The sequence below is a fragment of the Pezoporus wallicus genome, unplaced genomic scaffold (assembly GCF_028554395.1).
Source record: "Pezoporus wallicus isolate ANWC-B61680 ecotype Strahan unplaced genomic scaffold, APGP_CSIRO_Pwel_v1 contig_3858, whole genome shotgun sequence".
In the NCBI taxonomy this organism is placed as follows: Eukaryota; Metazoa; Chordata; class Aves; order Psittaciformes; family Psittacidae; genus Pezoporus; species Pezoporus wallicus.
The window spans coordinates 860,228-932,316 of record NW_026638754.1 but is presented as its reverse complement, the minus strand read 5'-3'; the positions used below and the strand labels follow the sequence as shown (position 1 = coordinate 932,316).

The following is a 72,089-nucleotide window of genomic DNA, read 5'->3' as shown; positions in this document are numbered from 1 at the left end:
ACTACATGATATTACTTCTGCCTGTTTGCAGTTACATTGCTTTCAGTTGCATATATTAAACAGTTCCCCAGATGCTCTTTAGGAAATACTAAATTGGTTAACTTTAAGAGCAACCACACATGGTTAAGATAATTCAAGAGATACAACTGAATAATGTAATTCATCGTTCTTTTTTACAAATCTTTATATTAAGCTAAAAATAGACCTCTACTGTGTTTATTACAGTAAATATTCTTACTGAAATCAATAGCATATAAGCTATTCTCAGCAGGTGCTGTATAGCCATTATCAAAATATCTTACTGCGATTACTTTTCAGCACTATCTTCCCACTGTTATTCTATGCATTACAATATATTGGACAAAAAATAAGGTTTTGGTATCTCTCAGTATAGCTTCTATTGGATTATGAATTAAGATAGGTATACATTGGATTATAAATTAAGAAACATGAAAGTCAAGGCACCTATTGGATATAGAAAACTCTCTTCCCCACCAGCATCAGGGCTGACACTTGAGACACTTCAGAGTAACACTCTCATTCGCCACACCAGCAGAAATAAGAAATTCCCTGGCTTCAAGAAGAAGACTAGAGAAATTTATTCTTCTCTTTACTGGCAATTGCTATGTAGGACATTATATGGATTCCCGGATAGCATTAATGGTTCTGTTTTCTGCATGCCTCGGGCCACAGGGCTGTGATTACTTTTAATCAGTTTCAAGACTCCCCACCCTTAGCTGTGCTTTGGTTATCTTCAGACTGGATCAGTACATTGTAGCCTCCCTACCGTAACACTTGCAAGTTTCCCCAAGGCTTTCAGGCTATGCAGAATGCAGCCAAAATGAAAGTTTAGGTCTCTTTCCTCTCCTTCCTCTCCTTACAGGAACTTTGCTGACTCTTCCCCATTTCCCATCAGTAGCCCCAAGTATAACACAGCAACCAGAAATTCTGCCCTTTCTTTTGCAAGGCAATATCATAAAACAAAAATAAAGGAAAATTAAAATAAAATAATAAAATAAAATAAAATAAAATAAAATAAAATAAAATAAAATAAAATAAAATAAAATAAAATAAATAATAACAAAATAAAATATTTCCTTGGAAGCTTGCACTGTTGTTTCTTATTTATATAATTCATAAATTCCTTCTGAATACTCATGGAAATACATGTAAATTCATTTTACTCATGTTCCTGATAAAGAACAAGTCTCAAAATCATCAGACTGTGTGATCAGAAATAAACTTTATCAGTCTTCAATCCCCAAAAGTCAGTTTAACAGGTTCAATGAGGAGACAATCCTTGGTATTTGCCCATAAAAACAGTGAAACAGATTCTGCCACTCACGCTTGTTCCTCAGTTTTTAGTTTTCTTCATTTCAGCAAAGCTGAAAAAAAAAGTTTAATTCACCTCTGTCAATATAACAAGCACACATTCATTTTCAAAAGATCTATAAATCCTTGCACAGAGATGCTGAAACTTAACACAAGTCCTTAAAGAGAGTGTACATTGTTGACGACAGTAAAATAATTTTCACTGTTGTATGCTAACTATCAGCAGTGTAACAAACACCAAATTTTCTATCATTGCGGTAAAATCCTGTCAGTGGAGGGGCTAGGGAGCTACTGGGAAGATGTAGTGACAGTACCCTATACAATTATTATTCTTCAGAAAAAAAAAGAGAAAGAGGAAATGTATTTATAAAAATCCCTGGTGAATAATATATTAATTATCAGAAAGGGCTCAGCCAAACACTCAGGCAATTTATAAGCACATCAGACAAAATATGCCAGCTATTAAAAAAAAAACGAGGCAGATGAGATTAGGCTTGTGCAGGTTGTCTCACTGACATGCAGCATTCTAGACAACCAAGTGAACATGCTACTAGACAAGCAAGTGAACATATTACACAAGGAACTACGCAAACTACAAAACTATCAAAGACTGCCTCAGTATCATAATATAAACTTGTAATGGGAAGGTGGACAGGATGATAAAAAGCAGCAGATCTCTTTGAAATGTGAGTCAAGAGAAAAAAAAAAGTGAAAAGATCATAACATTTTCAGATGAGATTTTAAGATTATGGCACCTTCCGCAAGAACAACATAGGAAGTGAAACCAAAACATGCAGCTGTTAATACAACAAGATTAGCATAATTTTTACAAGCTATAACTCCACTATTAGAGAACTCAGGTAATGCAAGAAGGGAAGATATCCAAGGACAGATGGATGGAAGAGCTAGTTAAATGAAGAGCAATGCTGCTAAATAAAGTCGAGTGGCTTTCTACCTTCAGTAAAGAAACTGTAGTCTCCTATAAAAGAACAGGACTGTTCTCCTCTGATTCCCATCAGCATTCCAAAACAAGAAGCTGTAAAAGCTATTTCTCTTTCAGTAGTTTTGTGATGAGCAGCCGTAAACTCAGGTTTAACTGAGAGTTTTGCAATTGAAGTACCACTAGCTATCTAAAAGCTGCCCCTTGCAGCATGGGCTCTGGAAACCCTAATGCAAGATTAAGACTCCAGCTGCAGGAAACCATGTGTTTTTATTTAATGCTGACTACGAAGCTTCTCTTTACTCATTGTTGAAATGCAGGCTGCAGGAAGAACAGGGTCATAAAGGGGATTGAGAAATAAATACATAAAGACAAATTAGAGAAAGAGACATAGCCACGTTACATTGGAAAAAGCAAATCCAAAATCACTGTTAAACCATCTGTGGGAAAGGTACTTTTCATGTGCTGTGAAAAGATGAATGTGGCTGCCTCACACATGTTGTACTTTCTCTGGTTTCAAAATAGTACAAATATTCCTGTTAAAGTCACCTGTAAAATCGAATGGATTCTTATTTTGGCTACCTCTTAGAGTACTTTTGTAATTTAAATCTCTATCTTGAGATACAAAAAAACCCAGATAGCAGGTTAAGATTTCATCTCTTCCATCAGCTGATTTGGTCTTACCAAGTTAACGCAGTTTAATATATAAATACAACATTATGGAATCATAGAATCACAGAATAGTTAGGGTTGGAAAGGACCTTAAGATCATCTAGCAAAACGAAGTTGCAGGTTCAGTATTAGGTCGTACTAATTTTGTGGAAAGAAACAAATGTTTGGTATTAAACAGAAAACAAAGTGAATTCTCCTTTTATGATCAAGCTTATGGAGACAGACCTGCAGACAGATATAAGCAGGAATATAAGCTGCTTCTTGTGTCTGCAAGCACAGTTCAAATACTTGAAGAGGCACATTGGTTACTTTTCAAGATGAAATGTTACCTCTTTTATAATCTCTTTGAATATCTCTTTCTTGCCTTGCAAGTGAACACTGGCTCAAGCCCAAAGCAGCCACAACAAGAAATCAAAGCAATGTATAAAGTAAATATTTAGAAGCACAGGTACCAAGGAAACCAAAGGGGGAGAAGAAGGATAAGAAAAAATAGGTTTTCTCTGGGTACCAGCTGGTAGGATGCATACTGTAAGGCCCATGAGGAGACAGATCACCTGGCTCACAGAAGCTTCAGCATCCACGACTGTGATTGGAGGCAGAAAGCAAAACTTCAAAAAACTTTGAACAAAAGGATCAAATTCATCAATTCAATTGGATGTTTATTCAAAACTAAGATATATTTTTTCCTAGGGAGAACTGCAATTTACTTCTGCTGTGCATTTGCTTTGTATGAAAGATAGTGATTTGCTGGTGTGTGCAGGGAGGGTAAGGAAAGAAAAGGTGTTCAAGTTTTAAAATACACAGTTGTCAACAAATGCTTGGCTTTGGTTCAATAGTCCTTTTGTTTACACACCGTGACCTTAATAAACTCCTAAGTAAAGCAGTTCCTGCAGAAGAATGTTGCATTTATGATGGGTAAAACTTCTGTATTCATGTGTTGGCTTGGCAGGTCAAGGTGGAAGGCTTTTTTGGAGGCTTGGTGGGGTCTTCATTTTTCCTCATTTTGAGCTTTAAAAGGACAAATGTTCATAATCCTTCATTTCTGTGGAATCCTTAGAAATGTTTTTCTGCACTTTAGCTACTATTGTGAATGATTCCCTTGCATAGCTCCACAAGCTACTCTTATACAAGGAACAGAAGGACAAGTTAAGAAAATGGTAAGAGAAGTGACTAAGGAAGAGAGTACTGCACTGTACATTAGAGATCAGACGGAAAAAAATCTCGGTTCACAACATGCATCACAGTGCAGAAATTCCCAGAAAACTCAAATACCATCATTGGGAATTTTGAAATCAAGAAAGCTGGGGAAAAAATATTGCAGAAGGGACCTGATAAAAGTAAAATCTAACGAGTCACTTCAACAGAAAGATTTTATTGAGACATTTGACCTTAAACAATGGATACATTAGATTTTTAAGTCCAGAAAAAAGACTATCAGTCCTTGAATACAAACCACCTCCATATCTTGTGAAGAAAGCTACTAAAACTTGCATATTTTTATTTCCTACTGTGAAAGGAATTCACTGAAACAACCAACCAAACAAAAAAAACTTTCAGCCTAAGAAAAAAAAAAACAGAAATTGCTTTAGAAAGAGTTTAGAGCAGCATATTTATCCAGAAATATTTACTGTGATGAACTGTAAGCATTTGGTGAGAGAATGTGTCCAAAACACTGCTGTGTTAAGGAAACAACCCTTGAGTTTGTACATTTGTACACAACCATATAAATCCCTCAATTTCATTTGTTGTCGCCTCTTGTTACAGAAGTGATAGAACATGTTTCATTGGTATGTTTACCAGGTGTTAGAGAACACCAAGAATAGAAACCAAGTGGCTGTTTTTTTTAGAAATAGAAATGAAATTGAGAAAAATGCTTTTAATAACTAACCGGAAGAAAATGTAGAACAAGTAAGGAATCTACCTGGCAACAGACAAATCAGAAATCATCAGGATCATTTAGTGGACTAAATGACTAGGGAGACCATTCAGAAAAGCTGAAACGCAATTTGTGCTGAACCTGATCACTTTCTATATAAGTTACTGATCAATAAACTGAGATCCAGTACATGGAGGCTTTTTAAAATTATTTTAGTAATGGAACACATCTGAGAAACATGCTGCAAGTTGGTGCAAAATTTGCTAATCAGCAAAACAAGGAGAAGGAGGAGGCCTCAGCTAGGGCAAGTATTGCAAATGAAAAAATGGCATATCATTGTAAGCTGCACAGTACCTTGTATTGTCTTTTAAATGTCAGACATTGGAACGGTTCGTATGAGAATCTTTGTTTTTTGACTTTTTCTTTTAAGTTGTTTTTTTGCTACTGCTTTTTAAGGAAGCAGCCTCTGTGATTCTGAAGCATGAGAATAAAAGCTGTGTTTTCAGGTATCCAGCTACTGGTTTGTCATCCAAACTCTACATAGTTATAGATCATAAAATAATAAATCAGTGATCTCTGTGATTCAAGATATTCTAATATATGACAGTTCATTAACATTAGTACTTATAGATTTGTATTTCTGTATATAAAAATTCTAGACTACTCTTATTTGTGATATTCTGATATTTTGTTTATTTGAAGAAGAAAACCCCAAACCAAATGTGAATTACAGTATGTCTAAGTTGGGAATTACAAAGTCTACAGAACGGGTGATGAAGTCTATGTCTTTCATTTAGGAAGCACAAATTAAAATAAATTTTGCTCTTTCCTGGATGGTTAGAGTTGCAATGTTACTATGATCCAGAGATGTCCAACATCTCCATGCTTACATGTGATATTCCCCTGATGCAGTCTCTTCCATTAATCTTCTAAATGTTGTGTGTGATTCTTTCTGTGTGTAAAAGCTACAGGGCAAACTGCAATCAATGTGCAATTTGACTTGATGCCCTTTGAGTTTCCCAGTACTCTGAAACAGGCAAAACCACTTAGAGTATCTGACTCAATTTGTCAGGCAGCACTGTGTGTATCGGCCCTAATTCAGCTCTAGCAGAATAGTGCGCCTTGTCAGTCTGTCAGCACATTGGGTTATTCACGCAAGCAGGACAGTGTAGAACATGAACCATAAGCACTCCAAGCAAGAATATTTAGTTAGAGAGGAAGGCATATGCATGTATAAATATTAACATTTACAGACACATAGCAATACATTTTGTGGAGATAAATTTAGTGATTGTAGATATTGAAAGTTCACAGGACAGGTGCTCTTCCATGTACCTCACTGAAGGAACAAAAAAAATTCTCCCTGGGGCTGTTTTTGAATATGGTTTCCAGTTTTCTAGGCTACCATCTCTCAGGAGGCTTCGAGGGTTCTCTTTTGGTTTTGGTTTCTGTTTTGCGTTAGTTGGGTTGGGTTTCTTTTGTTTGGTTGGTTTGGTTCAATTTGTGTTTTTTTCCTCTTCAACTGCCTGACACCATCTCTCCCAGCACTCAGAGGCATATTTCTGAGCTGGGAAAGGAAGAGGGAGTTTCAGATTCCTCCTGCTATAGGAGGGGAAAAAAAAAAAAACACTTAATAAAAAAAAAGCCCTTAGTGATTTCAGCGCTGAAGTTCTTTATACAAATCAGCAAAGGCAGAAGTTCCCATGCCATAGCAGACTGCTACTCTACTGTCAGACCTTTATATTCAGTGTCTGAAACATGCTTAGCAATAGAAAATTATAATGGAACAAACAATGCATGTCTGTTAACATATTAATGTCAGGAAGTAGCCATTCACGCTAATTGTATCTACATGTGAGCAATCAGTTCCATTGTTCATGGTTTAAAAATCCACTACAGAAGACTATGTAATGATAGGACCTCCTTAATTCCAGGATTTACCTGAAGGCTATGGTAATATTCATACAGGCAGGCAGACAGTGGGCCTATGCTAATGCAGGTGCACATTTGTAATTCCATTTCATAAATAATAGTTTTATAAAATATACAAATTAGGTGTTTGAATTGTAACCCAGGATCATATCTTCTGCTTGAAATATGCTGGAACACCTTTGCCCTTTATTGAAAATACAAAAACATCTAACCTGAGAAAAAAGTGAGATATCCTACATTTATTTAAACCACATACAACACTGAAGAATCTTTTACCAAAGATGCAGGAGTACTTACCTTTCCTGCTACACTATTTCTTGAAATGTCAGGATCCTAGAGAATTTCCGTTAAGCCTCCAGACAGCATGTGCTTTCTCTGATTTTCTCCTCTATTGTTTATCTGAGCTCAGACTTGGGCCCAAATAATTCAGACTCAAGGCTTCAACAAGCACATTAACCCAAGCAATGCCACATACAGTGCTTCATACATCATTAGCAAAACATCAAGCATCAGACATACAGTCAGAACAGACACTGAAAACATATTGTGCCCTTCCCATTTTAACTTTAACAAAAGGCTTCAAAAAGTCTTTACACTTCTGTGCAAATTGCCCTTTGTGCGCCAGCATCCTCACTGGGGTGCTACTCAGGGCACCTACAGTCAACAGGATCTGCTTTTCACTACCCTGATTAAGTAAGTAATGTTCACTTTCCAAGAATCCCCCATGGAGCAGCAGCATTCCTATGTGCCCAGCTGCAAAACCAGTAATGACTGGATTTTGAGAGGATTTGAAAACTTTCATCAAACACTTATTTCTGTTTTTCAACCTCTATTCAAAGAGATACTTTGGCATTGTTATGTGATTTCTGATGGGGACACAGTAAATTCATCATGTTAAACTGAAATATTTCTGTTAGATGTCTACTCTGCAACAATCAAGCTACGTGCACAGTAAAATGTGACAACCACAGTACTACTACTACTTGTAAAAATTACACATACAATATTTATTAATGCTAACTGGGAGCATAATTATGCAGTATATCTTTTTCTTTTCTTTTTAGAGATTTTTTTATTGCAAGAAGTTGTTTCAGTATATTATATGGAATTAAAACTTTAAAAATTTAGTCTTGAGTCAAAAATTGTTATTTTTAAAAAGAAAATAAACAAATGCATTCATTAATGAAAACAGGCTTTCTTTCTCAACCCCTCAAACTTTTTTCTTAGCCAATATCAAATTATTTTTTTCAGTCATTTTTAGTTTTCTTCCTGAAGGCTACTCTGGAACAATGGATTTAGAAAACTATTTGGTGGGGAAAACCCATAATCATTAAAAGGGAATACCATCACTTTTTCAAAAGTCACGTTAGAAGCAAACGTTAGAAAACAGGAGACAAAGAATCAGCAATTATTTTGAAAGCAATTTAGTCTATTCCTATTTACAGAAGTCAAGCTTGTATCTATCACATAAACCAAGTTGTTTCATGAGCAGAGTTAATTTTTATTTGCATGATTTCAGTCTCTCAGCTTGGTTCCCTTGCATTTAATAAAATGGGAACTTCAGCTACAGGTTTTTCCACAATTAAACATTTTCAGTAAGTCTCCCTTCTGTGGATTCTCTGACAGCTTATAAAACCTGAGAAAATTCTGCAAGTGCCCCCTCAGTGAGGTAAGAATAGCCTCATTCTCCTTTGTTAAGTTTTTCTTTTTTAAAATTGTTCTCATTTTTCTTATGGCATAAATGGGCACAACAGGTCTAAAAGTTATTAACAGGGAATAAGAGAATGGATAAGCACACATGCAAGTATATACATCACAGTGGATTATTAAGCCCTTTTCTCTCTGGAAAAGTCTAAGAAGGGGAAAATTCATTTCTGTCATTGGAGAAACCCACATATGTCTCACGATACAGTCTAACAAACTACTTACGATTTCCACAGGGGTCACTTTTCATTTTATCATTTGACTCCCTCAAGTACACCACAGAAGCACATGAGGGTGTAGCCTGAGGGAAACAAACAAACAAACAGGAAAACAACCCAAATGGTATAGTTTGTGAGTTAAATTTCTCCTGGAGTAGGGGAATGCAAAACTATTCCTGAATCTATGTAACACAGCATTGCATTAGCCTCTAACTAAGGAGTGGGGAAGAGAAATATGCAGTAAAGGCTCTACACACGCCTGACCTTTCTACCTGCTCTATAATTTCCTGCATTGCAGCATGGGAAAGGATAGCATATAAAAAAAGTCAGTATCCACTTCTTTCCCCCAGCCCAGAGGAACTGGACCTTATAGCTCTATGTTTTTGCTCTTTTAATATTTCAGAGTAGATCTGTAATGGTTATGATGAGCCTACTGACAGCTCACAATACACAAGCCCCAGTGGTCCTTTGTTTAATATACTGGAATGCATTTTGTCTTGTAAATTTTCCATAAACTTTTATATCATAGATGAACTTTCCTGCTTTATTTCAGTGTGAGTGGACTATTTATCATAACACTACTGCTCATCTCCTTTCACAGCCTGTTTTATTAACTTTTTTATGCTAAGTAAATTCACTTTTTATTTATGATGTTTGTTTTACAGGTAATTCATCTAATTTAAAGTATTTCTTAAGAACCTCAATTTAGCTTTGCCCTTGAAATTAACATTTCATGTTTTTTACATTTTTACAACAGAAATTAATCTTTATTTGAATTATTAGTCCAGAACTATAACCTACATTCACCACATCTGAATGTTGGTAAGGGAAACATCCATGACTGTCACATTAACCCAGGGAACTACCATGACAGAGGACATATACCTTTGTGTTGCAGAGAACCTGCACTAGCAAAGAAAAAGCACCATTTCAGTCAAGTCTGACATGGTCTAGGGTGAGGTGTCCCTGCCCATGGCAGGGGAGTTAGAATTAGATGATCTTCTAACCCCTAACTATTCTATGATTCTAAGTCTGTTTCAACGGAATAGACACATATACTAATACTTCCCATGCTCCCACCAGTAAGGGGAAGGAAAGAAAAAAAAAAAAAAAAACCACAAAAAAAACCACCCCAACCCACAGAGATGTTGTAGAATCTGTTAGAGGAGCAATTCGCCTTGTAGGCTCATGAGACCTGTCCCTGCATTATCTGACGCATGTATCCTACTTGCAGAGCACAGATCAGAAAACGTCACTTCCTCATTAGATAATCTCTCTAAACACAGGTGATAAAAATAGCACAGAATACTGTTACTTTTCTTATATACCTAGAGTATATAGAGATACTCTGCCAATGAAATTTTTATGGAAAAACATTTTCTTCTATTTTTTTTTATGTTTGACAGAAATAAGAATTTTACAAACCTCACTCAAATAATTAAATTGTTCATTACTGCTGTCAGACAATAAACCCACGAGGTATTACTTCACCATCTCATCTAATCTCACTAATATGAAAGAAAATAAAATTCCATCCAGTTCAATGCTTATTGATTATATATTTTCTATATTTTTTATATATTTATATTTAATTTTTCCTATACATGCTATATATATGTATGTATGCATACAGCCACAGCCTTTGAAAGGTAAGCAGAAAAGCATTCAGTTGTGAGCTAAGACTATCAGGAGGTCAGTAATCAAAGGCTGGGTTTGGTACTTTGCCCTTCTCATCCTCACACTTACATTTGGGTAAGAAACTAGACATGAATTTTTGTTTAGCCTTAGTTTTTAGCTCCTTCTGCACCTGTGTGGTGCTTCAGAACACTGTAATTTGTGCCTGTGAAATTACTGGTACAGTGTGATGAAGTCACAACTCAAGTCTTCTGCTGGATATACTTCAGCAGAATAAGCTCTGCAATTCTCACTGTTAAAAACAATTTTATGTCTCTAAGTAACTTCTCTGCCTCTGTTTTGGACTATTTCTGGCTTTCAGAACAAGAAATTCTGAAAGCAGACTTCTGAAACTGGTTTCCTATGTACACTCTCCCCTCCTTCCACTCACTGCATATCTATTTAAAAATCAGAATGTCACCATGAAAGGCCACAGCATTTCTGCTGAAAACTACTGTTCAGTACATTCTTCATCATAATTCTCAAGTCTTTTCAAAGTCTTTAAAATTAATCCTTTTTCTATGAAGTAAACTCTAAGTATTTCCTTTCCATTTCATAGCATGGAAAAATATTTCCTTAGAAGAGGTGCATCCTACAAGATCCAGATTGCTCTAAATTAGCTCCTATTAACAAGGGACATATTTCATTTATTGTTCCATCAGCTACTGAGTCATCTAAAAATTCTTCCAGAAATACTTCTAGATTGAAGGGCAATAGGGTAGCATCAACCTTTGGAAATACAGTTAAAATCTCTTCTTGCCCAAGGTCTTAAAACCATTTTATAAGGCTACCACAAATTTCAGGGAAGTTCAATAAGCAAAATGCCCCACTGTTGTGCAGGGCCTTGGGTTTTAGGGTTTTTTTGTTGTTGGTTGGTTGGTTGGTTGTGGTGTTTTGGGGGGATTTTTTCACCAGAGAGAAAAACATATTTATTAATATACATTTATCAACACAGGCATCAAAGAAGCAATAAGAAACAATATAACTGGACAGGAAGTTTCAGTGAAAACACGGAGGACACTGGATTAGTAAACAGTTCTGAACAAAAGTGGCAGGAAGCCAAAAGCTGAGACAGAGTAAAAATACAGAAGTAACGAGTGAAGATAAGTGTTAATGACATGATAGATTTATTTTGCCTCTTTGTTTGTTAAGACAACGCTTGTGGTTCTCCACCCTGGAAATTTTAAAAAGTGTTGTACAAATCCCATTAAACTCTTTCAAGTGCTTATGTAGGAGATCATAATGTTGATTCTTTGGACTGTTTCCTTTACAGAAGTCCAACACCTACCCTTCTCATTAGTGGAGAAAGTTGCTTCACAAGATATTTCCTCAGTCTTAGAATCATAGAATACTTAGGGTTGGAAAGGACCTTAAGATCATCTAGTTCCAACCCCCCTGCCATGGGCAGGGACACCTCACACTAAAGCATGCCACCCAGTCTTGTGATACTTTAAAATGAGAAGCATAGCTCACAGAGTCTATAATGGCTGAAATACTGAAGAAGACAGATTGAAGAAACCGAGCTGGATTTCTTTGGACTAAGTAAAACAAAACTAGGTAGGACTACGCAATCTGTATAAAAGGTTATGTTATGAAAAGTCATGACAAGGGTATGGTGACTGTCCTACACATCCACTGGGAATATATCGGTCTTACTTGTGGAAATGAACATAAGATTAAATGGGATGTTAGGAAAAAATCTATCTACCTGTAAGATTACTATAGCACTAGTGCAGACTATCTCTAGATAGGGTCCCAAATCCCCTTCATTATAGGTTTTCAAGAATATGCTTTTAGACACTATTGGAGCTTAGACTGCTGAACTAGAAGTTCTCTAGAAGTTCCTTCCAACAATGTACTTGTGTTACCAGAATATTCGTGTATGCATTTTGGAATTAATATCTTTCAGTATTAGACTTATTTATACAAATGATTCTGCAAAATTATTTCCAGAAAAATTTAGAAGTTAGTATTAATCAGAAACACGGTATGTTTTTGTCCTTTCCAAACAGAACGTGAGATACAAGTTCAGTATAATATAGCCGTTTTTTTCATTTACATGTATAAACTACAAAAATACTACAGTCCTGGTTTCAAATACTATAAAAATACCAGCTTAAAAAGGAATTGAAACGTGAAAATATAATTTTAACACCAAAACATACATTTTCACCACAGGTTTTTGTAACAAGACTTGCATACACAATATATGGAACAATTTAAAAGTCATTTTGATGCATTATGAATCATCTGTAAAAAAATAAATAAGTGAAGACATTCGCAATTTTGGTAAATATTTATAGAGCCAAATATGAAGTATATGTAACAATCAAATTTCTAGTGAAAATGTGTGCAAGTAGGTTTATTTTGAAAGGAAAATTCCTACTCCCAGTGTCATACCCAATTAAATTCTCCAGGTAATGACCCCATTTGCATAGAGAGCTGAACCCACAAGTGGGAATTTTAATGGGCACACCACCTGAGTACATTAATTGAGAGTGACACTACTTGAACTAGTTTTGTGCTTACCCCACTGAAAATTCTACTCATATTATTTTTAATGTCAAGCTACAAGTCAAATTTCAAGATGATGGATTTGTTCTTTTTTAAGCATTGAATTTGAATAAAAGAAAGCTTTAATTCTGTTATGCATTGCATAGCTTTAACTAATCTGTAGTTCTGATTCTCACCATTGCTTCATTTTTTCAGTGATTGGAATTTAATTTTATTCATTAATTTGTGAATAATTAGATAGAAAATAATGCTTTCAGCAGCTAAATTGCTTTTGGATTGCTGTTTAATGTACTTCTACCAGAATACATGTTACAGTTAAACTGGCATAATAGTTTACTAAAATGTAATTGCGTAAATATGTCTAATTATGCTTTCTGAAGAAACAAGACCGAATATAAAATTTCGGTCATGGATACCTTAATTTTCTTAAACTTAACCCCAAGAAAGCTTGGTAGCTGCAAAGCAGATTACTGATGCAGAGACAGCAGTTGTCAACAGTAACGGAATACTCGCACCGTATTTCCCTTTATCCTTCACACGCTACTTGTAATGACCTTGAAGTTATTGTGGATTCTGAACCACTGCTGTTAGTCTACATTAAATATGTAATCAAGGTGTCTCCTCCTCACATGAGGAAACAGACAAATGGAGTTGTGTTTCCTAGGGAGGAAAGCAAATTCATGTTGTGTAATACATTTCTTTTTCCCAGCTTGTTTTTATCAGTAGCAGACAATGTAGAACTAGCAATATATATGCCACTGTAAAACGTGTTAAACTAATGTACCAGTCTTATTCTTGTGAGTAGAACTATTTTGAAGATTGCCAGTTTCCAAGACTCTGCAGAGTCCATCTCAGCAGAAATTCTGAGGTTTTTATTTGAATGAGCAAGACAGAATTAATGTATTTTGAACTGCATATATTCAAATATAAACCACTGTTGAGCTACAGTTACTTAGATATATTCTAAAGTTCCAAAGGCATCACTTTCACAAGCCTGTTTGACCTAGGAATCGCATATAGCAGTGAACACAGAAAAGATGGAGAAATAACTTGCAGTGTAACATACATCTTTGTATTGTGCTAGATGTCCATAATGAAAGCCCTTTGAACACCAAAGATTTAAAAAAAAACAAACAACTAAACAAACAAACCAACCACCTTGTGATAAAGCTTAAGAAACAAAGGTAGGCATTGTGGAAAAATACTATAATGTGAAACACTTTTGAGTTTGTGTTCCACTTGAAACCCAAGTTGGAGTGCAGCACATTCACAGTGTGGTCACTTCGTGCAACTTGGAGATGAGACAAATTGCAGAAGCCTACACCACTGATTGAAGAGGAATTGTATAGTGCTTGGGCACCAATTACATAGCCTACTGAGATGATATAAAGAGCCTCAATTACCTCAATTATAGTAGAGTATTTTGTCAGTTAAAATAGCATATGCATATCAGAATAAAAATTAGCAAGATACTATTACAGGTATAAAAGATATACATTTTTTTCATCTAACATCCCATTTTTATGAGTATCGAATAGTAATATACTAACAACTGCTATAATATACATACATAAAGGAGACAAACAGAACTGTATGCAGTGTTTTATTAAATTTTTAAGTGAGGTGAACTGATATACTAAAACCATAAAGATATTAAGAACACGTAATCAAACTCAACATCCGCCTGTTTTGCAGAATGGTAATTCAGAAAAAGTTCTCTCTTTCCAACTATCATAGAAATAGCCCATCATATCAAAGACTTGTAAAGAAGAGAAAGGCCATCCTTTTATGTCACTAGCACCAAATCACTGGTAAATAGCATAAGCAAGTGCTTATGAGGAGGCTGAATTTTGTACAATCAATCAACTTCACATTCGAGTGTACTGAGCACAGTGAGTAAGTGCACCATGGAAGCGGGTGCAGGGTATTATTTTGATTGAACTTCTTTCAATATACTGATGCTAAAATTGAGTTAAGTTCCCCCTGCCCTCTTTGGAAGTGATAAGAACTGGCAGAAGGGTTATGAGATAGGAAATAAAGATTAATGTCAGCAGGGCTGTAGAGTTACTATTGTCAACATTTTCACTACCTTAAGTCTTTCAACACAAGGTGTATACACTCATGTATAGACAAAGAGAAGGACATACAGAAGATACCAGGGAGATATTTCTGTAAGTTTGGGACCAAGAGTAAGACTTCAGATATATGATTCATTCTATGATACATGCACTGCCTTTCAGAAAGTTACAAGTCTGGTAACAAAAGGAAGTTTACTGTAGAAAAACATCAATTCAGTTGGCATTGCATTCACAGAACATGCATCAACTATTACAATCACTAAGACAATTTAAAAAAAAAAGTGTGAAAAAGTTCAGAAAAGATTCAGAAAAGATTAGAAAAGCAGTGATTCACCAAATTCAACAAACAGTTCTTAACACGAGTAGTATGGCTGAAATAGAGTCATTATTTATTCCAAAAGCTCCCAAATGTTCCTGATCCTTCTTCACAGATGCCATTTTTTCTAGAAATATTATGTATTATTGATACTGGCTCAAATGGTGCTATTTGCCTATGCATTTGTTAGTTCTCTTACACAATAATTTCGGTGCACAATCTCAATGGCAAGACTTCATGGTATGCACTCAAGCAAAAGTTCTGTCAGTTTTAATATCTTACCTCTGTAATGCCCAGAGGGGACATATCAAAATGTTTTTAGACCCCACAAGCACTCATGTATATGCAGTCATGGTAGAACAGTCAATAACTTTTTTAAAAAATAGTGCAAAATTAGTGCAAAAGACTGTAGATGTGCAGTTTCTGCAGCTTTAAAGTAGCATAAGAATATTCACACATGGCCTAAACCAACATGGAAGAAGAAAAACCCCAAACCAGCTTTTTGCTTAAATCACAGTTGAAACAGTTTACTCAGTGTTTAAACTATTCGATTTTAAAAACAAACCTTACTTTAAAATAGTGGTACTGTGTGTAAGTCTTCATTTCATAGGCCACATAGGCAATTAGACCTTAATAGGTCTACTGCAATACTGACTACAATGTTGTTTAGCTTGTTTTTAGTAAACTGAATACTGTTGCTACAGATGTATTAAAATAATATTAATTTTGATAAAATACAATCATTGCTGTAATTTCACCTCACTAACGCAACTTCACTAAGGAATGACTCTGCCCTTTTACTGACAAAGTATTTTACTATTGGAGATTCATGCTAGCACAGCTTCTAGTGCCTGAGATGGCTCCACCTGTAAGACAACTCACGTACACTGGCGCATCCTCTGTGCAAACAACTCAAAGGCCAAAGCCACCAGGAAATGTAACAGGAAAAAAAAAAATCAAAAATAAGACATGAAATTATAATTCAGATGAGTAACAGGGCAAGACTAGAAGATCTCTCAAAGTTTCAAAATAAAGATCTTTATTTCAAAATAGTGTTTGAGAATAGCACATCCAGTTGATATAAAATACAAATAGCAAGTTACCATTTTTTCAAATGGGCCAGTTTGCAGAACTATTTACTGAAACACTGTACAAGTTCACAAGAACTATTATAAAACAGACAGTTAAGTTCTGATGTTTTAATTTTATTTAAACTGTATTTTCACATTTGACTCCTTCTAATTCTGCTTGATTTAATTACACAAGGTGCTTACAAGATTGCCTATAGAGTGAAAATCACAAAACAGCATTTAAGAATATAAACATAGAAAGGAATTACTTAAACTACATACTAATATTCTCTGCTACAGATACATTTTACAAAAGTGCTAATATCTCTATGACAAACAGTAGCAGACTATATTTAAATGTCAAAGAAATCACATATTTTTAAATTTTTTTTCAATTGTCTGTAACACTTTGATACTTCTACTCACTATGAGGGTTAAACAACACTATTTTCACTTCCTAGTATTTCACAAACGAAGTGGGAAAAGAAGTAATATATTTGCATACATGTGTGTGCATGTGAGAGAGAGGCTGTACACATACACATAAAGGCATCAATAAAGTTCCTGTAATTATTATTTGTATTTTAACAGTACTGGAAGTAAATGCTTAATAGCAAAGACATTTCCAAGGTTTTCATAATTTCAACAGATCAAAAAACCCTCTCAATTCCTGTAAGTAGAAACAAGGGTTTGTGCTGGGCAAATTGTATAGATAAACTTTTACACAGATTGGCATTTTCATTTTTTCTTAACTATATCTTTCTGCGGTAAAAATATTTTTTATTAGGATCTGGTATTCATTAAAAGCTTAATACAACTGTGCAGTTTTCCAAGCACAAAAATGAAACTGCTCTGGCAGGTCACAGACATTGGGTCAGGACAGGACACTGGAAACCTTCTTCCCCATTCTCAAAAGCACAGTTGGACAGCCATAATTCATCTCTCCATGACCAGAAGGACATGAGGAAGGACAGTTTATGCTGCTGCCTAGCACCAGAGAGTACATCCCCATGACCACGGTGTCAACCACAGAACTACATTGGGTGAAGCAGTCTCTACACTTTTTCCAAGGTGCATCAAGTCCCAGTGCTCACTGTGATGCCCCCAATTTCCCCAGAGGCATTATACCTTACAAAGGCAAAATGCCTCCAGGCACTGCCACTCAACCAAGGCACCTCTTCCCCCCTTCCCAGAGTGGTTCAGACTTTTAGGAGTCATAATTGAGCCCTGTGGGCCTGATTCTGAGCTCAGGGAATTTATCAATTTAACTATATGATTCCTTATTAGCCTGCCTATTACCATAATATCTTTGTGCTCTCTAGCTGGAGCTAAACCAATGGAAAATTCTGACATTAATGAAAATGCACCTAGTTTATGCAACACCGATCTGAATCTGGCCCAATATATGATAAACAAACCAAACAAACAAACTGAACCAAAACACCATGGTACGGATCAATTCTTGTAGTAACTATGAAAAAACAGGTAAGAAACCCTCAAGGTAAGTCTGCACTGTATGAGAATACACCACAATATCGCAGATGATAAGGCAAAACGTAACACCTCCCAGCTCCCTAGCACAGTTGAGGATTCGGCTATGTTACCTTCAGTGATAACTTGCAGTAGTAGGCACTACTAGTCAGTGTTCACAGGGAGAGAAGCTTTGGTTCCTACCAGACCATTTGTTGACTTAGCTTCACACGCCTGTGATCTTTAGCTTGTCACATTTGCATAAACTGAATTCACTACAGCGGAAAGAGACATTTATGGTCAATTCACTCTACAGAAATATGCTATTGGCTCTCGATGACTCTTGTAACAAAGCCTAAATTTATGAGATCCAACAACCTACAAATGGGACATCTGGAGTGTAGACAGGAAAGTTTATGTGATCAAGATGTGTAGGTGGTTTACACTGAAAAGTTGATGAGCTACAGACATGGATGTAAGAAACTAACAAGTGGTAAAGAAAATGGTACCATTATTCCCGAAATCTGGGAATGACATAAACCTCTTTCTGTGTTGGACCAAGTCCTTTTGACAATTACAATGACAAGCAGAGATTTTTTCACAGAAAACCTTAATCATATACAGGGAAAAAGTTGCCATCAGATCCTAACTGTATTTTTCAAATATTTTAAATCCCAATCCTTTTATTTTTAAAGGACTTTATACATTTTTTAGATTTCATTCTTTTTTTCACAGTTATTTTAAAATAACACTTAAAACATATCTGAGAATAAACATTTTTGCATTTGCATTTTATGTTCAATGACAGAATTTCTTGATCAAGTCAGTTTTAATTTTGTCTTTATAACCCATTTAAATTCTGCCATCCTCTGCAGATCTTTCTCAAGCAGTGAAGAAATAAATACTACATTATGTGACTGGCTCTAATACCCCAAGCACTGACAGGGCCACTTATCGTCAGGCTTAGATTCTTGAGTTAAATTCTGATAATCACAGAATCATAGAATAGTTAAGGGTTGGAAAGAACCTTATATAATTTCCTTTTAATAGCCAAAACTTGAAATTTGTTAGTCTATTAGTTAGTCTGTTAGCCTAAGGATATATTTCATGTCTATACAGATTTACGAAGTCTCTTTCTAAAAAGAAGCATTTCAAGTAATATTAGTAGTGAAGAAAAATATAAGTTCTCTGTTCTGTCTTGATTTATAACAATGAAATCTTGTTACTCTAGCCCATGGCAAAACTTACATTGATTTTAGTTTGCCATATCTTCCCATAGTATCAATACTGAGATATTCAAAACAAAAGAAATATTGCCAACGTGACTACTGTAGCAAAACCAACAGTAGATTTCTGTTGCTAACTTCTCGATTAAGTTTAAAACAAGAGAGCAAAGTTGATTTCAACCCAAACAGATTGAAATAAAGTTATTTTGCTTTTCAGAATGCCCGTAAAGGCATGTTATGCATGGAGGCATTTAAGCGTTTAAACATTAAACTAGGTAAAGGCAAATACTTAAGTCTTTGCCCTGTAATCTCTTCTCTGACAAAAATCTGTCATTTTATTCAAATGGCAATTTTGCCCTCATGCAGCCTGTGGCATCAGGCCTATAATTTGGTTTCAATAAAGTCTTCCATTTGCAAAGCCAAAAGGAAGCTGGAATGTAGCTTGAGTTTCACATATAAAGCTATACGATTTGTGTTAGAATACAGATTTGAGGACTGGTTTAAAAAAAAAAAAAAATTATATAAAGAGAATTAACAGTGCAATACCAGTTGGTTGTGTGAATATCTTACCTTGTATTTCTTCAAATGTATTTAAAGAAAAGCTCTCCAGTTTTATAGAGAATAAAATAAAAAGGGATAAATATTTCATGACGGGAAGCAGATCCCACAGCATTCCATGCAGATCTCTAAGCAATCTGAAGATTCACAACATGCGTCCATTATGCCACAGTCCATATCACATGGGCAGTTACAGTCATCTCCCATCTCGTCCCCACAGCAGCAGCAGCAGGCCTCCGATGTGCAGATGCCACAGGATGCTTGTCCGAGAACAATGTTACAGAGGGTGAGAAATTCACAGAACAAGCAAGCCAGTATACAGTGAACACAGCAATCTTCATAGGTACCAGTTCAGTATCATGTCATGTACAAACAAAAAAAACCAAACAAACAGAATGAAGAAAACAAAACAAAAAAAAGGGGAAAAAAAAAAAGAAATCATTAACATGTTATTCTAAATCCAGTTATAGCACAATATAAAAAATAAGTAGCTGAAAGACAATGATTCAGAATAGCCATAATCTAGCACCACAAAGAAGATGTTTCCTAACTTCAAGGTCACTTTTGAGGCCTAACTCATCTCCTAGTTCAGTTTTGGTGCAAGTTTCCTTTTGCCACTTCACTTCATGCAAATCTCCAGTACTAAGCATCAGCTTAGATCCATTTTTCCAGTCATTTATTATGTAAAATACCCATATCTATTATCTTCAGTTGTAACTTCTGCAGGCCCACAAAGTGATTAAAAAAAAAAAATCAGCTTATGAAGGAATCTATCTAAAATTATTTCCAGCCTCTCCAAGTACATCTTGCCTTTCTGAATCTCTTTTGCTACTTATGAAGAAAATAAGGGAGTTGCCACATTTTTTGCACAACTTAAACCAGCATAACAACATGCTATATGTATTTCTGTACTTTCAACAATATGTAAAACATTCAACCAAAACAGATTTTTCTATTGCTTTTCGACATAAATCTCTTAGCAAACCTCTTAATGTACTAGAATCTTCAATAACCACACTTGAACATCAACATCCATCTGTCATAAGTACTATTAAATTACATGGGATAATTGAGGTGACCCACAAACTGTCTGCACCCAAAGAGTAAATATATAAAATAACTTCAAATAATTAATACATTCACAAGACAAGAAAACAGAAAGAGTGCAACTAAACATACGCCACTGAAAAGGAAACTGCAGGAGCAAGGGATATGCTCAGTTATTTTCACTCTCCTTCACTAGTAAGCACATAATATGTATAAATTTGTATGTATAAACATATTTAATCTGTAAGAGGCAGTGAAGAGTCCTCCAGAAAGAAAACAAAAACTTAAAAATTCAAGAAATATTCAGGATAGAGAATTACTGTTCTTTCCTAGCATCAGCTTTCCTTCTTTTTACTGCTTACTAGTCCTGAACTCTTTTAGCCACAGACAGTTGAAGACTGGGAAAATGTGCAGGGGAAAATATTCTGCACCAGGCTCATCCTTTCTCTGTCCCTAAATTCTGTCAAAGGTATCTGCTATGAGAGGCCAGTAGGAAAAAGCATATTGAGCTATATGGGTAATTGGTCTGACTATCTACAGACTTTACAGTTCACAGGCTGGAGACTGCTATCATAGGGGAAGGGCTGCAATTACTTGCAACAGTAATACAATTACCAGGACTCCTAAACAGATTTATAAATGTCAAAAAATGATGCAGTAGCTGTGGCAAGTAACGATTGAGTCAAAGGACTTTTAACATTACAGAAACTCTCACTGCAGGATAGCACAGCGATGACTTTACATGAGCAAGCACAAGTACTAAAGCAATGCAGTGATAGTCTTAGACATGCAAAACATGTCCTAAAGAGCAAAATAAATACCTGAGCTCTTAGTCCACTCTAAACATCACAATACTGGGGATTCATTTCTTTACTTCCTACACTACTTAGATCACTGAGATCACAGGTTAGCTTGGGAATACCTGTACTGCAATGTGCTCACAGTCACAATATGCAGAATGAGCACTTATGTCCAAATGAAAAAAAATGGAAATGTCAGGAAAAGCAAGAAAAAAAACAAACAAACAAGGAAAGCCACAACAACAAAACTATGAAAAAAAAAAAACCAAACCAAAAAACCCAAACCAAAACACAAGAACCAAAAAAACAAACCACAAAACCCCCACAGAAACAAACAAACAAACCTCAGAAACTCCCCACTACTGTGCAGCATCAAAACTGAGAGGAAACTACAGGTAAGATTGAGTTGTTTTTAAAGAAAGTTGCTGCTTGTATTAAAAAGCTGCTTTTCCCAAAGAAATACTATCACTAAATAAATGATCTTCATAGCAAATGCAGAAGATATGAAATAAAGCTGAGGAGTATCAGTTCACTGAAGAGGACCAAAGCCAGAGTGATAGCGATTAATTAGCTGGTTGTCATGGAGATGGTGTTAAATTTGTTCAGGTACAATCTCCTTTCAGATTTTCTTTTAATATGAAGGAAAAAGATAAAGAAGCCAAGAGTTCTATGTAAGAAGCCTTCATATTTGAGGAACTGAGATTTTTACTATTTTGCATCTTTAAAATACAGCTAAAAGAAGACAATGCCACAACAAATTCTGTTCTACAAATATTGTTTTTAAACAAAGGACCATAAGAAAACTTCATGTGTATCAGTACTGAAAATCATGTTCAGCAAACATTGACTGCTTCATGCAGGGATATATAAAATTGCAGCAAGAGAAATAAACAGTCACAAAAATTATAATGCACATATTTATTATTGGGCAAGAGAGAGAATTATAAGTTAAATGAATGGGACTGCACTCAGAAAGCACTTTCTGGACCCACAAGAAAACTTCACCTTTCTAATCTAAAAAAACCACAAAATCAATACTTACAAGAAGAGTTTGTGCTGATTTAAATAAAGGTATTTCAAAGGTAAAAACTATGAAAAACTGGCCCAAGACACAGAAAGAAATTTTGGCCATTAGTGCTATGATGAAAACTCTGGGGTAGGTCTTTCTTTCTATCTCTTCTTCACTGACTGAAACACTAAAAGGATTCATTTACCAACTGTTTATTTTATTTCCTTCTCCCCAGATGGTAAAACTAATTTTACATTCAGAAAATCTTTACATAACAATACTTTACTTAACCCACACACACTTAACAGAAAGTAAAGATGCCATTCACTGCTTTCTTCATTCTTGCAATGACTCATTTCTACAATGAACATAAACTTTGATCCACATTTCAAGGACAAACCCAAAATAGTCTTGCTTTTATGTTCTTCATGCTATTGACTTTTAACAGCTATCCAGGTAGTCATTATTTAACCCATGACGAAGCATACTGTTGCCTAGTCCTGCCTAACTTGCTGAATTTCGAATCATGACTCTAAAGGTCTAAATATTTGGATAAAATGGGTGGAAGAATAATTTCTTCCACATATGACTCCTACTTCTTAGCTTCTTATCTACAGTGGCAATTATAAGGAAAAGACAGTCACTGCTGGGTTTTGGTTTGTTTTTTTTTTGTAATAATAACCAATTTATTTTTGTAATAACCAATCTACATGCTACACAAAACTCACATCCTTCTCTAGTACCCGTATTCCTACAGAAACCTGTCAGTTCCACAGGAAAAAATATGCAGCTAAACCCCACTTCCTTTCATTTCTGTTGCAGGGTGTCATGATCAGTGGAATCTAGCCACATAGAAGATGCTTTATAAACCTCACTCCAAAAAAGATGATCTCAGGTTTTTCATTACCATGTTGGAGACCCCTAAAATATATTTCACTGCTTTTACAAGACTTTCTGATAATTCTTTCCTGCTTCTAAGACCAAAGAGTCTATTTTAAATTACAGATTAAATTTCAAAACTATTTTAACTTATTAAGAATAAAGACTATACTTAACTTCCACTCTTTGACCTTACCATATCAAAATTCTAATAGCTTTTGCACATGAGTGATTGGTGGAACACATTAACCGAACTGGAACTAAACTTAATTTCTGTATTTGGGAAAAAAAAGTAAATTGGGTGATCTTAATGTCTGACAACATGTTTTCTGTAAACCCTGAGTGTATTTTAATATTTTCTGATAAACTATAAAGAGATGCCAGCTTAAAATGATTTATTTCTTTGCATTCTTTTTTTTTCTTAATTAGAATTAGAAGAATCATACTTCTTTTCCCATTAGATATATCAATGTAATTAAGAATTACATGTGTGCCTTTATCAAGGACCAAACTCCATCTGCCTTGATGTTTATGATGCAGTACTGTTGATAACATTAAATACTTCCACAGAGAAAGAACTTAGTCTATGTCTACTGCATAAGCCTAGCATTAATGAAGATAAGCTTTTCCTTAGGACTTCCATACTACACCACAAGTCTCAAATTTCCATAGTCTTTCAATTCTTCTATTATTACACTTTACTGAATGGAGGAATGCTGCACTACAGACCAGCACTATACAAAAGTAAACATATGCGGTGTCAAACACTGTACAGACGTAAATTTTAGAACCCCAAAAATGGTACATCTGCTTTAGTTCTCTTTTCAAATGCATTTAATTTCATCAAAGCACACTATCGCATTTGTTGACTATGACCAAAAACTATGTTGAATGGCATAAATTACAAAAGGCTTGGTTTGTAGGAAGTGATAGTATAACTTATTAGATGAACTTAACAGTTGGGGAAAAAAAGATGAACTTTCAGACATGCAAGCTTATATTATCCTTACATTTAGCCTGGGATGAAAATTAGACCTGAAGTTAAAAGGGTCATTCCAAGAAGCATTTTTAAATACCAATGCAAGTAAAGATGTTTCCTTAGTCCTCTGGCACATTGCTGAAAGTTACATGTTTGTTAGGGAACTTCGTCAAAACTGTTAAACAATGCCAAGGCAAACAGAAACCCAACCAACTTGTCCAAGGTTTTGCTGCTTATATTGTATACATATCCAGCTACTTTGTGCTGATTTAACCAAAGAGTATATATACAGTACACGTAAATCTACTTTGGCGTATAAATATTACGACACACAATATTCTGACAAGAAATAGCCTAAAATACTTTAAAACACCTTAAAATACCTTAAAACCTTCACATATTTGATCAAAGTCCAGAGGGCCCCAGTCTATTCCAGTGTCAGGGCTCTGAGACTTAAGTTGGAAACAGAGCACTGCACCAGCTACTAAGAAGGATAAAAATAACCGTTAAACAGCTGAACCCAGGACACTCAGCTGTAACAGCTATGCTCATTTAAGCAAAAGAAACAATATAAACAATTAACTTTAAATTTTGTCCATGTCTTTAAATATTTGTTTGTGCACACCACTCTTTAGTTCCAAAACTTTTGCAAACAGACATTACCCCGATCTCTAATTCCTTTTAAATACCAAGATGCACATTTCTTTCATTTCAACTTCCCCTTCATCACCTCCTCTTCATTTTTATGAAAAGGTGTAGCTCTACTTAAGAAACAGACTTTTAAGATAACTATTGACCATCGAAACTGTACAAGGGACAAGGAAGTTAAACTGAAAAATGTACAGAGAAACACACACAGGCTGATTTGTGCTGCTTTTGTAATGTTTGACACCAAACTGTCACAAACTGACCCAATGAGCTTTCATATCAAGCAGGCAGGTCACACATGATAAAAGGTTTTAATGTCTGCAACAGTAAATAAGCTCGCTTACAGGATGGTGACCCTGGTCAGCTTCTTACTAACTCTATTCACCGAGTTCAGCCAACTCAGAACAAATCTCCAGGCACTCTGCTGTCTCACAGCAAGAACCAAGAAGGGCAGAACCACAATCAAAGTGGTACCTGAGGTTGTCTGCGGTGGTTTATTGCTGGCCCCTGCAGAGCCCAGAACAGAAGCCCCAGCAGGTGCTACAGGCAGCAGCAGCAGGGATGAACACGCAGCGCTGACAGTGGAGAGAGTCCACAGCCAGAGTGGCACAGCCAGTGTACGAGGAACCATCCCACACAAGTGTCTTAAAGGTGTGCGTTGCACTGAGGTGAGGCCTAAATTTCCCAAGCAGCTGTCCACACACCATCACACCACTGTTCCTGTAATGTACAGGGTTGACGTGCAGCATCTGCTACCCATTCCCACCCAGAAAAATGCTCAAGGAAAAGTAAGAAATGCAGAAAGAAAAAACTGACATGTCTTATGGAGTATAGTTATCTCTAGATAACAGAGCTACATCTATTTAGACAGAGGAAAATATACTTACAAAGCATAGTGTATGTGACATTTTGGCATTTTAAAATAGAAGACTATCTCAATTGATCAAAAAAATTAGAATGTTGCCTGAACAGGAAAATTACACTGCAAAACACATGGAAACTTTCACCAAATTCTCAATGCAGCTGTAACTTCAGGAGTAAAATGATCCAGTTCAAACATACAAATATACAAAAAAAAAAATGGGCCAATTTCCAGCATCTAAGACTTCCTTAGAAGCTTTCTTTGCCATTGCTCATCACTGCAAATACTGAGACTAGTTAGGTGCTAGCTAGACCACGACCTTAGACTGGATACTGTGAGAAGACCTTTTTATGTTACAGTCCCTGTTTTCCACTCACTTTTGCTACACAACATGAAAATCACCTCCCAGGACCTCTGTGCAAACAAAAATATTACCCAGCCTTAAAACATACAACTCCTCAAAATGCCTTCTTAAAAATCACAGGTTTGACCATATTATAATGTTATCTGCCCACTGCCCGATTGACAGCTGTGTTCTGATACGACCTTGTCCCACAATAAAAGCTGTGTAGCAATTCACGCTTAGTCACAAATCCACTTTAAATCAATTTCTAAAAGATAACAATGGAAATTTTGGCCCAAATAGAGAGATTTGCAGAATACTAGGTAGCTGCCTAAATTCTACTTAATGCTATGGGATAGATTTCAGAAGTGTATGCATGTTTAGAAAAAAACAGAGAAATGATCAGCAGATACTTCCGCAATGTTAGGCGATGCGTGGTATAATGCAGTTATACCAAATTTCAGTAAATAATACCAGTCCAATGACAGAGTAGTATATAAAAGAAAACCTACTGTATATAAAAGAAAACCTACTGCTGCTCTTGTGGCACTCAAGAAGGAAAAAAGTAATTAAAAATAAATAAAATCATAGGTCTAAAAGGAAAGGAAAGTTGACTGAAAACTATTTTTCAGTTTATACAAAGTTACATAAACCAAAATAAGATGCTCCTATATCAAACAGAGGTCTGCTACCCTGCTAAGAGAACTACCCACTACTTGCTGTGTATATGAACCTAGTGGTTCTTAAGACCGTGGCTTAACACAAAGGGTATTTGGTGGACTTGCTTCATCTTCAGTTAAGCCATGAATATCACTTGGGATACTGTAATAACTTAATGTAGTCAGCACCGTAAGTTAAATAGTGCCCACCAACCCCATGCTTGGATTCATCACTTCGAACAGATGAAGTTGCATTATACTAAAAAGGGGAAAAAGTGTCTTATTTAAATGCACACTGAAAAGTTGAATTTTAAACAATGGATTTAAAAAAAACCTACAAGTTGGGTGAGATGGTTCACTGCATCTCTAAGTTCAGCAGCACAAGATACACAGTCCAGCAGGTTGAGGAAAGTTGCTTCAGGACTTGCTCCTGGAAAAGCACAAGTGGCAACTTCAATCTGGCTGCAAGCCTTCACTGCCTGTCCTTCTCCAGAGCCTCACCCCTACACTGCAGGCTTTCTTTTTCTACCTCACATAACCTGCATCTAGCCTTAGTACACTTCCTAAGACCCATCTTAAAAAAAAATCCTTGGAACAAAGATGCCTTCTAATGTCTGTCTGGTTTAGGGAGTCTGGGAAGGAATAAAGTGAAGAACTCTCTGTACACACAGGTGGCAGGCTCATGATTTGCTCATAGTAGTTTAACAAGCTACCATTTCCAGATGAATACAGCAATTGTGTATGCTCTCAGCCTTTTGCATAGGTGAAGTACCACCCTAAACTCAAATTATCACAAATTACTGGAGTGGTGGGAACTATCCTGATAACTAAACTTGCGAGGTCACAGAAACATGACAAGAAGCAAGAGCTCTGTTTCAAAACTGTATTAAAACCTGTGTTCCCTCTCTCCATCGCTAACTTTAATAAATGACTGCTTTTGTTATAAAAATGCGTAACATAAAGCTTCAAGAGGTTTTGGTAGGAAAACTTCTTTTTTCATTTTTATAAAACTATTAGTGCCTACTTCATTTTGTCCCTTCCACCTGCTTAATTAAATTCCTTTTCCATCTGTCCCACTTCCAGTTTCTTCTTCTGTTTTCTCCTCCAACTCTTCATGTCATTACTACTTATACCTTCCACTACTCTAATACATATATGTATGTAATTCAGCTACCCATTTTTCTTAATTTCCTAACATGTAGATTTACCATTAGCTGCTACGCTGCTATCTCCGTTAGAACTCCTCCCCTGTTAAAGTTGCTTCAGAGAGGTTCTACTGCTTCCAAACACAGCAGCTAGACTGCTGCCTTTTAACTTGTTTACAATTGCTTTTGCAGGTTTCCAGGTGTTTCTCTGCACTACATACGACAGGTGCCATGGAGTGACAATTCTCTGCTAGAGGTCTTACCAGCCAGAGTTTTGGGAGAAATGTGACACTTCCAACATAAATAAGTAAAATATTATTAAAATTTCTTTGAATTAAAAAAATATTTTATTCCCAATATGCACTAAAACCTATCCAGTTCCTTTGAAAAATCGTTAGAACTGAAACAGTGTTTAAAAACTGTTTTTCAGGAGAGACACTCCTACTATTTCATAATTCCTTTGGAATTTTCTAATGTAAGTTATGGAGCTGAGTAAGAGTTCTTCAGGGACAATATGGATTAACAATAGCTGCAGAGGAAGAGAAGAGTTGGTGAGTGCATTCACACCCTCCTTAAGCTTCACGGGATGCAGAAGTGTTTCTAAACAGCATATTCTGGAATGCTGACACAACTCCATACACTACAGGCTCATTTAAAAAAGGAATTTTTCAAAGCTTCAACACTACTGGTACCAAAATTCCTGTTATATTTTAAGCACTTCAATTTCAAAAGCTCACAACACTTGGAAGAGTTTGCAGCTGGAACAATTAGTAGAAGAGTTGTTAACTATGGTGGGGGATTTTGATGGGGTGGGGTACTGGGAGATTTTATAGCTTGCATTAGGGCTGTCTAGTACTCTGGAAACCAACAGAAGCACTAACCTTCATGAGATGTGCTATCCTGGGTAAAATAATACTGAAATTCATTTACCTTTCTGATATATATCCTCAAGACTGCAGTATATGAAACAACATGCTTTTGCATGTCAAAAAAGGACTCTTCATCAGGGACTGTAGCAATAGGACAAGAGGTAATGGATTTAAACTTCTATGGAGGAAGTTCAGGTTAGATATAAGAAACAAGTTATCTGCTGTGAGGGTGGTGAGGCACTGGAATAGGTTGCCCAAAGAAGTGGTAAATGCTCCATCCCTGGCAGTGTTCAAGGCTAGGTAGGACAGAGCCTTGGGCGATATGGTCTAGGGTGAGGCATCCCTGCCCATGGCAGGGGGGTTGGAACTTGATGATTTTAAGGTCCTCTTCAATCCTAACCATTCTATGATTCTATTTGCTAACCTTTTAAACAAACATGAGCTACAAGACCTGGACTTACTTTGCATTACAAATAGGTGTGGAGCTCCAGAAATCTTGTCTTTTAAGAAGAAACAAGAAGAATGCAGATGTTGGGAGGGAATAAGAAAGTGAAAAATACTTTATGTTTTCTATAGTCAGCTTGACAACCATAATTTTCACTTTTCTTCCTTCTGAGGACATAAACTATTTCTTTTTTCTGTCCCCTTTGCTTTACTTAAAATCAGTTATTCTCCTGACTGGCACGAATGCAGAGCAGCCATGATGGAAGAGCTGGCAGATGAAGTAAAAATATATGGCATGTGTTTTCAGGTTTGGTTACTAAGACAAACAAACGAACAAACAACCCCCCCCCAACCCACCCAAACAAACAAACCAACACAACCCTACCCTCTGCCCCCAACTAAAAATTAGACCATAAAATCTAAGGTCATACATAAGGAACAGCAAAATTACAAATGAACGGAATAACTGCAAGGGTCAAGGTTTATCTGTATTTCTTTCTACTAAAATCATTTGGGCACTAGAGTAAATGGAAGTAGCTGAGTTAATTCAGGTGATTGATTATTCAGTACTCACAGTATAAAAATGAACATAACTTTTCTCTTTCTGCATAAGGTTACATAAGAACCTGCACAGTTATATTATTATACTGTAGAGATGTGCACAGAAATGTATAGCTTCAAGTAAACTTTAACCCAGCAACTCTTCAGCTTCCGAGGTTAACATGGTACAAGTTAAAGCAAAGCTAAGTAAAGCAACACTGCAAATAATTTCCAACAATTTCTTATCTTTTCTATCCTCCTGCAAACCTTTTTGCTAGTTTCTACAGAAATGTCACTGGATCAGAAGAGACAACTGCTCACAGAAATGCCTCTTTGCCCACAAAATTATGATTCATAATACAAGGAAGCTTTCGAAGTTAGGTTCAAATCAATGTGTACATCATTTTGAAATAAAGTCTATGCAATCCTCAGTCACGGGACTTACTAAGGTGCTCTTCTGGCTTAGTATAGTTAGATGCATTCATCAAGCGTATATATATAGCTGGTTTCAATGCAAATGAGCTCCTTTGAACAAATAACCTGGCTAATTATAACAAGTTTTTAAAGTGTAGCCATCCAGAAGTAGTCATAAAGGTTTAACATTTCTTAGATTAATAAATTATTTTTAAGCTACAGATAAATCTACATTATTTTTTCCTTAGTGCTCTTCTTTGTGTTTTACATATTTCAACTGACCATTGCCAGAGTCACTGATTGTGCATCTTACAAAAAACTGAGGGATAATAGAACAAATTAAGTATATATTGATACTTCCTGCAAGGTAATGATTTGATAAGAACACTACTTATAGCCTATAGTTCCTCCATGCAGCCCAAGAGGGTAAATAACTGAAAAGCTGAAGAAACTCTCAGGTGGCATGTACATGTTTGCATGCACATGTGCAGACACAAACATCTGACTACCAGAGAACTGTAAAGTAAAAGTAAGTGTAAAAAAAAAATATATCTTTTTAAAACAAATATTCCTTTATAGGCATATCAAAATACCCTAAATATACTTTAATTGTTGCATGATAGAATTTGTGCTTGACTACATTGGTTAAAAGAAAACTCAGAGCAGCAGACATTATCAGCCAAGCTATTCAGAGTATATATCCAAGTTCCCACATTCAAAAATGAGAACACTGCAAAGTTAGATGTATAACGTTGAATATGTTTCATTTAGCTATTAGGTGACTCAAGAAACTACCTGTTACAGTAAGGATTCCCCTGCATTTCTGTACTTTGGAAGTCTAAGTAAGTGTGACAACACAATTTAATTATTTATACTGTAATCAGATATGCCTTTAAAAATATAACTTCTTATTGTATATAGAAAATTATATACTAACAGTTTCAGGCAACTAACACAAATCGTGTTGGCTATTAAAATAAGACATTAGAATTTAGAGCTAAAATGAAGGTATCTTAATTTTCTCCTCAATCATTTAGTAAGTTGACATAATCATTGCCAAGGTTGTAAAACAAACAAGCAAACAAACAAAAAACCTCACTGACTGTATTTATTCCACTATAATTTTAAAGAAAAAAAGAAGTGTTTCTTATACATAACTGCATAGTGGCTCGAACAGGGCAGGCACCATCTCGTTAGAACTCTTTAATATTTTTTTCAGAGGCTGAATTTCTTAAATTCAGAGGCCTGCACTTTGTACCAGTCCTGTGAGCAGATCTAGGTCTCTTCACTTACAGTTTTTTGATACGGCATGAAGGAGTAATATGTAACAAAAATATCTAGAGGCTGGAGGGCGAACTGGTTTTCACATAACAGAAAGAGATAAGGGGAATATAGGATGTATGAAGTTTTGATTTTGGAAAGAAATGTTAGAGGGCTGCAAGTGCAACAGAAAAATAACAGTAGGCTCTTGAAGATACAAAAATAAACCACAGCAAGGAGGACCAGCCCATAGCACAGTCTGAGTGAAGCTATTCTTGATATTACTACATAAATTCACTGAGTAGGTTTGACTGAAGTAGTTGAAGTCAAAATAAGTCACTCCACTGTCATCAGTAGACTTCATTCAGGCCACCATGTGCAGTCATGACCCTTCTTCCTTTTCATCTAGGCAAAGAATCCTCCCTGTTTCACAGAACAATACCATCTCCCAGTTCTCTAAGAAACTGTGTCAGTACCCACCTCCCAGAGGTTTTTTTTAAGCAGTTGCATCTATGCCTGCCTCAAACCAATAAAATTCATAAAGCCTCTGCACATTTCTTGTGACACACAGGAGCAAAGCCCATTCAGTGTATTAGTGTTAATGGGAAGATTGAGGGGAGGCTCAGTAACTCTGGGACCATTATGGTAACTGCAAGCAATGAAAACACACACAGCTAAAACATAGAATCATAGAATAGTTAGGGTTGGAAAGGACCTTAAGATTATCTAGTTCCAACCCCCCTGCCATGGGCAGAGACACCTCACACTAAATCATACCACCCAAGGCTTCGTCGTCCAACCGAGCCTTGAACACCGCCAGGGATGGAGAATTCACATCTTCCCTGGGCAACCCATTCCAGTGCTCTCCACCCTTACAGTAAAGAATTTCTTCCTTATATCCAATCTAAGCTTCCCCTGTTTGAGTTTTAACCCAATTACCCCTTGTCCTATCACTACAGTCTCTAATGAATAGTCCCTCTCCAGTGTCCCTATAAGATCCCCTTCAGATACTGGAAGGCTGATACGAAGTCTCCATGCAGCCTTCTCTTCTCCAGGCTCAACAGCTCCAACTTCCTCAGCCTATCTTCATACAGGAGGTGCTCCAGTCCCCTGATCATCCTTGTGGCCCTTCTCTGGACTTGTTCCAACAGTTCCATGTCCTTTTATGTTGAGAACACCAGAACTGTACACAATACTCCAAGTGAGGTCTCACGAGAGCAGAGTAGGGGGGCAGGATCACCTCCTTCGACCTGCTGGTCACGCTCCTTTTGATGCAGCCCAGGATACGGTTGGCTTTCTGGGCTGCGAGCACACACTGAAGCCGGCTCATGTTCATTTTCTCATCAACCAACACCCCCAAGTCCTTCTCCACAGGGCTGCTCTGAATCTCATCTTTGCCCAACCTGTAGCTGTGCCTGGGATTGCTCCTACCCAGGTGTAGGACCTTGCACTTGTTACGGTTAAATTTCGTAAGGTTGGCATCAGCCCACCTCACAAGCATGTCGAGGTCCCTCTGGATAGCATTCCTTCCCTCCAGCGTATCAACCGAACCACACAGCTTGGTATCATCAGCAAACTTGCTGAGGGCACACTCAATCCCACTGTCTATGTCAGTGACAAAGACAGGTCCCAACACCGATCGCTGAGGACACCACTTGTTACTGGTCTCCCGCTGGACATTGAGCCGTTGACCACAACTCTTTGCATGAAGGGAAATTATTTTTGCTTATTTAAGTTGTGCATGTGGAGTAAAAAGCTCTTTCAGGCAAATTATCTACTGCCCAAATACAGCATAAGGCATGTAAAACACTGAAGCACAGGTCCAAACCTAGGGTTCAGACCCCATGGCTAGTCAGAATACCTGCTAACATAACATTTTCAAAAGTAAACTCTGCCCTCATGGAGCCTGCCATGACTGGATTTAAGCATTTCCTATGCTTTGAACTAGTGCCTTAACCTGTTTTTCTGGTGTATGTGTGACAATGTTGACAAGAGTTTGTAACAGTTCAGGATTCTAACTAAAGTGACCAAAACATTATGAGGCGATGTTGGCCAAATGTTTGAAAGCAAGAAATCTCCCATTGCTTCAAATTCCTTCAAATATTTTCCTTTGGGGACATAACTTGTATTTTATCATAATGATTTCTATTTGCTTCTGGAGCATGAGTCATGCTCTTCAATGATTTTTGGTTGATTGCATAACTATTAGTGAGAACAGGGTTTGGCTAGTTTTTATTCGGTTTGGGGTTTTTTTAATAAGAATTCCTGCTTACCTTCAGGTGAAGTACCCGGCTTTTGAGAAAACGCAGAGCTTATTTTACTTTTTTTGCTGCCACTGCTGTTGACAGACAAGGTGGACTGAATTTTTCTGTGCATTTTTTCTGAAACAGGAGCCGAATGTTTTCTGTTGTCTGCAGGCACGTGCTTGATCCCATTGTGAATTCCACTTCCATTACTCAGACCCGCGTGGCCATTTTGGATTTTGCCACTTTCTTCCTCACCCCTTTCCAGTGCTGAAGTATTCGGCTGAGGCAAGCGTTGAGGTTGTGCTTAAAATAAAAGAAAGAAAGGGTTAATTTAAATTCAGCACCACACAGAAGGTTTGCAAGACTCTGTGAATTACACAGGGAGAATAAGGCAAGCAATTTGAAGAAGGAAAAAATCAAGAACACGAGAAAAAGTAGCAAAACTGAGATAAATTTCCTTTAGGGAAGACAAAGAAAGAATGGGGGAAATGCAAGAGAATGAGAGAAAAAGGTGTTGAATCATAGAATCATAGAATAGTTTCTTTTGGAAAGGACCTTCAAAGGTCATCTAGTCCAACCCCCTGCAGTGAGTAGGGACATCTTCAATAGATCAGCTGCTCAGAACCACATCCAGCCTGGCTTTGGATGTCTCCAGGGATGGCACATCCACCACCTCTCTGGGCAACCTGTTCCAGTATTTTACCACCCTCATTTTAAAGAATTTTATTCCTTGCATCCAGCATGAATCTCCCCCTTTTAGCTTAGAACCATCACTCCTTGTCCTACTGCAACAGGCCCCACTAAAAAGCCTCTCATGGATTGCTGGGAAGAACAGAGCAAATCAAAATCTGGTTTTGTGGAAGAGGTGAACCAGTAACCAGAAGAAACACACATTCAAACACCACACAGCTGTGGCAAGCCACAGCTCAATTCAGAATGACAATTTTTAAAATTGCATTAATGGGCCAGTTAGGGCTGTTAATGGCAAGAAACTGAAATGGTCAAAGGAAAAAAGTACAAAACCAGTCAAAGCAGGAATCTGCAGTAGGCTGGCTAAGACTCCAAGTGTATATAACCCTATTTTAAAGAGAGGGCATGAAACTTAACCATTCTTTGTTGAGGTACTGTATCATAAAGGAGAATGGAAAAACATATTGTTTATATATTTAAAGCACGTATCTAAAGAAAAGATGCAGGATCCAACTTGAAGATTCATATTTAGAAAAAAAAGAAAAAAAACAGACTTTGAAAACTAATTAAACTATGCACATAGTAACACAATAATATTTCATAATCAAAGGCTCAGCCCAATCACCTCTCTTAATCAGAACTGCATCATGCTTGGACATAGTCTTTTCAGACAGCCCAATCTTCAACTATTTATAAATCTAATGTCAAGGAAGAAGTACAGATACTACTGACCACCCAGATGAAGAGAGACTGAACAGTGCCAGCAGTAAAGAAAAACAATGCTGCAGTTCATTCTCTTTTCAAATGATTAGCATCCATTTTCAGATGATTTTACAGTATAGCTTTGAATGTATATTACACTGTGTCCAAGATAACAATATGTAAAGATAACTATACTTGCCTTCCTCTAAAAGAAACATCTCCACTGATCACTTCAGGTAAAAGTTACAAAACTTTTTAACAAATATTACTGGGACATGCATACCAACATGGTCTTTAAAAAGACTCTGAGTCCTGATTTTGCCTTCAAACTCTAAATGCTTCCCTTTTACCAAGGACACTGACACCATTCTCAGGCTGCCTTCTCCAACTATCACAAACTTGTCTAGATTAATCTTCGTATGAATCTTAAACTTTAAGTCCTGGTCGCATTGACAGACAAGAGATACTCTTCATAATAGTTTAAATATGAACTAGGATTTTAAGAAGATACTCTAGACTAAACACATCTATTTAGGTCAGAGTAACCCTGATAGAACTTTATAAAAGTGATAATCTTGTGTTGCAGGAAAGAAAGGAAGGGCTGGGAAAAACATTTTTGGCTTAATCTTTCCAAAGATGTTGCAAGGAAGACAAAGATTACTCCCATCCATTACCAGAAGTAATTGCTCATGAACCTCCATCTAACCAAGCAGGAGCACAATGCTGACACCTGAACAACTAACCGTTGCACAAAAAGTTTTTCATTGCCAAAACTGAAACTGCTCTTCCTTCCACTTTTGCATTAGTGTTTGCAGAACTTACAAAGAGAAGCATAAGCAAGCCACTTTCTTCACTTTGGAATTTGATTTGTAGTATATATTCTGTTCACTTTTCCAGACTTTTATAAAGGACCCAAAGCAGATTTTTAGGGAGTTTTCACTTACCTGAATAGGATTCATTAAAAGAAGACTATTCAGGAACCCTTTATGTAGGTCCTTTCCACTTATGTGCACAACGAATTTTATAAAAATTAAAATGTTTTCATTCCATTTTAAAAATAGTCAATGTAGACTTAACCTCAGTCAAAAATTAATTCTTTGGCAACATCAGGAATAAAAATTTTGCTCTCTGAAATTCAGTGTTCATACTCATAGTTCCCTATAGCTTTTTTTTCATTACCCCATTCAAATGTAAAATGTACTATTTAGAACAGTTCTTCTCACATTCCATGAAATGATGTTTCCTCACACTGCACTGCCTGATTCCCAGCTGTGGAGTGGTGCAGTTATACCAATAACCTGGCATTACTGGGGAGGGATTAACCTTCCTCAGTAAATAAAAACAATAGCTCATACTAAAAATTCTGCATGTCTGGACATAAGTTTCTGAAACTGACAGTTATGACCTTTTCCAAGCCAGCTAATTTGGTGGTGACAGCTTACAACTGTTTGTGTATTTTTGGTGCTTTGCTATAATACAGTTATGTGACAAATTATCCAAAATACAGTCTCCAAAATTAGGCGTGTTTCTGTCAAACTGTGGGTGAATGGGAAGTCTTAGGGAACCTAAACAGATGTAGGCTTTTATTATTATTTTTACTAAAGGTTTGGGAGACATTTTTGGTGTTTTGGTGAGGATTTTTTTTTAATCCTTTTATTAAATAATCCTGTTCCCAAAGTACTCTTACTTCAGTCTTTTAGCATTAACATACAACTTTTTAGCTGACTGGCTTTACAGTATTCACATGTGATATGCGGGTCAAATCGAAATGGAATAAAACCCCAAATGGATTAGTTATCTCAATTTAAATTTATTTTAACTTTATTGATAATTTTGCACTAGGGAGACTTGAATCTTATGGTTAAAACACACTTGAAACCAATTAGGAACCATATGACTGCATTCTAGCATAAAGAACAAAAGCAATTGACAGTTCCAAGATTAAGCCACAACCACTCAGTTTAAAACAGAAATATTTTTACCTTATTTTTTAAAGGTTGTGTATGTCTTAAAAAAAAAAAAGGTGTAATATGGGGAACGACACAATGATTCTTAAAACACAGTGATACCCAGGGACTCTCACTCTCTCTTTAATGATCCACTGCTCTCATTCAGCTGTCTTTCTTTTTTCAAATCTTTACATATGTGACAGCTCTCAAAAGTAGACCATAGACCATCTGGCATTTTCCGAGGTGTAACTTGTGCAAATTCAGCTCTACTGGGAACACAATGCTATCTTCTGCCTGCGTTATAAAAGATACAATAGAATGTAGAACTTATGAGTTGTTTTGAATTATTCATTTTTTGCCTGTATATTCAAGAAATTTTACAAACTCTGCATTTTGTACTACATAATCACATGCGTTAAAGGTACAAAGAAACTTTTTGACACCTCTTTTCTACAGAAAGATGGCATTTTGTTTGATATGTGAACATTCAGCGCCTGTTATATCATTCTAAACAGGCCGTGTGCTGCTACAAAAGATCCCATTTTATACTCTATGTATGAGCAAAAAATTTATTCTTGATATTCAGTAACTAAGGCAATACACATCAAAATTTAAAATATGAGTTGGATGAACATTCAGCATCTTTAAATCAGGATGGCACTGGTCACTTACTATATGTTAGAGATTTAAAAAAAAAAAAAATCATTCCTCATGCAACACAGAAAAATTGCCATTTCAAACATCCACAATGAATAGTTTCAAATGTCCTAAGAAATACTGTGCTTTTTAGGTTAATATGTTTTTAATCTTTAGCAAAACCAGTAGATTTAAGTCAATATTTTATACAGTGCTAACACTAGTGGATTTTCAATAAGAATGATAAATATTGGATTAATGATTCAATAGACTGAATCTTTTTTGATAGAAAACTAGCAGATAATGTAGCTAGTAATAACTGTACATGAATCTGCTGCCTGTGGAAAAGCAATAAAAAGGCAATATATTGCTATAGCATATAATCTATTAGCGTGTTTCACTGCTTCCCTGTCATTGGTTTCCTTGCAAAGTGGGCCTTAATACAATAACTTTTGCTATTATTTAACTGACTTTACATCATAATTTAATTGTGAGGTTACTATCTGGTGAAAAAATATCTGAGTACCAAATATTTACTTGATGGTTTTGAAGTAACTCTGCACATTCCCGTTCAGACTGTAAAATTCTTAGCACAGTTTAAATGAATATGGACATACGTATCCACATTGACAATACATTATTTACACCTTTCAAAAGCTGTTCTTAGGAGAAAAATCCTGATGCAGGCATTTGCTAGAAAAATGTACGTCAACACATGGAAACTCTCAACCAAAAGAGGACAGTCTAAGCTATCATTAGGGATTCTATACAAAACACAAAAACAAACATACATACAATACTGACTCCTCAGAATCAAAGTGAATCAAAAGAAAACATCAGGAGGGAGAGAAGAATTGAGACAGCTAATTAGTAGCTTAATCACATGAAAAGCAAATCCAAGGCAGCTGAAACAGATGCCCATGGAGCTTGCTAGTGTGGCTAATGCCACCAGTGGAAAAAATACTTTCCAGTTTACAACTTGAGTCATCTGACTGTACACCCAGAGAGGTAAAAACACTGCTTTTCTTCACTTATGACACAATAGTTTATCACACCAGATCAGGCCACAGAAGCAATGTTTTTGCAGTTGGACTCGGGAAGAATAAAATGCACAACTCCTGGGTGTAAAAAAAAATAAAATAAAATACAACCTTTGGTATTTTCAAATATTGAGAAAATTCAAAGTATCATTTAATTTGAAAATATCCTCAAACCTCCTCTGCCTCCCAAAACAGCTGAAACCACAATAAGGGTGTGAGCTCTTTTTAGGAAACAGAGGTCCTGTTTGGGTCCATTAATGTTGAAAGCCAAGATCTACATGCTAATTTGACCTGGGGAAATTGTTTGATCTCAGTGGTAGCTGCTCCTACTCCCTCTGTATGGATCACACACAGCAGACCACGTGAAAGGCAAGTAGAAATCAGGCCTCTGTTTTTTATCAGTGCTTCTTCATAACACCAACCTAAGCTTGAGGCGAAAAAGAACACAAATGACAGTCATGGATTGCACAGTAAAACCAGGTGCTGCCTGGATTCTAGAGTAAAATTAAGGTGATTCCAAATTGCTTCTGGAAAAGATATCAATTTCTGAGATATAAAAGGCGACACTTCCAACTGACTAGCAAAAGATCTTACCTTTCCAAAAGTACTACAAATCGTATGCATTCATACACTCAATAAGCATAAAATTTCAGTGAAGCTGGGAGAACTCAAATATCTCAATCTCTCTCCCTCCCCCGTTTCTAACCAAAATCCTGACTAGTCTCTATGTGATCTTCAAGCTACATCAATAGTTTGCTCTGCCTAGCTATCCAGAATATTAACATTCAGATTACAAGATGTACCTCTGAGTCAACCTGTGAAGTGGCTTTTGTCAGCAATTATTTTTGAAGATTTTCTAGGACATAAATAGCATATACTGCAGCTTCTATATCAGAGAAGGCATACATTAACTAAATAACAAGGTACCATCAAGGTACAATCTATCTTTTAAAATCAATTTTTTTACACTGAATTTTTTATACCATGCTGACTTTACAAGGAAAACAAAGTACCAACTAACAGCATCAGCCACCTTTTTAGAATTGCTTCTTGTAAGACATGAGGACACCTTCAAAATGAATACAATATATTATTATGAAACAGGATGTCCTTTGTAATGAAAATACTGTAGTAAAATTACTGGTACGAGTTTCACAGGACCCACACTGAGAACACTTTGTTAAAATACGTCTGAGAACACATTCAGAGAACACTGGCTATAACAGGGGCCTGGCAGGGGACAAAGGGAAAAGACATTTTATCCCGTCAGCTCTCAGTTGGTGAAGGGCTGATGCGGGTGGCAAACGCCTGTATTCGTGTATGTTTATGGGTTGAGAAGGCAATGCAAGTGCACAAAAAGGTGCCAAGACTACTCTTAAATCTGTGCAAAGACACCTGCAGTGCCTTCCTTTGGAAGCACCGCAGGACCTTACACACTGTTTGAAGGGTTGCACGAATTGTATAAAGATGTCTTTGACATACCCAGAAAGAAGCAGTTACCACAGTGAAGCATGAAAAGCGCTGGTAGCCAGAGGTTTACAAAGTTGATAGGCATTCCTAATGAAAATGTGGAGCGAATTTCTCTATTTACAAATCCTCTTTCCTGACATGCTTTTGCAAAAGGAAGAGATTCCTGCTGATTTTTCTTCATGATTATCAACAGCAAATTTTTAATCATTGCTGAAGTGAACAAATGCTTAACATTTTTAATTACCTATCTTTTAACAATTATCTCAAAATCCAAATATCCTTTTGTCTTCTAATTACCATTAGATTATCAGTGAATTCTCCCTCTTTATCATACACAAATCTTGCCATCATTAGCAATGTTTTTTGCGATACTGCAAATATTGGCATCTATGATAAACTTTGCGGATGATTTGGAAATTCTTGCTAGATCACAATATAATTAGAAATAAAGATGTTTCACATAATGCAATGATTTTTAAGCCACATCTACATAAAGTGGAGTATAGCCCTTACTCTAGGATACAGTTTTCAGGTCTTGAGAACAAACTGTAGTAGCTCACCACGAAAAATCCAAGAAAAGAGCCAAACACAAAATAGAACATTATGGGTAATAGACACCTGGGAAATAAATTTCTATATAAAGCTGCATTCAGAAGTGGGAAATTTTACCACAAGCTTTCTGCTTGCAAATTTATCTACCCTTTTTTCTCCTTATACATTCTGCTAGAGGACTGGGAAAAAAAAAAAAAAAAAGCAGTATATTTGCCCTCATCTCTTATAGCATTACAACTAACCACAGCAGTGGTGATCATTGCACAGAGATGTGCAATGACAGATTAACTCACAGTCACCATTCCAACATTCCACTGGCGTATTTATGTTGGTTTACACCATTAATTACTAGTGAAGCTGATTTTTTTTTTTTTTTATTTAAGGTGAAATGCTTAGGTATTTCTACATGTTTTCTACACAGGTAGCTTATTAAGAGGCATCTTAATCTACTTGATTTTTTTTGTTAAATCTTGCTTTATAGTGTACAGTGGCTTGTAAAAGTTGGCTCTGAGAACAAAATGATAAACACATTAAGAATCAGAGATTTTTTTGTTAATTTCTAAAGTGCTGAATTTGATCTATAACATATATAATCAGTAATTTAATAAAGTGAAGACAGTCCCCCAAACAGTAAAGGATACAAAGGGGTGCAAATCCAATACAATCACATCTCACTGAGTAACAGAATGCTTTGCTTCTGGAGCTCTGATTTTCAAAGGAAGGTTAATTAACCACTAGATGTAAAAAAGGTAATCCAAGCTGCTGGCATGACAATTACAGCAGTTATGCAATTAGTACCTATTACAACATATGGTTATACTATTGCATAAAGACACACTGGTTTCCCATGGAATTTAAGACATTAAGTCAGATATTTGGAGCAGTTTTGATGCCCCTCACCATTGTGTTACTGGTTCCCAAATCAAATAACAAAACATCAAAGAGAAGCTACAAACAACAGGATATCGCTTGCTGGGTACTGCCTCATAAGCAGCACAGCAGGATGTACCAGGCAGGAGAGATAACCTCAATGTCATTAACAGCCTTAACATGTGCAAGTGCACCAGCATGTCCTCTTAGCCCCAGCACCTCCTGCTCCCTTCCTCAAAACCCCAGCCACCACTAACAAAACAGACACTGTTTCACTGCAGTAAAGAACATCGGATGGTGATTCAAATAGCTTCTCAGCCTAACCAGTTCACTGCTTGCCTCTGAGTCAGAAAATACTCAAAGGTCAGGTTCATTCCCCACTGACCATATACCCTGAGTTTTCAGATGATGAGATTACAGTGTTCAGTTAAACTCATACAAATATACATAAACACTGGCTCTACTTGTTTTTTAAAAGAACATAAAAGGAAATGCTGGAACAAGCATTTCCCTTCGGGTTCACTGCTCTCTTGATTTCTAGTCCTCCACTCACAGAAGATTGCAAAAAGTGTTCAACCTTAAGTGTGAATCTGATCACCTGCTCTCAGTGCTCTGTCTTTTGTCATCTCTATAATTCTAAGTAATAACCAATAGCTACTATTAACAAAACTAGTAAGATGTAGAAATAAAATAAGTAAAAAAAAAAAAAAAGGAATAAAACCAGAATGACAGCAACAAAGAGTGGGTAATATAAAAAGGTAGCAGGAAAATACAGAATATCAGTACAAAAGTAATAATACATACATTGATAACTGAGTTTCTGATCCCTTTGCTGCACTTGTTTTCTCTCTAGTATTCTTTCTTGCAACCTAGAGCTGATGCTAAGTTTGGCATCCACTGACATCAAGTATTGGAAAACCAAAGAAAGAAAGACAGAAAGCACAGCTGCAAGGAAAATTGAACAGGAGAAGCAAATGGGCAGTAACCACAAGGAACAGGCTAAAACTTGGGATTTTACATTATTAAAACAAGAGTAGGGCAAAAACATCAAAAGAAAAAAGAGCAGACAGCAACCACCCAGAAGAAGACAGCACTGGAGGGGAAGGAGACAGAAAGGGAAAAAAAAATCCCCCCAGTGAGCTGAGACACTTTCAGTCTGTGAGGGCAGAAAAGAGTAGAGAAGAAGAAACAACAAAAAAAAAAACCCAACAAGTAAAATCCCATTCAAGCAGAAGTATTTTCTTAATTTTTACAAAAGGATTAAATAAGAAATTATTAGTTGATAAACAATGAAATAAAATAAACACATTGTACTTATACAGTGATCTCACACTGACGCAATAGTTCCCCTTCTACTGGAGGTCAGAGAGGCTCCTGAAGCCTAAGCCAAAAATCAGCCACATTCAGCAATAGCAGCATGATGGAAAATGGAAATTCCATGTCAGAAAACAGGGTGAGGACTTCAGGTCCATAACAATAACTCTTCATGACCCAGCTTGTCATTACTAGAGACAGGATAGCTCATAGAGTGATTGTCAGTAGGAGAAAAAAGATGTGGAAAAGTAGCAGAGAGTAAAGCAAGTGTCCAGCTATTTTCCCATCCTGAAAAAGCAGAGGATGATCAGAAAGAGAAGCAACATGCATCTGCACCAGTAACATTAAACACACTGAGAAGGGTTACTCTCTGAGTGCCCTTCAGCTAAGGGAATTCCCTCATAGCTAACAGGGTCTAGGCGATGGGGGTAGGAGTCCCGTCACCGATCCACCTGGCTGCTATGCCCACGAGTGGGATGAATGGGGCTCTCCCATCCCAAAGCACTGCAGAGATCCCAGGTCACCAAAGGACTTTGGGCACACACATGAAGTCCAGGCAAAGCTATCATAAACTGGGTCTTGGGCTGCTTTATGCCACCAATGCACCAGTTTGGCATTAAGATGAAATGAGAGCTCCTTTTCCTGTTTTCAAACTGTTCTGGCATGCCTTGAAGAGATATGTTACAATCTCACCTGAAATGTTTTTGTGCAAACTGTACAGATTCTTGAGAATACACCTTCAAAGTCTTCTTATCAGAGCCCTTAAAAAAACTAAATTCTCTTTTTTTTTCCTTATTTAAATTCAAAATTGCAAGGAACCATGGACTGAAGGCTGCATCTCTGCATCAGAGCTCACTGCCCTGTCCCTTCCCCACCCCACAGGCAGTTTTACACTGAAACAGTAGCTTCATATACTGAAGAGAAAGGGAATGTTTTATTTCAGAGTGCAAAAATTTATCAGCTAAGGGATTAGTGTGTTCAATTCAAAGCTGAATGTGCTTAACACCTAATCATTGTCACCAAGACTTAGGACACAGGAAAATGTTTTTTACTTACTTCTTATTTACTGTATTCTACCAAAATGACACAGGAAGTCCTCTTTCTGACTCAGCTGGACAAACCCACCCATCCTGGCCAAGCTTTGACCAATGACCTGCATTGCATGAATTCAATATAGTAAAAAAAACAACCAAAAGCTGCTAAATGAGTTTTTGTCTGCTGCTCATTCATATATCCCTTAGAGCAGTGCAAAAGTCAGATTGCTCTCTGTGCCTGGTGAAGACCGAACTTCCTGCAAAAATGATGCACTTAGTTTCCTGAAAGGAAGCAAAGCATAAGCTGCTCAAACAATTCACAAGAGAGCTCTGATATCTGAGCCACGCAGTTACAAATCTGCCCTGCTACAAAAATACAGTGTCACATCAGTGACCGACAGCTACAAGCATGAAAATTCAGAGAAACAAATGCATTAATGCAAAGGAAAAAGCACCAGATTATCTGAAGAAAGAGGTAAATTGTCTTAACAGGACGAAATTACCTGTAAAATCTTTTCCTTTCATCCACAACTGAGTTAAATTCTGATTCTCCACTCACCTCATGAAACAAGATAAAATCTCTATGAAATTATTATGCCCAAACTATTTCAGTATAGTAGAGGCGAGTAGTACCTGCAAGTCCTTATACTACAGAACTGACTGAATAGCAGCAGAAAACTGTTTTTTATCTCTAACATACAGAATGAGAGTATTCTTACTTCAACATGCTTAAAGGCGTTCAACATTATGTATGGAATCGTTTTAATTCTTTACTAGAAATATAACAAATATTCCTTCCAACTTATAAAACTATGCAATTTGGCCCACTGAATTTTATTTAGTTCACCCTCTGTTTAAAATACTTCTGAGCAGCATTTAAATTTGGACAAGGCCCATGCTTTGAATCAATGCTTCTTGCAACAGGGATCTTTTTTCTGAAAACCTTGTTTTGTCTTATTTAGAAGACATAATTCCTTTTATTTGCAGAGGTAAAGACAATCCTTCTCCACTAATCACCATTACTTATTTCTTTCAATGGAGTACAGACTCAGCAGTGAGATCTGTGCTATGTTAATGCTATTCATAATACTGAAAAGTACCAATTTCTACGTCTAAAACCATTTTGCAAATCAGCTTAAGGATTTTACAGGAAAGAAACAACATTTAGAATTTACAGTTACTTTTTTGTCCTTTTACAATTAAAAAGCTTTAAAAAATCACAGCTGAGGCAGCAAGTTCCTCTTACCCAAAAAAGATCCAAAGTGCAGGAGCAAACCTCACCTTATAGCAAAGAAAGCAACTACATCACATGCAAACAACCTTTCGTCACTGCTTACACAAGCCTTCAGCCCCACAAAAGCATTCATGTCACCATGAGCAACAGCAGCTCGACAGGCTGGCTATGGGTGAGCCAAACTGCTGCCTCCATCCCTTTGTGCTGTGCAGCTGTTCCATGCTTGGGAAACATCTCAGCCTCACTTCTTGCATTTCTTGGCCCTGAACAAAAAAGCCCTTAGGAAATCATTCAAACAACTGCCAAAAGGACAGAACTGCACTGTTTTTTATACACCCTTATCCACTCTACTAAAGATTCATGCCATCTGCCATTTTATTTGCACTGCTATGATAGCCCTGCCACTTGCAGTTAATTCCAGAACCCTTTTCTTTACTGTTCCTTTATTACAACTAGCTATATTTTATTAGGCCATACCATTTTCTCAGGCTGCTGGAATTAACAGCTCACAATGGAAACATCTCCCTACCACCTTATATTTAATTAGTGATCTATTAATCAAGACAAAATTCCTTGTTTCTGATTAGTACGGTACTGCCAAGCCAAACTACTCAAAAATCTTCAAAAGTTTCTTTTTAAATACATCCTTTTTATTGGCATTGTCAATTTCAAGTCTTTAACTGTCAGCTTTTGTCAGTACTTACCGACTAAGACCAGGTTAATTTTTTGTTTATTTTATAAAAAATTAAATCTCACATTATCATGACTCTAGAAGCTAAGATTTGCATAGTGTGCTGTAATAGTTAACAGTTGTTCTGTTTTCCCTGAATACACAGTTTCTTTCCATAATGTTTAATTTACTGTTAATTTTCCAGTAGTCAAAATAATCATTCTAATAACAAGGTTCACTGCTACTTACAAAATAGCTTAAATGTTGATGTTAACACACAGAAGCTGAACTGAACAGTCCTTTATACTGAGGCACTTTAAACACACACACAGTCAGCCTCTAAGAACAACCCTGCTGTCATTGCTTACAAGTACATAACTGTAATAGAGTAAAAAGTGGGGAAACAGGAAAAAGGACTATTCAAACAAAAAAAAAAAGAGGGAAAGGGGGACTAGAGAATATTGTGCAAACAGAAAAGAGAAAGATGGCTTAGAGATAGTAACTATAATAGGGATGGGTCAGTCTTTTTTTACTTTATAAAATAAATATGGGGAAGGGGATGTAGAACCATTTATTGCGAATGGGATCAAATCTTAAACACTCTTCCAAGTTTGACTCTACCAAGATCTACCACTTCTCTTTCTATTGTATCAGCAATCCATATACTTTATTCCAAAATTATCATAATTTCTAAAGGATTCTTTCTTTACTGATCAAAACCTTCACGTGCCATTATGTTACAGTCATTGTGAAATGGGTATCTAACTCTGCCTTCAAGTTTTCAGAGCAAAGTGGATTATTCTACAGGAACCTTGCCTGTGCTATCAAACAACTTTTCTCACCTTTTCCATAAGGACCTGTTCCACAAATACCCAACAAACTATTGATAATGAGACCGAAATTGCTTGTCCTATTCCAGCTATCCTAGCAGAATCCCTGGTGTGGATGCAAACCTTATAACAAAAGAGACCTATTGCCAGGTTATTTTCAAAGAGGTTATTTTGCCAAGTTCAAGGAGGGAGCACAGCACAGCAAGTGAGGTCTCTCCATTATGCTGCTCTTCTCACAGAGCTATAGTGGATACTATGCAATACCCAAATGGACAAAAACAATCAGTAAATTATTTAAAATTAAGATTGAATTTATTGAATAAATTGTAGGGAAAAGATTCATCATGTATAACACTACCCTACTGATGGGAATCAGAAAATCAAGTGGATAGAGAAATAGAAGTAACAGTCAAAGGAAAGGAACAAGAGGAAGGGAGGGGAAAAGAAAAAAAAAAAAGGTAACTTTTATTAGAATGCCTCCTTTAAAATGTTAAAATGGTGCTGTGTGTTGGTTGTTCCCTTCCATACCTTTCCAAAGGCAAACACTGTCTTATTTGTTGTAAATACAAAACTCATACTAGTTTCAAATTTCCAAGTCTTTGATCCAGGACAGAACAGTTTACAAAATACCTGTGATGAGGACTGCTTTGAAACATGTAGATATTTCTAACTTATTCAGATGCATGAACATACTCTCCTAGATACTTTATAGAATGATTAGGGCATAGCTCCACTGAAAGATTTATTCCCATATAAAAATATTTCTCAATACTGATTTTACATCATAAATATGCTATGGACTATTATCACTGAAAACTCAGCACACAATAAAAAGAATATATACCAAGGTAGGGAAATACTTTATAAAGTTATAGTTACAAAGTGAGCTAGGAAATACTAAATTGTTAGATGAGCTGGTGTAATTTAGTAAAATCACATATATGACAAGTACATGTGCATTACCCCAAAGTTAGCTCCATATCCCGCTGCGCCATCCAAATATATATTTTTTTTTATATCACCTTGTGAAAAACTCAGTTTAATCACTCAGACAATCCTTCCCAAGCAGGATGATCCCAAATCTTCTCACCAAAGCTTACTGCTTCCTTTATTTTGAAATTCAAGCAAAAAGAGTATTCTTTACTCATCTCCTGATTGTCTGAGTTGTGCTGACCAAAAAGATGTTCAGTCTGGTTTGACACTTCTCTTATGGCCAATTTTGGTAAACATAATAATCTTTCATTGCTTTTCTGTTAAAATGTGAGTTTTATTTTAACTTGGCAGAATGCAGTTAAATTATGAATTTGTCCTAATAAAGAAAAAAGGAAAGGGTACACGCCTTCTACCTGGCTAAGAGCTTTAACTTCTGAAGAAAGACATCTCTCAGAGCTACCCATACTTGAAGACAGACTTGCTGTTGCTCTGCTGAGGAATGGGCAAACAGCTTATGCTGTCTCTCAGGGGCAAAAACTTGTCCTGAAGGTTAAATCTGACTCATAGGCCACATATCTTATAGGCTTGCCTAACAGCTTGCTCTACTTGATTTGCCTCAAAAGTAAACTTTGTAACATTTTATGCAAACATTATACCACCTTAAGTCTGAGCTATAAATCAATAAAACTCACTTAAGCTTGAGGAACTTCTGCAAGAGGAAATAACCTTTCAGTTGAAATTCTGCTCTAATTAACACTAGCGTTCCTAAATCTGACATTTTTCTCTAAACAAGTATCATAATATTTATAGCTTCAGATTTAAGTAATAACATGATAGTTGAGATATTGCATAGAATTTGAGGGAAACTGGTTTAAAAGGAAAAATTTAAGCCTCTAAATTTCTTGGGTCCAGACATAAACTTCCAAATTTGAAACCTCTCATCTCAGAATGCCATGGGTTTGTATTTCATGATCAAAAATTACAAGCATAGTTTCCATGCAAAAACCTGCTTCTCACATGCCAGAACACTACTGTTTAATTAAAAATAGTTAAGTCTCAGGTGGCAAATAATTCATTATTCTCTTAAATCAAACCTCTATTTTTGGAGGCCTACCTCATCAGTATAATGAGTTAACAAAACCAGTATTAGAAATAGCCCAAGTGACCACAGCTGTTTGACATTTGAATGTTTTTCAAAGGGATTCTTTGGGTTTGGATCATGAATAATATTTTTTTAGGGAAAACAAAAAACTGCCAGCACTAGCACCACAACAACACACAAACAGGTCATAAGCTCCTGTTTTTCCTTGTCCTTTACAAAAATACCTTCAGGGAAAGGTACTTGTGGGTACTTTTGCACTGCAGATATTACCAGAATGCAGAACAACTAGTATTCAGACCTTTCTTTCCTCTGGATAGCTATTTAAAGAAGAAAAATATTTAACCATAATTACTCGGCTAAGCCTTCTGCTGTGACCATAAGCTCCCCTTCATCTTTCACTTTTTTACCAGCAAATACAATATTTGAAAGATTAAAAACTATTTTTACTCTCTAAATTTTGAAGAATTAATCATTTTGATGTACACAGAATATACAGTACTACAGTACTACTTTTCAGCTGTATAAACTACTCTAGGACTCCAGGTATTGCAAACACACAATAGCAAACGTAAAATAAAATTTTAAACAGAAAAACTAAGACAGTTTTTCTCATGTTATAAGTTTAAGACATCCTTGCCAGAAGCAGGTTCCTAAAAGTACAAGTTGCATGATGATACTTTTGCACACTTTGTAATTTGGTGTTTGCTAAAAATGGCTTACTGAATACCGTTAGCACAGAAAATAGCAGACTGAAACCACACTGACTCATTGGTTTTGTAGGGCAATATTTCACATAGAACACAGTCAGAATTTTATTACTCTTCCTTTTTAAGGAACTACTACAAATGTATTGTACTTTTTCCCCTATAAGAGGAACTAACCAGGAAAAGAACATATTCTTTCCAGTCTAGGCAAAACAGCACATTAATTCTGAGACAGTATCAATACAACAAAGGAAAATATTCTGAAATTAAGATACAGCTTACTTCAGGCTCAAACACAGCAAGCACAGTAATCTTCATACTACTTGAAGAATTTCATCTTTTTCTGCTACTGATGATTATTGCCATTCAAACTTCCCCAGCCTCAGACCATAAATTCAGATGATGTTTTGAAAGTCAGAAGGAGTAACACAGAAAATGAAAGGCTTCAGGTAATTCTAGCTACTAGTGATATGCAGAATACATGCACCTATCATACGGTCATCTGGTGCAGTTTAAAGTTCTCACTGAAGTTTCACCACTGTTCTGTAAATGGATCAACAACAGTAAGTTTATTTCTCCACATGGAGTCACCACAGAGTATACAAATTCCTCACCCTTTGCATTCCATCATTAACTGCATCGCTTCAAAACATTCCACCCATATTTGAAGGGAAGAGGCTACACAGAAAACATCTGCATCCCACAGCAGCTCTGTTTATAAGGGGCTACTAATTCAGCAACACGTGGGTCTTTCCACAGATATCTTCTGTAAACACCGAAGACCAAGTCTTTGAAGACTAACTGCAAGGATACAGATATCTGTGAATAAGCCTCTTTGCCCAGGAGATGGTGAAATGAAAATTAAATTAAAATGCTATGGTTGTGCAACAACGAGGTGTGAAATTCCCTCTCAACTGAGAGATTTGATCCCAGAAATTCCTAGGGGAAATGAAAAGTGGTGAGATGGATACACTTTCAACAAGAAAAGACCTACCTTTCTGCAGAAGTCTCCAGGCAGACACTGGAAAGAGTGTGTCATCTTTATCCATTAAAAAAAAAAGAGGAGGGAAATCTAAACAAGCCCAGCTGAATCATCAAGACTCAGATGAACAGTAGCAAACATGAGCTCCAGTTGAGTATGTGTGCACCAGCTGCAAACCCTGATTAGTCTATCTGGAATACTGAAAATGTCTGGTCTCTTGGTATTCTGATAGCACTGGCTTCTGATTTTTCAATTGTATTTCTCAGCCCACTGCCAAAGTACTGTTGATCGCTTCTCTCCTCAGCTTCAACTGGTGTATCATCAGCAGGACTAAATCCATGAGTCTTTCACTGCCTTAGTACTTCTGATGCACGACACACTGACCTGTCTGTAAGCCAACTGAATTCCAAAATTTTGTTAAACAGCATAATTTTCACTACCACCTTTACGAGATGCTTTATCTTGACTGGCATAAGTACTCCAAATATGCTCTACAACACAGGTAACTTTCTTCCAGGTTATATAATCAAAGCCGTAGTTCACTATTTAGTGGCTGAAAACTTGCCACAGCATATCCCGGGTAGGCAGCTATGAAGAAAATTAACTCTTTCACAGCAAAACCAGTAACAAAACTATTATAATAAATCACATTCTACCTCCTGTGTTGTGCTAAGGGACTAGCTCATGCACAACATTTTCAAAGAATGTTTGCAAAAATGCTTGTGTTGTCAGCCATTTACAGCTGGTTGGGAAGAAGTTAAAAAACATCAGGCTCCTCAGGAGACATGAGCGGAGTTATCTGAGGACTTCTGGAACAGAAGTAGTATGAGATCTGTCAGGTCAGAGGGAGAAACAGAAGTAACACAGGCTAGTTCTATGCTTGGGAAAGGATTAGAAAATCTCTCTGGGAGGAGTTCTTAAGGAAGACCTTCACACTTCTTTTTCTTCTACTGGCCAGATTCCTCAAAGAGTTATCCTTTTTAAACAAGGATCTAAATATCAAATACTGCATTCCTGTAGTTAAATATTGAACTGATTAAAGTTTTTTCATTCATAGGTTTGCAGATTTTTATACCTGGGCATATTTGTAACATTGTACATAAATCACTTTTTTAACTAAAAGAATACACCTTTCAGATTTAGCAATATATTTTGAATAATTTCCATTAATCTATTCTGCACAATTTCCGTACTCACAAACTCAGTTACACTGCAAGAAGATTATCATACTTTCTAGCTTTCAAGAGAAACATTTAAGTTACTTCAAGCTCTGTGCAATATTTTAGAGATAGAATTAAAAAAGGCAACTGAAATCACAATAACTGGAAGATGACTCTGCACCATAAATTAGCCAAGAAGATAAATATGGATTAATATCAAACAAAAAGAACAGTTCTAACAGCAGATTATCTTCATTTCCTTGGAAAAAAAGTCCCAAACCCAAACTGCGTAATTTAAGCTACAGTAATCAGTCACTTAGCCAAAGGGAAAAGGGAATCTCCCGATGTTAAAATTAAATAAAGTCATTATTTATTTAATAGTAAATTAAAAGTAAAAATGTAAACATAAAAATATAGAAAACAAAAATATTAGGATATCTAGGCTTATATTTAAATAAAACAAAAGAATGTAATAAAATAGTGGGCACAAGAACATGTAAAATTGTTTAATCCCCACTGATCTGAATGAAGCATCCCTTTCTCTGAAGAACCACTCTTATCAGGTGGGTGTTTCATGGAGGAGAGAGAGGCAATTGAAGCTAGGAAATGATGGATAGCAATGACCTTTCTATCTGTAAAACATGGGCATATTTTAGGTATTTAATCTTGAGAATTGGATTATTATTAATCAATTATTAATGACAATTTGAATCTATGGTAGATGTTTTTTGTTTTCTTAAATATCACATAGCTAAGGTCCTGCTTGAAAACCAGAAAGGAGATTAAATTCTCACAAGCAAATAGTGTTCAAGACTGGCATTTTCTTCCCTCCTAAACATTTCTTCCCCTGCATAACAGCACACACTGATGATAACCTAGTAGCCTCTGTAAAAATTCTGCCTAAGTATTCTGAAAACCGCCTTTATAGCTTTTTTTTTTTTTTTAAATTTTTGCTCCTTTAAAAAAAAAAAAAAGGAGCAAAAATTATCCCTAACCTTTCCCAAAGAACAAAGCAGGCCGTTGTGGTAACATGGAGAAGCAAAACTACCTATGGCTTCATTCCTATAGCCACTAGTTACTCAACTGCATGTCTTAACATCCACACTTCCTCACTTGCCAAATCTGAGTGATAACAGAAGCAGAACATCTCCACTACAAGCCACCAGATCATAAAATGAAAATAAGCAGAAGGTGTCTGCAGGTATTTAAAATGCATTGACAAAGAAGGAAACGCAGACGGAGTGATTCAAAGGCTAAGCTCTTTTGAAAAGCAGAACCCCTACAGCCTGCAATAAAATACAAAATATATGTGCATCTGTGAGTGCAAAGGAATAGGTCCCAATGTTGCCTTGAACACCTGAGCTGAAAAATATAGAGGTTATACCAGTTTGAAGGAATCACTATGACAAAGAGACTCTTCCTCACTCAGGTTCTAAAATTGAAGGATACGGATAGCAATGGCCACCTTATGAAGAATAAAGCCAATTTAACACATCTAAGACCACCACATATTTGGCAGGTCTTCCCGTACTTAAATTCTCTGATAAAAAATGTACACCTGATTTCTAGTCTAACTGAACTTCCAGGCATTACACCTAGTTCTCCCTTTGTCTGCTTCAGTTGATGAGTTGTCTTAACATATTTCTGTGTTTTGTGGTATCATGTTTCTTAGGGACTAGACAAGGGCCTCTTTACTCCCTTGTTAACACTAAACAGATTTAATTCTAGGAGGTTTTCCACAATAAGGCATGTTTTCAACTACTCCAGTCATTCCTGAAATATTTGTGGTTCTACCCTGACCCTTCTCCAACTGAACACAGTATTCCAGTAACAGTCATGCAAGTGCATTAACAATTAATACAGAAAGGTAATATAACCATTTCTTCTCATTTAGCTATTCCCTGCCTATATAGCAGTAAACTGTAACCTTTTGACTCTCAAGGTCTCTTCAAAAACAGTTCCTTGGTTGAAGCTTCCCATAAGATTACCCATTTACCCAGGGTATTACGAGCTTTTCCATTTGGGGTGAGAGAAGGGACTCTCTCTAAAGGAGGCGGGAAAGGGCTCTAAAGGAGGTGGGAAAGGGCTAATCTGGAGAAACCTCATAATCTAGAAATTAAAAAAGGGGGGTTGAGAAAAGGACTGCAAGGGCAGGGAAGGTGAACTGAAAACATCATACTTTGGAAAACGGGAGCAGCATTTTATTTTATTGATGTTGCCTGGTAAACTGAGTTCACAAGTGCAAATGAGAAATCATACATAATGAAGTCATTACAGAGCCTCTAACACTGGACTTCGTTGTTGGTGTGCCAGTAAAACTGACTGATTAATCTACTTCCATATAACAGCAGGATAAAACAGCTGCAAACAAGGAAAACCTTGGAAATAAAATACTGGAAATATTTATAAAGTGAAAAATAAGGCTAACAAATGGAGTGTGTATCAACTGTGGGGGTGGAAAAGAATCTGTATGGGAAAAAAAGAAACTGACTCGTTAGGATAGTGAATGGTTGTTAATACCTGAGAAAATTGAAATATGCCTTGTCTAAAACAATTTAAAGGGTTTTTAAATATACCATAATGATCAAAACATTTTATTTGTAACCTCAAGCTTCTTTCAATACGCAGCATTTGGCAAACTTTAGCCTAGTGGGGTAATAGATCTGGTTGAATCACAGCCATTCTGAGCTATGATACTTGTTATTTTAGATGAAATGCCTAAGTAATATTGCGATAAAGAAGCTTCTCTTTGCTCTCCTTGTTCTATCTTTCAAACTTGAGTTATGAAGTAGATTGAGTTGTAAAACTCTTGCAGACTACAAGAAGTACTTGTAATTGAGCCGGTGTTCCTCAGTTCTTTTAAGTAGAACAGACTTCCCTACTCATGGCCACAGCCTCCAAAAAAAAGAAAAGAAGCTGTTTTAAGTTCATCATTTTTTGTTTCTTTCATCTAGAAAACATTAACAATAAAGGTTAAAAGAAATCATTAATTTGAAACAAAGGATTGCATCATAGCAGCTACTCAAACATATCTCATAATAAAGCTACTGCTACACAAAACTTAGTTATTAAGACCAGGAGGTTTAGAAACTTCCAGGTTTCACTTAAACTTGCTTTCATAAAATCAAAGGTAAAACTACGCATGACTCCAGAAGGAGCATAGCTGTACACACTGGAGCAGTACATTACACTTCGATTTTACCCTGCCTTTCCCATTGTTCCTGATATTTTTTTTAATACAGCAGTAGATAAGCCTCCCATCACAGACACCACAGACACATACAACTGCACAGAACTGTCAAGTCACTTTACCAGGGACTTGCACAGTCTGCTGCGATTTCTACTGTACTTTGAAAAACATGATCTTTTCCTCTCCCTCTTTCCCAGTAGAGCCACTACAATATGTCCTTGTGGTGAACAGATTAGAGGAAGCACAGCGCCATCCTACTGTCCTTGGTTCTTTCCTCCATAGTTCAGGTATGCTGCTAGCTGTCACACAATAAATCTGCTTTCTTATTGTTCCGGAAATAAGGAAGGCTCTAGGAAGAGGGAAGGAGAAAGAGGCCACTCCAAAAGCAGCAGATTCTATATATGCACCTTCCCACGTCCTCAACACAAGGAAAAATCAATTGCTTGTTCAGGGACAGTTAGGTTTAAAACAATAATCTTTTCAGATTTAAGTAAACTCTGAAGCTGTTCAGGACAATTCTCACTCTTTAGAGTCCTTTAGGAATTATTCTTAAATTGCGAGATAAATATCTGACATGCCAAATTAATTTCCTGTAGAGGATCTAGATAAGTATTCAATACATTAAGGGTATAAGTATTTATAAGGATTATTTAGAAAAAAGGATTAACTAAGGTTTGAAAAGAACTCCAGATGCTAACACAAAGTTCACATGTGGAATGCGTAGGTAAGACTAAAAAATGAGCAAACAAAACAAACCTAAAAAAAACAGGGTGACTCCATATAAAATCACCAGTATTGACAACAGCAGGTTCAGAAATACGAATTTACCCCACTGTGCACAGTGTAGTACATGTGCAGTATAAAGACATACTGACCCCAAAGTGTGTGGTCAGACAATGATCTCCAAGAGCTGGCTCACTGCTCAGCCTTTAGTCCATTTGCTTTCTGAATACACCCTATAATTAGAGAACAATTTCTCATGCAGCCCCTCCCTTGAGCAACTAATGTTCAAGCATTCACAGAATTTTAAAGTAGCATTAGCTCTGGCAGTTGACAGAAATATTTTTGCCTCGGGAGGGTGCAATTGTGGCTGATCTTTTGGACAACATAAGAGCTCCAATTCAAGACAAAATTGGGAACAATCTTGCATCCCTTTTCATGTTTTAAAGCATTTAAGACATACACTAGGAACATGGACTTTCAAAAACTCATTAAAAAAACAGTTCCATATCTTAGGCCTAAACCTTGTCTTGCAGCATTCTTTAGTTTTGAAAGGAATAACTGCTTTAGGATTAAAAACTCTTCATAAACTTACACCTGACCAGTACCAAGTGCATCTGAAAGCAACAGCTCTCAGCATAGTTTACTCTGCCACTTAAATGTATAACCTGACAAATCAAGGCCGGTGACACCCAGCACAGCTGCATTCTGCAGCTCATGTGCCTACTAAATATACAGATCCCATGATGAATGATAAAAATATAACAATAAGGCTTAAAAAATGTAGATGCTACAGAGGCCTACATTCTACTGTACCACTCAAATCACACCTTTCTTTTAACTCACTGTTTATGCATGCTGACAGGAGTCATTCTGGGAAACTCAGCAAGTACGCATTATAGTTGCAACACAATTGCATTTGACACGCATTTAACAGAGTCAACGGGCAGTATCCCGTTACACTGTGAAAGCAAGCCTAAGTGGCAGCAATTTGCTCTGGAAATACTTACTTCTGATGAGGTCACCATCAGTGCGATTTCCCCAGATGGACTGGTCTTGTATCTCTGGCTGTATACTTTGGTTACTGGAAGGCTGGTTTATGTCTTTATCTCCTGCCGCGGTATTCTCTTGGTCTGCTTTTCCTAAGTCAAAAGAAATTTTAAAGTATTAGTTTCTATGGTGTTTTTCCTCTATGTAAACAAAACTCATCTTTGGAAATTTAAACCAAAAAAGAATAACTCATCTCAGCCCCTCATGTAGCTTCCTTAGAAATAGTTCCTAATAAAGCTTATTTTCCATTTGTTTTCTTGTCTAGATCAAAACAAATTTTCTTTAAGAAAGTCTTTTAGTCATATTGTGCTTAATCAGGCAAAATAATACTCACCAGCATTTGCCACCACATGCTATGGTTCAGTTTGCTTATGTTGAGTTACCTTCCACAAAATTTTCAGATAAAGGTTTGAATTGTTTTGTCACATAAAAAAAAAACATTATTTTTTTTGCCCACATACATGTGGCTCTGGCATATAAAATCTACAAGAATTCCACTAATGCCTGTTTTCTATTATTTAAAATTGGAAATATAATTAAACAGAAATATTGCTGAAAGTACAAATATTCAGAAAATTTATTATAACACAATCACCCATTTTGTTGAAAAAATAACCTTTAAAAACCATTTTTTAATAAAAGTCAATATTTAGCCTATGATGAAAGGAAAAATTATTTCTTCTCTCCAAGTATATACAAGACACTGGGAAATTCTCATGGTAAGGTTATTTGAGGGATTCAAGTTTTTTCACAAGATAGCAGATCTTGTTGTTTTGATGATTTCACCAATTAACACACACAGACCTGCATTTTCACAAACCAAGGTAAGTGACAGCTTTCATTCTGATTGTCATTAATGTTTTAGCAATCAAATTCACGTACACAAATCTTTCTGATCTTGATTGCTACAGGATTTTCCTATGGGCATTCAAAGAAACACTTCCAAATCTGGAATTACTTTGTTCATTATTCACAGTGACAGATTATCAGTTTATATCACTTACTCGAGGGACCTGTAAAACACTAAACATTTTGTCTTAAGCTTTTTTTCTAATATACTTGCAACATTTGATAGTTACAGTATATCTAAATGAGCAACTGTTGAAAAAGTCTGTCAGGTCTATTTATTTGTTTCAAACGTGTTTATAAATCACTTATCACAACGTAATGACGCCATATCCTCCAACAAAGCAATGATTCCAGTCCTGAAACCCAGGAAAAACACTTACTGCTACTGCGACATATGAAAATTAGTTTCTTTATGTAGCCAACAGCAGTTCGATTTTAAATCCTAACTTTCTGCCTTTGTTATCCACCCTATTAAACTGAAGCACTGATCATCACTTAAAATAATATATGCCATACTGTATGTATAGTAGCATGTGCCTTCAAGCACTGCTGCTCCCCTTCTATTCATTTCCACCTCTGAAATGTCTGACCCAGCTACATCTGTGGTACTTCAATCTCAGCCCTCCCTCACCTCCCCATTTCTTCAACAGCTTGTCAATATTTCCTCAAGCCTGTCTTGAAATGAACAGTTTCACTGGGATTGGCATAGTTACTAAAGCAACTGGGAAGATACCCATTGACTTCTGTGAGTTTTGCATCTTGCCCTGATAATACCTAGATACTCATCCTACAAAAAAAAAAAAAAAAAAAAAAAAAAAAAAGCACCAAAACTAAATCAAAAAACTCAAAAAAAAAACCAAGCTAAAAACCTAAGAGATGTTTTCAAGCCCTTTGACAGGCATCAGACACAAATCCAACTGCACTGAAGTATGATGATTCTGCCTGGGCAGTTATGTACTAGGTGCAAATGAGATTTAAAAATGTCTTGAGCTGATTCTCCTGGAGAGAGTCTGTTTTGTTCTGATGAAAATAAGCAGCGTCGTGGAGAGAGAGAGTGTAAAAACTGTTTTCCACATAGAGAAAGCTTAAATGAGCTGTTTTAAGAGATTTTGCTCTCAAATTACTTTATTGCAGTAACATCACCAAGATTGCCACAGTATCTTCTAGACAGTGGTAGTACAAAACTGCAAAGTTACTGGACACAGTTTGGATAAGACTTTGCAGAGCCCTACTACTTCATGTAGTAAACAATGAATAGCCCTAAGGAAACATTAATGTTAATGTTAATATTATGGGTCTTTCAGTGTTCCAGATTACATTCTTATACAAGAAATCTAAAGGAGTGCAGAATACAGTCGTCATTATTCACAGGGATTTAGTTTTCATTCCTCTGCTTTGTTACTTGGTTTTGGTTCAGTATCTTTGTCTCTCTTTTTTTTTTTCTTAAAGGTCATACATGTATTTTTCATGTGTACTTTTATTATTCTAGCCAGATATGGTAAACAGCCAGGTATAATTATTTAATTTGCATGCAATTGTAAATTATATTAACGGTTAGCAAGAAAGTAGAAAATGGCACCATTAAAAAGTAAAAAACCACAACGCTTCAATTGAACACCAACCCATTTTGATAGGAAGTTTATAACAATTAACATTAATTGAATACCTATTCTTTGATCTATATAATTCACATGAAGATTTCCCCAGGAATGTGCATAACAGAAATCTACATCACTTCTCTGTTTTAATCAAGCTTAACCTTATGCATTTTTATGTAATACTTCCTTAGTATTTTAGCTTCTGCTTCCTTTAATACACCCCTCCGCTCTCATGTGATTAACCTCCAAAACTGAGAGCCAAGAAGAAAAAGAGATGCTCTTCCTAGCAGTTCAAATAACGGAAAGAAAAGACTCATTATGTTCTGAGGCTGGCAGTGCTGAAGTAGAAATACAATCTCTCTTTAAAACCACAAGTCACGTCACAAAAGCAACATAGTCTTTTTACCTACCACCATACCACCCCCAGACGAGTAACCCATGTGGCTACATACCACTCCTAAACTAACAGGCTGAAGAGTTTCTAGCCAAAAAACCCACAGGAGTGGTGTACACCCACACAGAGTAATCATCCTGAAGGTAAGCAGGGGCACAAACTCTGCTTGTATACAGATTAATGCAAGTTTAAGGTTTCAATACGGAAAGGATACAACATGGTGGCAAAGTATAGAACTGAGATGGTTAACAGCCCAAATCATTTACAGACAATTGGTAAGCCACTTACTGAAAAAAAAAGAACTTAATCACATCTCAAAATTACTATTTCATTAAACAAGTGAACTATTTTTTGTTTTTTTCATTTGGAATTATTAAAGTATATATAAATCATTTCTATAGTACATGCATTCGTTTTAAAATAATCTTGTTATATTTGTTTTTAAAGTTACACAGCAATACATGTATTTCATAGAATCAAACTTGTTTTCACTGTTGGGACTATTGTAGCATTGATTGTTAGCTCCCATTTTAGTTCAGAGCATATGCTTCTTGTTACATACAATTCTTTGAATCATGACAAATACATTCCACAAGACTGGACTAACACAACATTGTCGGTAGTCTGGGTCAGCAACAAGGCTGGTATTACAATAGCCCTCTCAAAAAGAAAATTTAACAAATAAACAGAATTGCTAAGAAAGACTTAGATACAGTTAGGCAAGAAGGGTATACAAGGCAATCTCTCTAGATCCTTTCCAATCCTTTCTTCTATGCTTTTATAAAGTTGCTGGGGCATAGTTCAAACTAATTTTTGAAATTTTCTTACAACACCCCAGTGGAATATCCCTCTTTTTAGAGCTATATTTATTCTATCTTCCTCTATGACAATGTAGAGGGTATTGAGTGGACGTCAAATTAACATACAAAATTGATAGAAAATACAAAACACATAGGTAATGGATATACATTTGCAGGACACACCTGGAAGGGCTCAGGGCTTTGTCTCTCTAAGTTCTTGTCCATTCACACTTAAGCTTCTCCCAAACACCCCACTATGTCTCTTGAGCTGCCCCAGAAATGGGTCTCCGTGTTGAAACATGCCATAACGCATCAGTAATTATGTAATATTCAATCTCTGAACACGCAAAAAAAATGGAAACAAGTGCCCACAATGAGTGGGTTGCATGTCCTCAGAGTATGATTGGCAGCTGATTTCTATTCATTGCATGACACATAAGCCTATGTACTCACTAAGCCATCTCTTCCAAGCATGTGAACTATAAGACTGCTTGACTAGGAACATGGTAAACTGGACTTGAGAAACAGGTTTAGAGTTTGTCTACTGACACAGGGAAACTGTGAATGTAAAATGAGTTAAAAATCCTGTCACTACAACAATAGAAAGCTCTGTTGCTATGACACATTCATCTTCTGTTCGCCAAAAACATGGTGGACAGCACCAAACAAGTAAATCAAAAGTAACAGCTGGGAAAGTCTTCTGGAAACCTGAGTGCATCATTCTCATCAAGGAGAGAGGAACAAGAAGAATGGGCTGGCACAGTGTAGTCACTGTGACCTGCAAACATGCAGAGTCAGAAACAGCCCAAGAGCTTTACTGTCTAAGGGTGGAGGAACGGCTGAGGCACAGGGCAAAGCTTATTTATGCACCTATATTTGACCCAGCTGCTGGAATGTAAACATGAATCCTCAGAAGGCCTGAGTTGTCCCTGAACAAGCAGAGGCAGATTTAAATATACATGGGCAAAGTTCAAACCATCCCAAATGGAATTTTGTCCTTCAAAGCACAGAAATCACAAAAAACACCCCAAAAACCAACCAAACAAACAAACAAACAAAAAAAAGACACAAAAACCCCACAAAACCCAGGAAGAAAAAAACCAAACCAAATAACAACAACAAAAAAAATACACACAAAAAAAAACAAATAAACATGAAAGTAGACCTATAAGGAACAAAGTTGAGGACTATTTCCAAAAGGAAGCAGTATGGTTCTCTGGCTCAAGCATACAGTGGTTGGGAGGGACTGAAGAGCATGTGACAAACACTGCATTTCTAACACTTCCTCTGTTCATTAATATCCTCGCTGGCAAGGAACCACTGAGGATGCTCTTTCCTACTGAAAATTCCACTGTTCACAACAGTAGCACAAAGGAATCGCAATAATACCAGGTTTCACAATGCAACTATTAACAGCAACACTCACCAGCAACCTAAAACTTTTAGTCATTCCACATAACAGGTTCAACTGCGCTGTTCATGTAACAGAGTAACTATTGCAGCTCATGATCTGCTTGAACTGATCTCATTTCATTAATGACTGATTGTACAATCTAATTTTAATATTAATAATCCATAAATTATGAAGTTGAAAGCATCCATTTAGATGTTTGCTTGTTTTAAAACTAATTTGATTTATTTCAATGACTTTCACTTAAATGTCTTACTGCAACCTTCAGTGGCTTCAAAATGCCACTGAAAAAAAATCAGTCTCTTAAAACTAGAGCAATTCAACTGAACTTCTTGGAAAGCCCTTACACAGAATTTTACAGCAAGCTATACAACAACTATGACTGTACTACAGGTTTGACAGCCCTAGACAAATTTCACTCATGATAAATTGAAAATTACTAGCAATATGCACACAGGTACTCCGCATTAATTAATTAAAAGCATTAAGAAAGTCAAATACAGAAGCAAAAACTTCACAAATAATGACACTAATTGTCATGTGGTCAGTTATAAATTTATGTTAATCATCCAAAATGTTTCACATGTGTACAAAACTAGTTGCTCATTAAATGCTAAGCATTACTTGGCTCAACATTAGCATGCTAATACTTGGTATTAGCAATAGTATGGCCCAATAAAAGTGGGCCTGTACAGTAAGAGCTGATTTTAAGGATACATTCCATATTATGCAGGGGATTTTCTTCTTTGGGCTAGCTCTCAGATTTAATCTCAAAGTCTGCAGGCTTATTAGTGGCTGGAGTGCATTAGGCACATTCCTGCAGTGCATCTTTCAGATTATATTGTCCAAAAGGAATCCAGTCCAGGTCACTCTCCAGGATCACTTCAAAATGCAAACCAAACCAGAGGCGAACAGGAGATCCATTTCAAAACTGCATTGCTGATCCAAATGAAAACACTAGCATAACACACTCGTTGCTGGATGCAACTTACTAGGTAAAAGCAAGTGTTTAAAACAAACAGAAATCTACCTTCTGAAGGCCTGGAATGGAATTTGAGAATTATTCTGGTATAAAATTAGCCTATGAGATGGAATAGAAATATTTCAAATTTGATGCAAGACCTTTACAGTCAACTCGATGAAATACAAGTCTATCACACCCATGTGGACATGAATCACTTAACTGGAACAGCATGAACATGAAACTGAAAGCAGAAGTGTATTTTTATGACAAACCAGAGTTAGACACTTATGAAAGTTTTAGGTATTTTAGTCAGTAACGTTCAATAGATCTCTCAGGAATGAGACGGCAATGAAAGAAATTAACACGGATTCACTGAACTCTTGTCAGATTGCAAGTAGTAAGATAAATATAGAGGAAGTATTTGGTAAATTTTGGCAATCTGAGTGCACTGGTTAACCGTTAAAATAAAAATCCATTACTCATAACACTGAGGCACTGCTGGTAAAGTGCAATAATTATGATGATAGTAATCATTGCCTCAAGAATGTCCAAATGTGCATTGCAGTAAGTCCTCTGTCACCCCATCTCATCTAGTCAGCATGTTCCTTTAGTGCTCCTCATCTTGAAAACAGCTAAGCACAGAAAACGTGAAGAGGTTTGAGTCACATTCTTGAAGAGGAGTACATGGTTTTTGTACTTTTCTGAATGGAAGTATTAGTTGCTGAACATGGTTTCCTCAGACTTCAAATCTGAACTGCACCTCCCTCCAGCATCAGTGACGTAATTTGTGCCAAAGCGAACTGTCACTTACAGAACTTGACTCTTAATATTTCTGCTGGACTTCTCCATCCTCCTCCCCACACCATTTAAAATAAAAAAAAAAAAAAAGAAAAAATCTAGTGTATTTCCATCATCTAAAGAGTCATCAGGAAGTTCTTATAGTTAAAGTGCAATTATCAGGCTCAATTTCATTAACAGAGGGTACTAGCAGTAGCAGTAGTAAATAGTAGTGAGAAAGCTAAATATTATTCACTTGTTATTCTAGGTTACACTTAGTTACATGCAACCAGAGGTAAAAGCATTTCAAATACTTTAGAGATGACAGTCCTCCATTGTCAAAAACATGGCTTGATTCTCTAAATAGTTCCATGTTCACTGAATTTCTCTCTTGTATTCCATGGATTATTCAAACACAGAGGACTTAATGAAAAAACTCTACCCGTAACCCAGGCAATAATCATGATACGACCTCTAAGATGTTAAACATTTTCCTTAAAGCAGAGAGGCTAATGGTCACTAATTGTCAAATTCTTTGCTTAGGGACATTTTTTTGGTACCTACCAGTGAAGAAAATACTTGATTACAGCCAAACTGAAGTGGTCTGAATGTAGAGATGACAGTATTTGCTGACTACACTGCATAGCACACAGGTGTGCAATGAACTAGTCATAATTTGATTTCAAGGCCTGTGGAGCTATAGAAGAGAAACGGCATGAGCAGGGTCTTGAACAAGGGTGCACAAGTAGAGCTACACTTTTGGAAGGATGTGGAAAAAATAACTAAATCTTTGCAGATATTATGTTAAACTTTAGGTTAAACCTGTAGCCTGTACCTTAGAGTAACAGTCTCCATTGGCACAGATAAAGGTTTAAAGACTGAAATTAACTACTGATATTGCCACAAAAGAAGACACTACGATTTCATTTGATCTCTCTCATAGCACACATAATTGTGGTGGGGCAAAGTCCAATAATCTCAGGAATATTTATGCATTAATTCAGTAATGAACTAGCAAAGAAGAACAGTGACAGGGCATATGTTGAGAGGGCATGCTGGTTAAAGTAGCAAAGTCTTTTAAGTTGCAAAAGCCAGAGCACGCCACAACTGTAGGCCAAACTATGTCTCAACCCAGAGTTTTCACTATATCCACAACTGATGCATATCCCTGCAATCTGCCTAAGTTTTACTACTTTTGTCTGTTTTTTAATTAGGTTGTGGGATAGCTATTTGTGGGATATTTAAAATTCAACTGAAGTCTCTTTTCCTTTCACAGAATAATACAATTTGGCTTCAGCATCTGAATTTACATGACAGCGAACAAAAGAAGCACTTTGAAGTTCTGGAAGTTTTGATGATACCTCACAGAACTACAGAAGAGAAGTTTATTCTCGGTTATCTACACCAGTTAAACAAATATAGAAAGTATAGTACAGCATGCTGTTATCAATCAAAAATTCTTTCTCACTAGAACGCACTTAATGCTTTATTATACATACAACATAAGCCAGTTTTTTCTTATTAAGGATTCTTATTTCTAGGTGGACACAGATTTGAAGTACCTCACTGTAAATATATGAAGTCATCGCATAAATACAATGAGGTGAATCTAAGTAAAGTAGCAATTATTTTAAATTATTGCAGAATTTTCCAAATACCTCTAGCCTATTTCCAGAAATACTATGAATTTCAACCACAGCTTTTAAAATTATTGCTGAATTCTAGAGAAGTCAGTGTACTTTTAGATGTTCTGGGGGTAGTATAGGAAGAGTAGGGGGTGTTGAAAGTGCCAGACATACTATCTTAGATCTCCAGTCCTGGAATATCTGGACTACCTTACCCTGTAACCACACACTGCAAAGCTGACAACAGAAATGCTGGAATATAGACTGGAAATGTTATGAACTCACCTCTTCCTCTTTCCACCCCCATTTCCCCAACAGACTTAAGCTAGAAAAAAAGTAGCAAATAACCACAGCTATCCTTAAACCTAAGTTCATTAGAATAAAAATTACATATTTGAATGATGAATTCTGTAAAAAAAAAAAAAAACAAATAGCCTTGTCTTTCTATGAACTACACACATGGTTTAAAATTGAGCCTGTGCCTTGAAGGGTGTGGCCAATGAGCAAATCTGAATCAATATATTACACTTTTTTGTACCTTACTGATCCCTGAAAAAGTAATTTCAGAATCCTCCACCTCAACAGCTGTGAGCTGTAATTGTGTCATTGGGATTTTCTGCACATAACTTTTCTCTGGACAGATCAGTATTTGTTTCCTTACTTTTAATAAAAAGAACAGCAAGTACTGAATAAGACTATTTCATAGTGAAAACTCAGCTTAAAGTGGCACTGTAAGAATCAGACCACTTTCCAGGCTAGTTAGCTCACTAAGTTACAACTTCAGTAACTTGGATGTATGGCCCACATGCAGAATGTAACCAGTGTGGCCACCTGATCACATGTCAAATAAAAACAACACACTGAAAATAAACATATATCACAGCTATTGATGTTTCTGACAAAAACATGATTCTAACAGATCAGTTCTGTATGCTTGATCTTCTGTATCTAATCATTTTTATTATTTTTTTTTACTGTTTAGAAGTTGTGAGTCATTCTCTAAGACAAAAAAAAACAAACAATAAGATAAGTATAAGCCAATTTAATATGTATCCCTGCCAGAACATTTTTTACTTAGCTACGGATACTTTCTGGTTTCTCAAATGAGACTTCAGTTTTCATTTCACATAGCTATTGACTTTCCAAGTTACAAAAACAAGACTGCATCTTTAATCCACAGTTGCACAACTGTGTTACCAGGCTCTGTTCCAGTTAACCAGTTATGAATAAAGTCACAGTTTTTGAACAAGCTTATTTGTCTGTTCTTCAGAGACTTTTTAAAACTCCTGTCAGAATTCTGGAAAACAAAACTGTAGTTGTAAACTGAAAAGAAAAAAAAAAATGTCTCATCTTCAAAGACCAAGACACAGGAAGCAAACATACTTCCCTACCTTGCAGATAACCTACACTACACCTTGACAAGCTTCCCTATATAAAGGTGATCAGAATACCAATGTATTTTGTGAAAATGCAAACAAGACATAACTTAAAGAACTTCTCTTCAAGATGAATGTACTTTCAAACAACCTTTTGAACAGCTGGCACAAAACAAGTTTACACTCCTAGAAATTGGTTTCAACTGAAGCATCACAAAGTAATCTAAGAACAAAACAGCAAAGTGACCTCGAACTTGAACAATGCTCCTGCTGCTGGAACAACCTTTCTCATTCTACTGCAAGACCTGGAAGAGCTTTAGAGGAAAGAGCTTCTAAACACAAATAGAGCTGAGAAGCAAGAAAGTGATTTTTAAGGAGCAGCATCTGCCTCTGAATGACTGCAGTTTTTCAAGTACTGAAAACCAGCACTCGCAACAGTGCATTTATTATTCTTTTTTTTTTTTTTCTACATAGGAATTTCTGGTTAAAACTCTAAAGAGGTGTTACAGAGTTACACCGAAGAGGGGAGGGAGCGGGAGGAGGAGTAAGAGAGGGGTTAAAACCCACAAAACAAATCCGTAAATGTATCATTCAAATAAAAGGTGCAACAATTACAGTGAAACTTTAAAGCAACTTACCTCGAGGGAGAGAGATCAAAGCGCTGTTTTCAGTCGGAGCTTGCTCTGGCCCTTCAGGCCCCGGAGGAAGAGGTTCTCTCACTTGGGACATCTGCCAGCTCTCTCACCGAGGAACAGACAGCCTGCACCCCTTTCCAACAACACTAACACGCGACCCTGAAGGAACAAGCAAATGAAAGCACTCGTTAATGTATTTCGTGCTGAAAACTCGCGGCTTGGGGGCGGGGGACTGAGACTGAGCAGGGACAGCAAGGAAGCAGCGGCAACTTTGCGGTGCGGCGGCGGGCGAGTCGCCCGCCCCCCACTGCGAGGACCCGCGGGGCCGGGGGGAGGCGGCTGTGGGGCGGGGGCGGCCGACGGCTGTCAGCCGGAGGGCCGGGGGTGCCCGGGGCAGGGCTTTTGGGGGGGACCCGGTAGGAGCCGACCGGCAGCGCAGCGCGCCCTACCTCTGCATTTCCTCCCGCTCCGCCCGGCCCTCCTCCGCGCCCCCGCCGCGGGAACTCCGCGCCTCCCGCCGCCGCTCTGTTTCCCCGGCGGCTGCCGCCTCTCCCGCCGCGCCCGCGGGCCTTCCCCCTGTGCCGGTGCGCGCACACTCTCCACTCACACCCGCTGTCCCCCCGCCGCCACAGTCACTCCTTCTCCATCATTTCCGGACAATGAAACATCCCACTCCCGCTGGCGCGGACGGGGCTCGGGACGGCGGTTCCGCAGGTCCTTACGCCCGCCAGCGACGGGCCCAAGGGCTGGCCTGGGCTAGGCTGGGCCAGGCCGGGTCCTGGGGGGAGCGGCCGGCGGACCACTGCGCTGCCCCCCGCCCTCAGTCGGGCCTCCAGCCGCGGAAATTCCCCCAGGAGGCCGAAACCCGTCAGGCAGAAACAGGGAAGAAGGAAAAAAAAAATCTGAAAGGGAGGCTTTCATGCCTGGACAGGGTTTGCAGCTGTAGCGCTTGGCAGCGGTGCAGGGGCACTTAAAGGTGCAGCCGCGGGCTCACAAGTTTCCCGCTGCGGGGACTGATGTCTGCCAACCAGTTGCGCCTCCGCAGCGGGGTCAGCGGGCACGCGGAGCTCCGAAGGGCCCAGAGCCGGGCCCCTGGCCTGACACTCCACTTCTGAGACCGGGTCCAGGACAACCTAACCCTCCCCTGCACCTTAGGGTCCAAGTGTGTCTAGAAAATGGACTTCAAAGGGAGCATACTGAAACATTCAACACGAAGAACAGAACAAGCATTTTCCAAAAGTACAGCCCTAAAGTGCAAACTACTCTCTCTGCTATCATCTGCCAAGTAGTGGTGGTACCTGTGCTTTCTCCACGTAGGAAATACATTTCTTTCCCATGGTACTGATTGATTTTATTGTCAGTATCATGCTCTGTTCTTGCCCACACCATAGAGTAATGCAGTTACTGCTCATGTGGGTGATGGTATCCCCCCACCATAAGCTGCAAGCCTTACCTTGCTTATGCTATCACAGTGTATTATTTTGTTGAAGTGCATCCATGTTTAAACTTACACTTTAACAAACAGATTTTTTATTATGGTTTAGCAATTATATTTTACTAGTATGTCTCATTACAGTGTACAGCCAGGTATTTTTGCGTAAACCAAAGTAGGAAAAAAAATAGCCAAGTTATAGACAATTTACATCCTAACATAAGAGACCACAACTAATGTATATTTATTGATATCATAAGTGCAAAGGAGTACGCTCAACTATTAAAAGTTCACTTCTTAAAGTTCAGCATTTCCTCACAATGCTGGCAAACCAACCAGGGTAGAGTGTAAGTATGGAGTAGGAGCCAGCTCTGTGTGAGACTCCACACACGTCAGGGCCTTGTCTCAGAAGTCATCAACTTGCACCACTCTGTAGCTTTATTACTGGTTGTTATTGGTGCAAAAGAGAACAGGGTGATGAAAGGTGAGTATGCTTTGCTCCGAGAAATACAATAATTTTTAAGTATTTCAGTAACCTAAGATGTTCTTTGGTACAACATAATCTTTCTTTAAACTTTTTCATTACAAAACGGGGAAAAAATGTTTTATTTGGGGAAGAAGCTAGGTAAAAAATCCATTTTGGGCACACAAAATTATTATTGTACTGCATAATAATAATACTGGTCTCAATATCTACATTTTTCATCTACAAAAATATTGCATAACTTTCCATAGTTCCTTCTCTCCTTGCTGTCCTGGGGCAGAGCGATTGAGACATAAGGTAGAATGACTTACCTCAAACTCCCAAGTGAGTCAGGAGCAGAAGTGAGGTTATGACTCAATCTACAAGCTTGTATTTTTCCCTCTGAAACTGGAAGGGTAGCAGATGACAGTGGGAGGAGCAAAAATTTAGCCAACCACACCCTGCCTTCAAAATATTTCATTGGATAATCAATGCCTATGAAGACCAGATAACATCCAGGGTTGGTGTTTGGTGTTTTTTTAACCTTATCTATGAAACCCACATGGTTGCCTCCATGTCATTCAGTTTATCTTCTTAAAAAAGATGGGATGAGCTCACCCTGCCAAAGTTCAACTGCGTAGCTGCCTATATAGAATTTAAAGCAGCTAAGTGAATGGACGAGGATCCAGCTGATATTGCAACTGATGCAGTGGGAGATAACCCAGGAAAAATCAGATTAGAAAAAGGTAAGAGAATTCAATATACAAAAAGCACAATTCACTGAAATAGTACATTAAAGATATTGTGCAATGCAAAAAAAAATTGCATAACAAAGACTGTGATGATTGTAAAAAGGTCCAGATGGGGTAACTATTAATGAGATACCACAGACAACTAAAGCCCATTGTCATAAGCCAATTATGCAGCACTTCCTGACAGTACTACATAGTTTTAGCAAGTACACAGCTAATCTAAAATAATGGGTTTATTACTTTCCATTAAGATCTATATAGTTTTAAAATGTTACTGAAGATTCTTAGGAAGGGGGTAGTTCAGATGTTAACATCAGCAGTCTTTCAAGCAGGCTGCAAATATGAGATATGCTGTAGTTTACTACAGCAACAAGTTACAAGCTGTTGCACATATGTATTCCAATATGCTCATTCATTGCTAGATTATAAAATTCAGGTATGGTCTTCTAGACAATTAATGGCACATTCGGGGATAGATGTGAATAGAAGCTCAAATACTGGTAAATAGGTAATAAATATAGTTTGTAGGCAGGTAGAAATTTTCTGAAAGAAAGCAAAACAAAACACAAAATCACCACCACCACCAAAAAAAAAACAAAAAACAAAAAAAAAACAAAAAATCCCACCCCAAAACCAAACAAACAAATAAACACCTCTGAGGTTTTTTCCCTATTAAAAAAAAAAGAAAAAATTAAAATCTGTAGAACAGATTCCTATTAAAAGTGCACAAAATGCAGAATATAATCGTATATTCTTCTGGACAGATTTGGTCATCGCTATTTTTTAGTCTGAAGTCCCACGCAAACCATACGGTAGGTATTACCTCCAACCAAAATAGACTTGTCACTGAACATGAGTATGTTTTAGAAAAGCACAAGCTACTTATTTAAAGTAAACCTACAATATCACAAAATTAACCAATGCAAGGGTTATTTACTCATATTACTAAAAACACGAGCTATATTTCTAGCTTGAATTTTTCAAGGCAAACTTTTAGTCTTCAAGGTTATTCGGATATCAGATGGTTTCTTGTGGAGGAAATTTTGTATAGCAGAGTTGCTTGGCTCAGCAATGCTGAAGAAAATTTGTGCATAACTTTTCAAATAAAAAAAAATTATAAAAAAATATCTGCTTACACAGTGAAGTGATTGCAACTATTACTTATCCATCAGTGCAGGGGTAAGTACCCAGATTTCCTCCCCACCATAACACTTATCTTTCACTCCTCAAGGCTTATCTTACCTTTCACTTCTTCCTTCCATCAGCAGGAACAGAGGAAACTGGAAATATTTTACATCCTTCATAACACCCTGGATCACTTAAATGGTTTTGAAAGATGGACTGTAATATTTAGTAAATCTGATTGCTTCTACCTTAGTACCCGTGAGTTCAAGTTATCCTTCTGCTATGTCTAAGAACACGATTTTCAACTTTGTAATATACATTTTTAACATATGTGTGTTACTCTAAACTTCATAGCTCTTTCCAGTATGAAGATCAAGGCAGGATCTCTTTCCTAAATACTTTATAGTGCAGCAATACTGAAATGGGAAGACTTACAGTTGAAAGAGCTAAATAAAAAACTTGGCGTTAAAACCAAATTATGCTATAAAATAACAGTATTAGCAGTGAAGCTTTCAAATTTGATTTGTTTTGTTTTAAATTTCAATCAAAAGCAGAAATACATGCAGTATATGGGTAAAACACAGTGAAAGGGTAACTACCATGCCTGGTTTGGAGTACTTTTGATTCCTGGTTTTCACAGCCTAGTTTGTATATTAACCCTCTCCAAAACATCCTGTTTCAAGCCATGTATTTTGTCATGCCAGAACAGAGCTAGATGCAGCTATGGAAGCATAACCGCTGAAGTGTTGTGGGATTCATGGTTCCTAAGGCACCAGCTGGTCCGAACAGGGCAACCAACCCCTTCTAGTCCAAGGAAATCTACCTCCAGAAAGCACAAACAGTAACAAAGAGTAGGATGCCTAAAATGAAATTAGGGACATGCAGGTTTAACTCTTCCCATAACCAGAAATGGAATGAAGAAATACATACTCTTTTAGAGCAGCAATTCCTTCAAGTAATGCTGTGTATTGCCCTGGGAACAAGAAGTCTTTCTACCATATATAATTGTTGTCTAGGTTTCATTTTTATTTATTTTTTTTTTTTTGGCACTGGATGGAATCCACAGTGGGGAGAAAGGGAATAAGAGGATTAATAAGTGCTTTTTGCTGGCTTGAGTGTCAATTGAGAATTAAACTCAGTCTAAACATGAATTTTAAAATATGACAAAGCATTTTTCCTACTTTTATTTTTCTGTTTATTGGGAGTACAATTGTATAAGAAATATTTTGTTTCTGTAAAATATTTTGTAGCGCAGATGGCAAAGATTTTGTTAAAATGTATAAATTATGAAGTAAAACAAAATATTATGAGATAAATAACTTTAATGTAACT

General features: G+C 36.8%; 1 protein-coding gene across 1 annotated transcript; it reads right to left on the bottom strand.

The window, feature by feature from the left end:
- Window positions 1–16,272: 16,272 nt before the first annotated feature.
- MDFIC (MyoD family inhibitor domain containing) lies at window positions 16,273–68,140 on the bottom strand. The gene is given in 8 exon segments (XM_057412194.1): window positions 16,273–19,915; window positions 33,752–34,027; window positions 56,517–56,648; window positions 66,989–67,144; window positions 67,593–67,606; window positions 67,608–67,677; window positions 67,680–67,800; window positions 67,802–68,140. Coding segments are annotated over 8 exon segments (1,122 nt in total). The 5' UTR covers window positions 67,907–68,140; the 3' UTR covers window positions 16,273–19,667.
- Window positions 68,141–72,089: the final 3,949 nt, after the last annotated feature.